This window comes from Solanum dulcamara, chromosome 6 (assembly GCF_947179165.1).
Source record: "Solanum dulcamara chromosome 6, daSolDulc1.2, whole genome shotgun sequence".
Classification (NCBI taxonomy): domain Eukaryota; kingdom Viridiplantae; phylum Streptophyta; class Magnoliopsida; order Solanales; family Solanaceae; genus Solanum; species Solanum dulcamara.
Window position 1 is genome coordinate 12,206,406 of NC_077242.1, and position 72,089 is coordinate 12,278,494.

The 72,089-nt window shown below is 33.5% G+C and overlaps 2 protein-coding genes and 1 long non-coding RNA gene across 3 annotated transcripts; 2 read left to right on the forward strand and 1 right to left on the reverse strand.

The window, feature by feature from the left end:
* Nucleotides 1–17,830: 17,830 nt before the first annotated feature.
* Nucleotides 17,831–20,664, reverse strand: LOC129893506 (uncharacterized). The gene is made up of 3 exons (XR_008767505.1): nucleotides 20,089–20,664; nucleotides 19,105–19,155; nucleotides 17,831–18,070 (listed from the first exon to the last, which is right to left on the reverse strand). It is a non-coding gene; the product is annotated as an uncharacterized LOC129893506 (long non-coding RNA).
* Nucleotides 20,665–34,599: 13,935 nt separating this feature from the next.
* LOC129892034 (uncharacterized) lies at nucleotides 34,600–37,088 on the forward strand. Its single transcript, XM_055967558.1, has one exon. The coding sequence runs from the start codon at nucleotides 36,058–36,060 to the stop codon at nucleotides 36,796–36,798; it is 741 nt and encodes a 246-aa protein (XP_055823533.1). The 5' UTR covers nucleotides 34,600–36,057; the 3' UTR covers nucleotides 36,799–37,088.
* Nucleotides 37,089–50,274: 13,186 nt separating this feature from the next.
* On the forward strand, nucleotides 50,275–51,769 carry LOC129892406 (fasciclin-like arabinogalactan protein 2). Its single transcript, XM_055967974.1, has one exon. The coding sequence runs from the start codon at nucleotides 50,380–50,382 to the stop codon at nucleotides 51,598–51,600; it is 1,221 nt and encodes a 406-aa protein (XP_055823949.1). The 5' UTR covers nucleotides 50,275–50,379; the 3' UTR covers nucleotides 51,601–51,769.
* The last annotated feature ends 20,320 nt before the right edge of the window (nucleotides 51,770–72,089 follow it).

A 72,089-nucleotide genomic window follows, 5' to 3' on the forward strand; every position in this document is an offset into this window, starting at 1 on the left:
GTTACTTCTTCATAACTATATTCTATTTATAATAGTAATGTTATTTATTATAGCGCGATACATTCTTTGTAAATTTTACTTCTTTATAACAATCATACTCAAATATTATGTAATATTTTGTAAATAATATATCATGCATAAAAAATATTAAATTTATTATGGTAATCATCATTAATATCATGCACATATGAAATTTAAATTACGAAAATCTAAAAGAAAAATATTGCATTTAAATGGTGTCCATCAATTATGGTCATCACTTCTCGAGAAAATGCTACTCGTGTTTTTCTTTTTTACATTCATATTCTTTCTAAGAAAAATTGTTAAATTGGTTAACAAATACATTTCTTCTTCTTGCTACACAAAATTATTAAACTAATTTTTTATGTACGTTTATTTATAACAGTTAAATGGGATCTATACATCAAATGTTAACACCACCTCATTATAGTATCTATGAAATTTCATACAAGCATTACCACTATAATGAGGTTTGATTATAGCTATTAATGCAATACCTGGGACATTACTTTAAAAAAATACTAAATAAATTTTGTAGCTAAATAATAAAAATCATCAATAATTCTATTTTAGCAATAAATTATCAAATATATCTAAAAAATGTGAGTGAATTAACGATGTAGTTCGTAGCTCATTATGATTATTCTTTGTAGTGTCGGATATGGCGTTGTAAAAATTTACAAAATCATGTCTTTGGACAAATATCAAGAAAAGGCCATCCCCCTAATCCATGAGTTTATTTGTGATATAAAATATTAAAGCTATTGACTCGAAATGATTTATAAAATAATGAAGTTCACATTATTTTTTTTGATTCATTCTTTTTTTTTTTGGGGGGAAAATGATCAGTACCTTAGGCCACCAACTGAAGTGGGATATATTGGAATTGATTTTTTCAGACCCCTCAAGTTTATGATGGCTCAATAGAATGTCACATAAAGCCAAACGTTTATAAAGGATCCTAAATTCATTTGACAAAATTCTTAGATACTTTTATTTGAAATTTATGTTTTTTAGCCTTTTGAGATGTAATATAATTTGTTTGTTCCTTATCTTCTTTTCAATTATCACCACTAGCTTATAGTGTTGAGCTATGTTGAATGTAATGTTTTGATGATGGGCAAATATAACAAATATTTTTTCTATCTTAATTTAATTTATGTGACACATTTTTCTTTTAGTTTGTTTTAAAAAGAATGATATAGTTCTACATTTTAGTAATAATTTAACTTTTAAATGCTCATTTTATTCTTAAAGAGATGATTTATAGCCATACAAACATCTATGTCTTGTTTTAGACCACAAGTTTCAAAAGTCTTTCTTTTTTTCTTATTTTTCACATCAAGTCAAACAACATACATAAATTGAAACGGATGGAGTATTATTTAAGAATCAATTTCTAAACATGTCTTGGATAAGGAGTTGGTACTTTTTTTTTGGTAAAGAAGGTTTATATTTAGAATATTAAGATAGAGGAGGGCTGCTTAGAGCAGCAGCATTGTTAATAGATATGGCCTCATACCGACCATTTAAGTTACTATTACAATCGGTGGTTTTCCTCAAAATATAGTTCCCACCTTGTCTACCCACACAAGCTTTGAGGCAGACATAGGTGGAGCTAATAGAAAGTTAAGAGATCTAAAAACGCTGCATTTTTTCCCCTTTTTGCTTAGCACGTCCGCCACCCTATTCTGCTCCCTGAAGACATGAGTCACCTATGGTTCCCCCAGTTTCAGCATCAAAGCTCTGAACTGCAAGATAGTGTTAGAAAATAACAGGTTATCATGTTTGAGCATATCAATAATCTCTGAGGAATCCGTGTTCATTTCGATGGGGCACAGGTTCTGGTCATGGGCTACCTGCAGTCCCGCTTTGAGAGCCTGAAGCTCTGCTAAGGTGGTGTTGCTATGAGCTACTTTGTCTATAAAATATATGACCCAATCCCCATTATGGTTTCTTGTTACTCCACCCAAACTCCCGGACCAATGTTGATTGCTAGTAGATCCATCAATGTTCAATTTAAAATTGCCAGTATGAGGGTAGTTCCATTTAACATGGAGGATAGTAGGGGGGTTGGAAGGTTTTTGGGTAGGTCTTCAGCTGAAATTGGGTAGCCTGATGGAGGATATCATTGAGGGAAATGTTGTGCTTGGTTTTGTTAAAGAGGTTTCCATTTCTTTGGGTCCAAATGTTCCAGAAGAAAAAAGGCAATAACACTTCCTAAGTGATCAGACTGTTGTAGCTCTTCCCTTTTCTGTTTTCCCAGAGCGCTTCTAAGTTATCAGTGGATAAAGAGTTATTGAAGATGTTATGTTGGGAGGTGGTGTTGGCTTTAACAGTATTCCATAAACAGACTGCATTGGTGCAGCTAAATAAGACATGATCTATGTCTTCTTTGATATGACCATAGAAGCTACAGTGGTGGTTAATGGGGATGCCAATTCTATGGAGATAATGGGCAGTGGGGAGCCTGTCATGGTGCAACAGCCAGAAGAAAGTTTTTATTTTATTGGGGTTGTGCATTTTCCAAATCTATTTAAAATTCCTCCCACTGTGAGAGTGGTCTTGGGATATGGAGTCTTGGATAAGACTATGGGTAGTCCTGGAGGTGAATTTCCCAGTCTTGGTATGGTTCAAGGTGAGGATGTCCTCTTTGTTCCCATCAAAGATGAGGTTAACATTCTTAATACTGGTACTGAGCCAATCTGGAAGAGGAAGTGAAGTGGCATTGAGGTCCTACTTCCTATTCCTCTAATAGTTACTGACTCTAAGCCCATAATCACTCTCAATTAAGGAGCCATGGATCATGCTTCAGATTGATCCTAAGCTAGGGATCTATTTATCATGAAGGAAGTTGATTTTGTTGCCTTTAAAGGCAGTCCATTTGTGGCTAGTGGAGCTATTTTTCCATCTATCCAGAATGCATTTCCAAATCCTAGAAGTTGGGTTCTTCCTCTAGTAAATGTAGCCCTCCAGTCAATGATGTTGCACACTTTAGTAGGAAGTTAATCTATTGCATAATGTGAGAAGTAATGTTACTTAGGCATCCTTTAGCTAGGACAGTTCTGCTAGTCATGTTGAGTAGCTTGGTTTTCTATCCAACCAGCCTGTTATTCATATTGTCAATGATGAATTGGAAATCACTGATAATAGGCTTCTTTTGGAACATAGGAAAACCCAGGTATTTCATAAAGGTGTTGCTTCTCTTGATGTTAAGGGTGTTGGAGCATCTGGTAGCAGTTTCCTCAGTACAGTTGGAGGAGAAGATGACCTTATATTTAATATTATTAATGCTTTGACTAGAGGCGATGAAAAAAACTTTCAGAGCTCTGGGATAGAGAGGTTGTTTTGTTGGTTAACTTTAGCAAAGAGAGTAAGGTCATCAACAAAGAACAGGTGAGAAATCTTAGGCCCTTCAATGGTGATTTTGATGGAAGTCCAAGCCTTGTTGGTTACTTCCATCTCAATACCCTTAGACAGCCTCTCTATGCAGAGAATGAAAAGATAAGAGGATATGAGGTCACCCTGTCTGATCCCTCTAGAAGATTTAAAGGCATCAGTTTTCTCATCATTAACAAGAATGGAGATAGAAGTGCTCCTAATACAAGAAATGATAATCTTGCTTAAGCCCTTAGGGAAGTTGAAGAACTGGAGGGTGTCTCTAATAAAGGACCACTCAAGTTTATCAAAAGCTTTCTCAAGATCTATTTTAAGGATCATGCTAGCTTCTTTCCCTTTCATCTTTTTGAAGTGGGAAAGGTATTCCTGGAAAATGATGGCATTGTCAGCAACTCTTCTATTAGGAAGGAAAATGTCCTGATTGGGGCCAATGATGTTGTTAAGAAAAGGCTTGATTCTATTCATACTGATTTTTATAATCAGTTTATAGACTATATTGTAGAGTCCAACGCGTCTAAAGTTCCTGAGAGAGGTGGGGTTATGCACTTAGGAATGAAACAGAGGAAGGTTTCATAAATGTGGTCAGGCATATGGTGCTCAAAGAAGACCTTTTTGCAAAAGTTAGAGGTAGTACTGCCTATAAGGTCCTAATACTTTTGGTAGAACATAAGGTGGATTCCATCAGGCAGGCCTCGAGGCCTTTAGAGGGCTGAAGGATTTGATGGCTTAAAGGATTTCCGAGTCCTTAAAGGGGGAGTGTAACTCTAGACTTGTCTCATTGGGGACCTTGGTGTGGGAATGAGTGTTGGAGCTGGTTCTGAAGGCAGAGTGAGTGAGGATGGTGGAGAAGAGATTAGAAAAGTAAAAGTGTACATGGGTGTTGATGTCTTCTTTTTCAAGGAAACCCTATCCTTTGTCATTCTTGAGGAAACAAATTTTGTTTCTTCTTCTTCTTTTTCTATTGATGGTAGAGGTGTGAAAGAACTTAGTATTGGCATCCCCTTGACTAAGCCAACTGATCCTAGATTTTTTATCTAGAATTCTTCTTTAAATTTCAGGAGTGTATCATAATCTAGTAATAACTCCTTTTCAAGATTTTGTAAAAAGGTACCGTCGAAGTAATTAGCAAAATTTTGGATGCCTTCCAATTTTGCATTAATTTTCCTTGTTTTATGAAATATGTTACCAAAGGTTGCTTTGTTCCACAAAGAGGCTTCAGATTAAAGAAATTTAATAGCCCTAGGGTCCCTTGCTTGACTAAAACAGTTGTGAATGATACTCTTAAAATCAGGGTGGCCACACCACATGAGTTCCATTCTAAAAGGTTTCTTGTGACTATTGGGAGTGGGGGACCAAAGCCTGATCATTAAAGGGCAATTGTCAGACTTGGTTCTGGGAAGGTGTGAAACAGTAGCTTGGGGGTATCTAATTATCTAAGAGTTATTAGCTACACATCTATCCAGCCTTTCAAGGATGAGATTCTGTCTATTCTTATATCTTTTATTGGTCCAAGTGTATTTATAACCTTTAAACCCAAGGTCCACCATGTTACAATTGTCAAGACACTTCCTAAAGGCGCTAGATCTGTAGTTGTTGATTGGATTTCCACCTAATTTTTCAGAGGCTTTCAAAACATCATTTAAAATCACCAACTATAATCTAGTCTCCATTGTGGGTGTTCAATATATCAGTGAGTTCATCCCATAATTTAGTTCTAGTAAGAAAATCATTACTGGCATAAATGGCAGTAAAAAATTAATGGGTAGAGTTGGGAATTACCTGAACTATGACATGAATGCTTTGAATGCTTTGATGGGTTATGGAGATGTATTTCAGCTAAGAATATCTTCCTTCCACATTATCTCCATTCCACCCGAAAGGCCATTTACTGAGGATTGGATGTGGGAGTCGAATTGAAGAACTTCTATGAGTTTCTTATGTTCGATCATTCTTGTTTTCAGCAAAACCAACGTCGAGGGTTTGTGCATTTTGACCATTGACTCACAGTGCCTGCTGAAACTTGCACTATTTTCCTCTCTAATATTCCCGATTATGAAATTCATTGGAGGTGTTGGTGTGGGTGCTTGATCCAGAGTCCTCTTCCTTTTGTTCACTCAAGGAGGTCGATGGAGATCGATCACTAATTTCAGTGCGAGTGCAGCAGGAGTGTTCCTATTTTCGCTCCTTAGGTTCAGGGAACAATGGGTAAGTTCCCAGGGGCAGTAGACTAGAATTGCTTCTCTTGTGAGATCTGTGAACTCTTTGGTAAGGGTTTTTTTCAATGTGATGACTTGGGCTCTTTGTTCCTCAAAGGAGGCTAAGAGGAGTTTCAGGTCTTCGTTATTCTTTCTTGGGGTGTTGCGCCCTGTTCTGCTTCTCCTTCTTTTGACTTTTCTCTTATCCAAATCTGTTGGGGTGGATTTTGGAGCTAGATCCACTAGACAAATAAAGGGTTCAAGAGGGTGGGTTCATCGAAAAAAAAGAATGTTGTGCAATTCGTGAGCAATAAGATTGTTGATTATTGGTGTCGACATTGGAGTTTGGTCTCCCATCAGTTGAGTGTGTAGAAGTGTTTGAGTCCAAACTAGATGACCCAAGTTGTCTATCTCATGATTCAAATATTTCTTCATCACCTGAGCTAGTAAACCGAGGCTTGGACTACTAAAGTGATTTGGAGTTCACCGACCTTGAAGTAGAAGGTGAGATACTGTCCTTACATTACAAGCTCCATCTAAGATTTTGGCGTGTGGTCCGGTAGTTGAGGTACCGTGACCAGAGTCATAGTGGGGTTTTCCGTTGGGTTCATGGAGGGAGTTGATGTTATATTTAGTTGAAAGGAACATAGTATGAGGATGGGATGTAGGGGTAGTGGAGAAGCAAGTTCCATTGATTTTAGAGGAAGGAGTGGATGAGTTAATGAAGGTGACATATTCAGTCACTTCACTAGAGAGAGGGTGATGATTACTCTCTACAGAGTAGGGGTTCGGCTGGGGAGAAGTATTGGTCTTGGTGGTTTCTATGGAAGAAGTAGGGTGCCTTCCGTCTTCTATGAGAGAAGATTTAATATCCATGGGGCCCGTGCCATTAATGGCGGATTGAGGTTGAAGATTTGGAAATCTTACCTAAGGTACGGAGGCCAGAGGATTTCCTAAAGGGGAGATTTGGTTTGACAATTGAGGGTTAATGGGTCTTTAATGAGGATAGTTACGGGAGACTGGACAAGCTCATGAGGGTCGTTGCACTCTTTTTTTTGAATTTCTTTATTTTTTACAATGTCCATACCTATTCTAGACTAGGTCAGAGGGAAATTTCAGCCAGTATCAATGGTGTTTAGAAAGTTGAATTTATTTGAAATATGAATAGAAAACTTACCGGCTGCTTCCCTTATCCTTACTTGTGTTGTCGCTTGTAATTATTTGCTTTGCCCAATGTTAGCTATCAGGATTAAAAAATGGAGCTTTATTCTTTGTTTTTTTGAAAATATGACAGTTTTTCATTTGTTACTAGAACTGTTTGAGTAGAGGGGGAAGCTTCTTTGTTGTTCTTTATTATTGGTTTAGACAACTTTTAAGAGTTTGTGCCTGTTTCCTACAATATGTACACAAAATACCTCCCTTTTCATAAATCACTTTCTAGGTGTGATTTTTAATTTGGACTTCATTTCTCATAGGTTGATTTAATGGGACCTGGATATAAATTTTTGCATATCTCCCTCGTAGTGTTGTCGAAGTGCAAGTATCAATTTTGAGTAGTCTACGTAGCTTTTTTCCAATTTTCTCTAGAACGTTCCCGTCATAGAATTCTATTGGTAGCTGAGGTAGTCTAATTCATATTTTAGTGTGGGTCCCTTATGCTGCCTTCGGAATGAAGTTTGGTTCTCATCTTCTTACCAAAAGGAAGCTCTCTGCTACAAACTAGGGCCTTCATGCAGAGCTTTGCTCATATTTTCAGACTGGTTAAATTTTGCTATGTAGAAATCCCATCCCAAGTCAATAAGAGTAAGGGGTTAAGAGGGCTTCCACATTTTAGTCAACTTTTGTTAGGTAGCTATGTGAGATGTTTCTTCCAAACAGCTTGACTATTAGAGAGTTTCCCTATGAGAGATAGATTCTTGCCTTTTCTTCAACAGACAGGAGGATGGGCTCGAGAGATTGATTTGTTGCCAAGATTGGGATATTTCCATCCAAGGAGTAGGAGAGATTAATCTCCTTATCTTTACTGAGGAGAATTTCTTTGAATGAATTCACCTTCTGGTTACCTTCTTCTATCGCAGATAAAGAGTTGAGTGTTCCGATAGGTCAGGTGGTTTTGGTGAAGGTAATTGGTGGTTCATGTTGGGAGACATGGTAATATATCAAAGGTTGTTCATAGAGGAAGTTGACTTAAAAAATACCAAGCTAAATCACATACCTTGAGTTGGTACTTGATAGTGTATACAATAGACAAACAACTACTGAAAAACCAGGCTTTGATTGTATATGCGGGAATAATTAGATTATAGAAGATATATGCTTAAAGTGAAGGAACCAGGTCCTTCGCAATAGGCTGTAGACGATTGATAATCAATTAACGATAAAAGATTTCAAGCGCAAGAATGATTTCTTGAGGAATTTGATTTATGGCATAAATATGTGTATCAAGGAATAAGAACTCAACATAAAAACAATACCATCGAACTTATAGGTGTCATGGTTCATGGGATGGGGTTGTTGCTCTTTTCCTTCGCCACAATATCCCCTACCTTGGTCATGACTACCTCTCATCTCCTATCCTCTTCCTCAGTCATACTTGTCATGCCTGAAGTCTGTCAAAGCTTTAGTCTGTGTGATGGTTTCATCGCTAGTCCTGACTTGTCGATTTTTTAACTCTATCTTGGCCCATGTTGTAGCTCATCCATGAAGTGGAACAACATGTCTTCATCCGTGAGGTTGGGGATATGAAGGGTGAGGGTGGTGAAATCCTTCACATAGGCTCTTATGCTACCCATCTTCTTCAGCTCCTTGAACTTGCACTTCGCCTCAAAGATGAATTTGTTGAGGAAGAAGGCTTTCTTGAACTCACCTCAGAACTGAACCCAAGTAGCAATAATGCATAACCCCTTCCCTATATCCGACTCTTTTCGCTTCCACCATAGCATGGCCATGTCTGAGAGTATAGCACGACCGTGTTGATCCTCGTCTCATCACTCTTTACTTTTTTATACTTGAAGTAGTTCTCCAAGTGCCGAAGGAAATTTTACACCTTTTATGCATCGCGGGCGCCTTTGAACACAGGTGGCTTAGGAGCCTTAATCTTGGCCTTCCTTTTCCCACAAACAACTAATGAAAAATCAGGATTTGATTGTGTATGCAGGAAGAATTAGATTATAAAAGAGATATGCCTGAAGTGAAGGAACCAGGTCCTTCGTGATAGGCTGTAGACGATTGATGATCAATTAATGAAAGACGATTTCAAGTGCAAGAATGATTTCTAGAGGAATTTGATTTATGGAATAAATTGTGAATCAAGGAATAAGAACTGAACATAAAAACATTGTCATATTTGCACAAATAAAAAGAGTTTTGGAATTAGGATAAATCACATCTGAAGGTCAAATATTTATGAAAACTAAGTTCAATTGGGATTGAATTTTTGACCAAGCTTGAACGGGTTTCGAAGAAAGAATGTCATAACCCTGAAGCTCATTTGTAGAAATTCTCAAAAAAATTACTATTTTACCTCTCCCAATAGTTGATCGAGTCATGTTTGATCAGTTTGCAAAGTTAGTTTTGGAGTTTTATTGAAAAGTTGGGAATTTAGAAGTTTAAGAGTTTTGAAGCCTTAAGTTGTTAAAAAGTGAACTTTGACGTTATCCGAAGCTATGAGTCTTGGAATGAAATTTCGAAAGTTCTTTAAGTTCCGAAATACGGAAATTGCTTTCTGTGAATTGTCGTTTTTAGTTTCGGAATCGTATTGCAGAATTGAGCCCTTGAGTTATAAGTTTTAGTGAATTTAGGTCAAGGATTGACTTTGGTCAACATTCAGAGTTTGGATGCTCCGTTCTAATTTTCATCAATTCTGTTGGATTCAGGAGGTTATTTTAGGCCTATGAGAGGTTTTGGTTGATTTTTTAGAGGTTCCAATGGCAGTTTGATATTTTGAGCGAACGTTAGTTTATTGCGACTAAAATGTATTTCAGGTCAAGGAGACCTCAGATCCATATTCTAATAGTTTCATTGAGTTTGAAACGTCGAATTTAGCAGGATAACATATTTGATTTGTGTGCTCAAGATTCCGAATGAATCTCGAGGGGTCCATTCAGTGAATTTTTGTTGCCTTTGAATTTTTGCTGAGTTGTTGTTCTGTTGTACTCCTTCATATTCACGGCACCTTGCCTGCGTTTGCGAAGAGTTAAGTAGTCTAGCCTTTGCAATCGCGAGGCTCTTGTCGTGTTCGTGGGAGGCTGAGCTTTTGACCTTTGTATTCACATAGGGTCTTTCCACGTTCGTGATAGTCCAAATGTTAGTGAGTTTCTGCATTCGTGGAAGAGTACCCGCGTTCGCGAAGAAGCTTTCGTGTGACAAATTACTTTACTTTAAAAAATGGAATTTCTTCCCCATTCCACCATTTTTGGATCCTAGAGCTCGAGATAGGCGATCTTAAAGAGAATTTTTGAGATTTGTCAATTGGGTAAGTGATTTTACTATAAATTCTTCAAAACCCATTAATCATATCATGATTTTAGCCTTAAATCAATGATTTTAACCTTCATAGTTTGTGGTATTTTATTTTTCAAGAACAGAGATTTTTGTAAAATTGGTATTGTGAACTCATTTTTTATCCTTTTACGAATTGATTTTCACAGGTGAGTTCCAAATCCTCTGAGTAATGTGATTTTTTTTATATAAATTTTCAGATTTACCCCTAGTTTCTCGAGAATGTATTTTTGGGTCATTTTGGACCTGGCCTTTAAATCAATGATTTTAGTATTTTGTTCTCGTATTCTTGTTGTGATTCCATATTTGAATAGATTATATTTATTTGGAGGTCGAACAAAAAGTAAAAGCTCAAGTATCGGGTTGGTTGATTGTGTGTTTGTGGCAAGTAGACTTCTAACCCTTTATTAAGTGTAGAGAATCTTGTTTGCTTGTTATATGTGTTGGGGAGTAATGAAATTTTATAAAATATTTGATATTCGTAGTCTCATGTTCTTAATGAATGATCCGAATAAGAAAAGAGGCAATGAAAAAGGATAATTTGATGGTATATCGATATGTGATGCATTCTGGATGATTTGAACGGCTAAATTGACTCTTTATTGGTGATATATCATGAATTTGTTGATATAAATTGTGTATTGATATGAAAATTGTCTCATTCTCATTATTCATGTGAACATACCTATTTACATTGATTTTAAAATACTATGATGAGATTTATTGTGATGATTATGCCGGGAAGAAATAGTTCCGGCGATGCCGAGGGTAAATGGTTCTAGAGATTGATGATTATGTCGAGAAAAAATGGTTCTGGCAATACAGAGGGGAAATGATTCTGGCGGATACATGAACCTTGTGATTCCCCCTTGGGTTTTGGCCTGAGTCTCAATGGATGTGTATCGTAGGACAGACACATATCATTATATTTGACATTTCATTTTATTGCATTGCACATCATCTCCATTTGTGAACTTTGTGGATGCTTGTTATGGAACTTGTGATTGATGAATGTGAACTTTTGTGTTGGCATTAAGTACAATCTAGAGTGTTGTTATACATGTTGTATGTTATATTCAAAGTGAACTATTAGGTTGAACTGATTTATGTGCAGGTTGTCGTTTTAGAGGTTCGGTTGGAGTGTTGGGAGTACATGTATTATGTATGCTTTACTTAGAGTTAGTCATTTTCTTGCTAAGTACCGTGTTGTTTGATACTCACTCCTTGCTTCTACACTTGTGTAGATTACGAGCTCGGATCATCGTGGTTACTTTTTTTCTTTTCTATGTCCAAGGCTTATTGTGGAGAGTTGTGAGGTAGCTGCTTATCACCTCGGCGGACACTTCTTACTCCTTTATTATATTTTTTTTCTATTCTCAAAATAATGACATTGAGACTTGTATTTTTTTAGAATGTATTGTATTACATTAGAGGCTTATACACGTACAATCAGATTTTGGGGATGATTTTGAATTAAGCTATATTATCCGTAGTGTTTATGAAATATTAAGTATTTTATTCCATTTACTTCCACTTTTTTCTTAAATGTTTAGGTTTTAGGCTGACATGTCTTGGTGGAATAGGACAAGTGCCCTCATAGACAATTTTGGATCGTGACAAAGAAAACAAGAGATTTCGACCATCGCCTCATTTATATATAGCATCATATTGATGTCATCGGTGATGAACGCTATCACAAAGATCAAATTTTATTTTTAGCAATTATGATTGTGAGGAGTGTTGTGTGTGAGTTAGTTGTCAACAAAGGAAACTTGTTCCTAAAGAAATGGGTAGTATAGTTGTCAAAGTTGTTGGATTATTAATTCTTTGTTCGTTATATTATAACCTTTTACTTTACTAAATGTTTGTAATTGGTGTTTGTTCCTAGAGTTGTAAAGGCTTTCAAGATTAGAGTAGAATCTTGAAAGGGACAATTACAACAAGGAAGAGTAGGAGTTAGTTAGTCTATTTGATTATAGAGTTGTAACCTAAAATTACAATGGAGATTTGAGGAAAATTCTATGAAGAACCTGGTTATTAAGTACATTAGGTGGCAACACAAACTATACAATTGATATTAGAGAAGCTTCTTTCAATCAAGGTTAGAACCTTGAAAAATGTTAAAATGGTTGCATCACCTAAAGTTCAAGAAAAATAAACACAAAATCACTATCCTTTAATGAAATATATTATGGATGGTGAAAGACTAGAATGTAGAATTTCATAATTGAGAAAATATTGGAGCCTTTTGTACATCATCTAGGAGGGTCCACAGATTCTTATGGCAAAGGATAACAAGAAAAGAGGAATTTGTATCAAAACAAAGGATCAGTTCACTGATGAAGATATTAAGGTACTCCAAAAGAATAATAAAGCCAATTTTTTTTAATTATTTGTGGCATTGAACCTAGTCGAATCTCTTTGTGCAACATTGTAAAGCAAGTAAGAGGCACATTAAAAACTAGGCATAGAGAGACTAGCCAAGTTAAAAAGTCACTGATTATTTTGTTTTACAAACAATCTGAACAATTCAATTTATTAGCTTATCACTTGACTTAATATCCTAGAGGTCGATAAATTTTAAAATTCTCTTCCTTCGATTTTAATTTATGTGATATTATATCTTTTTTAATTCATCCCATAAATAATATTATAATTCTTTATGTAAAAAATTTTGTCTAGTCTATTTTACCTCACATATTTTAAAAGTATTTCTTTCTTTATTAAGTTTTGTATCTAGTTAAAATTTGTCACATAAATTGTAATGAGCCCTTTTATTTGTCAATGATTTGAAAACCACAAATATTGAAATTTAGCAACTATATTTGTCAAAGATTTGGTATACTTGATAAGGTTCACATTGGCAATCATAAATGTCAAAGATTTCGTAGCCACAATACTTGATATATTCACATTTAAATATTGAAATTTTGTATCTTCTTATGATATTATCCATGACATCAAGCAACCCAATTTTTCTCTATAAATAGGAAAGTTGGCCATTAGTTGAAAAACATCTTGAAGCATATGAAAATATTTTATTTCTTTCTTTCCTTATTTTTTCATTAAGAGTTGTTTTGAAATGTGGTCTTTTGTTTGTCAAAGATTTAAAAGCCACAAATGTTTAAATTTGGCAATCATATTTGTCAAAGATTTGGTAGCTATAATACTTGATAAGTTTCACATTTAGCAATTATAAATGTCAAAAATTTAGTAACCATAATACTTTATATATTCAAATTAAAATGTTGAATTTTTATATCTTCCAATGATATCATCAATGACATCAAGCAACCCATTTTCCCCTATAAATAGAAAAGTTGTCCATTAGTTGAAACACACGTTGAAGCATATGAAAACATTGTTTCTTCTCCTAGTTTTTCCATTAAGAGTGTTTTTGTAAGAGAGTTAGTGTTGGAAAACACTTGTGTGAACCCTTTCTTTGGATTGATCTTGTGAGGTTATTCTTTTGAGGTATTTGGGATTAATTAGAATATTTACTCTGATTTTTGTACTCTTGCTGATATAGTAAAATCCTGCTCTCCACCTGTGAACTAGGTCACACCAATCGAACTACATAAAATTTGTATCTTCTTTATTTGCTTTTACTTTTGTTATTATTAACTTACTATTATCCTTGTTATTATCATTATAACATTATTTGGCTAAATTCTGCATTATCCGAGTTCTCGATACTAAGAAATTTGTATCAAAGCTGCATCTAATCCGGTTAGTTTAAGTAGCCAACAATGACAATAACAAAGACTAATTTTGAGAAATTAAAGATGGAGGCTATCCTAATTCAACATGGGCTAGATATGTCACTGAAAGGAAAGAAGAAGACACCAGAAAATATGAAGGACACAGAGTTTGCCGTCTTAAACAAAAAGGCAAAATCAGGTACTATTTTAAATCTCACAAATGAAGTTTTAAGTGAAGTATCTGCAGAAACCACAGGCAAAAGCATATGGGAAAAACTGAAAACCTTGTATATGAAGAGGCAGTAGAAAACAGACTTTACCTAAAGCAAAAAGCTTTACACATTTTGTATGGTTGAAGCTACTTCTATACTCTCACATCTTGATGCATTTGATTCTATTCTTATGGATTTGAGTAATATTGATGCTGAAGTTAATGATGAGGATCAAGCTTTATTATTACTTATTTTCTTACCCCATTCATTTAATCATATTAGAGATACTATGCTTTATGGAAATGATAATATCTCTTACAGGCAAATCAAATCTATCTTAAAATCAAAAGAACAGATAGATAGATATATTACTGGGGAAAGTAGTGAAACCCATGGGAAAGGTTTATTTGTAAAAGCATAAAGAAAATAAAAATGAGCATCAAAATACTAACTCCGCTAAAGCAAGTGTAGCTGTTGATGAGTCTGGCGGAATAATATTATTGGCTACTAGTAATAGCTTTAAATCTAACGATGAGTAGATTTTGGATTTGGGTTGTTCTTATCATATGTGTCCCAAAAAAGATTTATTTACCACATACGAATCTGTTGGAGGTGGAGTTGTCTTGCTAGACAACAATACTCCATGCAAATTTTTTGGTAAAGGTACAATTCGAATCACCAAATTGTGGCATATGCGATTAGGGCATATGAGTGAGAAAAGTCTTTCTATTCTCAGCAAAAGCGGTCTCCTATGTGGATAAAATACCTGGAACATGGAGTTCTGGGAACGTAGTGTATTCGAAAGGCAAAAAAGGGTCATTTTCAAATCTTCACCCATTTATCGAACATACGGTACTTTGGACTACATTCATTCAGATCTTTGGCGTCTTTCTCGTACCCCATCAAAAGGTAGTGTCAAGTATATGTTAACTTTCATTGATGATTATTCAAGAAAAGTTTGGGTTTATACATGCGCAAGTGGAGGTTGAACTTGGCATTCCTTCTAAGACAAATTCATCAACTTTGGAGAAAAATACAGTTGAAACTCTTGAAGTGGAAACTCCAAAAGATTAGCCAGAAGTTGAGACTTCTGAAGTTGAACCAAATGAGTATTTTATAGCCACACACAAATTAAGGAGACAAATTCAAAAATCAGAAAGGTATGAAGATTATGTTGTCTTTGCTTTTTTAGTTGCACAGAAAATTGAAGAACCATCAAATTATTTAGAAGCAGTTTTTATTATTGATTCGGCTAAGTGGCTGATTGCGATGAATGAAAAAATTGAATATCTCCATAAGAATAGTACTTGGTCTCTTGTAAATCCACCGTCAAGAAAGAAAATTATTGGTTGCAAATAGGTCTTCAAGAAAAATGATGGAATTTCAGGGATTGAAGATGCAAGGTATAAGGCATGATTAGTTGCAAAGGGCTATAGTCAGGTATAAGGGGTTGGTTTTGATGATATTTTCTCACCTGTTGTTAAGCATAGGTTTATTTGTGTCTTGCTTACCTTAGTTGCAATGTATGATTTGGAAGTAGAACAATTTGATATTAAGACAACTTTCTAACATGGCCAACTTGAGAACAAATATACACGTATCAACCTAAAGGATTTGAAATTGAAGGAAAAGAATATCATGTTTGTTTGTTGAAGAACTCCTTGTATGGATTAAAGCATCTCCAAGACAATAATACAAGAGGTTTGATCCATTTATGTTGGGTCGTGGTTATTCAAGGAGCATGTATGATAGTTGTGTTTACTTCCGGAAGTTAAATGATGATTCATTTGTTTACTTATTGTAATATGTTGATGACATGCTCATTGTTGCTAAGGATTTGACAAAAATTCACATTTTGAAAAGTCAGGTAAAAAGTGAATTTGAAATGAAAGATTTGCAAGCAGTTAAGAAAATCCTTGGTATGGAGATCAAAAGAGATCGATGAGCCAACAGGTTATTCTTGATCCAGAAGAAGTACTTGGAGAGGTTTGGCATGAAAGATGCTAAACCAGTTAGTACTCCTCTTGCGGCTCATTTTAAGTTATCAACTGCTCAATCACCGCAAATAGAAAAAGAAGAGAGGTATATGGCACAAGTACCATATTCTAGTGCAGTTGGCAGTATTATGTATGCAATGGTGTGTACATGTCCAAACATTTCACAAGCAGTAAGTATGGTAACCGGTATATAGCTTTCAATGGTAAAGCACATTGGCTAGCTGTGAAATGGATCCTCAGATACTTGTGAGGCACTTCAAACGCATGTTTGGAGTTTGGGAGAAATGCTAACACCTTGGTTGGTTTTGTAGACTCTGATTATGCAGGTGATCTTGACAAAAAAAGATCACTAACATGCTATGTTTTTTGTATTTGTAGTTGTGCTATCATCTGGAAAGCTACATTACAACATGTAGTAGCTTTATGTATTATCGAAGCAGAATATATGACACTAACTGAGGCGATCAAAGAAGCCTTATGGTTGAAGGGTCTGTTTGCTGAACTCAACTTACACTAAAATGGTATTTTTTTTTTATGATAGTCAAAGTGTCATTTACTTGACTAAAGATCAAATGTATCATGAGAGGACGAAGCATATTGATATCGAGTATCATTTCATCCGAAAAACATTGTTGAAGGAAAGGTCTCTGTTCAGAAGATTAACCCTAGAGACAACCCTGATGACATGTTCACGAAGTCTCTTTCAGTAAGCAAGTTCAAGCTCTGCTTGAATTTGAATGACGTTTATCAAGAATAATTTAGCCCATATGGGCTTTTTCGGAGAAGATGGAGCAAATTTACTATATCCACCAAACTCATGCCAAGGTGGAGATTTGTAATGTGGTCTTTTGTTTGTCAAAGATTTGGAAGCCACAAATATTGAAATTTAGAAATCATATTTGTCAAAGATTTGATAGCTATAATACTTGATAAGTTTCACATTTCACAATCATAAATGTCAAAGATTTAGTAACCATAATACTTGATATATTCACTTAAAATGTTGAATTTTTGTATCTTCCAATGATATCATCAATGACATCAAGCAACCCATTTTTTTCCTATACATAGGAAAGTTGTTCATTAGTTGAAACACACCTTGAAGCATATAAAATTATTGTTTCCTCTCCTAGTTTTTCCATTAAGAGTGTTTTGTAAGAGATTTAGTGTTGGGAAACACTTGTGTGAACCCTTTCTTTGGAGTGATCTTATGAAGTTATTCTTTTGGGGTATTTGGGATTAATTAGAGTATTTACTCTGATTTTGTACTCTATTTTGTACTCTTGCTGATATAGTAAAATCCTCCTCTCCACCTGTGGACTAGGTCACACCGATCGAACTACGTAAAATTTGTGTCTTCATTATTTGTTTTTACTTTCGTTATTATCAACTTACTATTATCTTTGTTAATGTCATTATAACATTTTTTGGCTAAATTCCGCATTACCCAAGTTCTCCATCCTAACATAAATTAAATCAAAAAGTCTAGTAATATTACTGAAAAATAAAAGAATAGAAAAAGGCCAAGAATACTCATAATCTATTGGAAATGTGTAACACCCCAATTTTTTTTTAATGTTTTTTCTAAAGGATTGTCATGTGATCCATGTTATCTATTAAGTTCTATGTGAGTAGCGATTGTCACGACCCAACCCCGTAGGCCGCAACTGGTGCCCAATTTTGAGCACCCAAACGTACCCTTATCCCAAATTAACCTTTTAACCGAATAAACAAAGGTAGTGATTAGAAAAAAATTGCTAAATAGATAAAAAAAAATAGATGTAGGCACGAGGGCTGATAGACCATCACAAAACACACAAAACCCAAACCATATATACAAAACCCACAACATAACTCTGTCTACAGACCTCTACAGATGATAGCATAGTCATATGACGGGACAAGGCCCCGTCGTACCCCTGACCAACATATCCAAATATACAGAGATAAAGTCAGTACCAAAATACAAGCTCCGAACAAGGGAGCACTGTCAACGACGCAGCAAATATCCTAAACAGGTGGATCAGCAAATCGAACTTCGGTACCTGCGGGCATGTAACGCAGCCCCCCGAAGAAAGGGGGTCAGTACGAAAAATGTACCGAATATGTAAAGTATGAATTGTAATAAATAAAATCATAATCTAAATAGTATGTGCAAAAAATAAAATAAATGTTTAGAATTTCAAAATACTTTTCATAATCCCAAATCATATATGCAAATACATATGCCGTATTCGGCCCCATTTTATGGGACTCGGTGAACAAAACGTGGTCGCCCTCCTGTCATTGGCGCCACAACACATCATAACATCAGAGTAGGGAATATCTCCGTAACAAATCATATCATATCAGATGGCCATATCAAATCATATCATATCACAAACATATATGTACATGGCATAGCATAACTCCGTGGCATAACATTTACCACCCCATGTACATGTCATACCTGCCCCCTCACGTCGGGACACGGCGAATAATGCAGAGAAATACGCACGAAAACATATCCTGGCCCAGGCTCAGTGAAAGAATGGTTACAGTATGCACGAATAGAGTAGTGAGAAACTAAATGCAATTTAAATTACAAAATATTTATACAGACTCGATGGCATAATTTCGATAACAAATCATAAAAGGAAACTTGAATAATAATAATAGTACAAATACTTCCAAATATATTATGGAAATTTAACGGAGTAATTATTTATATAATATTAGGAAGCATAGCAAAAAGTTTCTTTCAAATTTTCCCTAACATAATCCAAACGGAATAACAACGAAAAATTCGGAATAGTGGGGCCCACCTCGGTCAAATGAGGTGGCACATACAAATCACGTGCGTTAGACTTCATAATATTATTTAGAAGAGTTTCAAGGTATTCAAAATTCATTTGTGCAAAATCTAGAAGTTTAGACAATTTTTTTAAAATTATTCATAATTACCTAATTCAATTCTATTGAATAGAAAAGGGAAATTTTCGAGCGTCGATTTCGAAGAGTAGATGGATCCCCGAGGTTCGTATTCACTCCTATTACATCTAGGACATGCCAAGAGAAGAAAATGTAAAACTTTACATACCTTTTTGACGTTTTACGGTTGTCCAAATTCAATTCCCGTTTCCTCCAAAATCTACAATTGGTCACATTTATCAATTACTATTCATAAGACTTTAAGAACTCAATTTTTCCAATACTTGTCTACAAAAATTTCGGCAGCATCTCCCCTATATATATGACAACCCCGAGATTACAACTCGGCCACAATATCAACAACCAAGCCAACATCAACACCAATTCCATCAATAATCAACTTAAACACACCATAACATAAATTGATGTAATTTTCCAATTAGTGTAACAACTTTCAACCAAACTTTGCATTTCCAAATAAATATGAATATTTCATGTTCATAATTAATTTCAACTCATTCCAACATAGGTGAAAAATATTCCAAGTAAACTATTCAATATTCATCAATTCTATATTTCACCCAAAAATTCCATAAATGCAACAAAACTATTACAATTCATTTTCTTCTTTCAACTTCATAATCAAATTCATTTCCTTCTTTCAACTTCATAATCAAATTCATTTCCTTCTTTCAACTTCATAATCAACAACAAGAATCCATACTTTTAATAACTTACCTCCATATTCTTATAATATCATACTAAAATTACATAATTCCTACAAACCATTTTAATACCAACTTACACCATATAAACTTTATTTATATCCCAAAAATCATAACAACAACTAACAAATTATACAAACTTATTTTTTTTTTTCCATTTCATCACCTAACCCATATTTCCAACTTCAATTAATTTCATCCAACTTCCATTTTCAACATCAAATATTTATCATACTACTATTCAAATACTACACTAAAAATACTACACAAAAATTTAATTCATCTTCCCCCACAATCTTCATATACATGGATTTATACATATGTAAAACCCACCATGAAAACTTCCATATTTTCATAAATTCTACACATCTCCACATACTACAACATAAACAACCTTCATAACACAAAGAAATTGGATTAATTCTTACCTTTTCCTTCCAACTTCTTCACTTTACCAAAGCTTCAAATCAACCAAACAAGCCTCCTATTTTCCAAAATAACTTTATCATATTGTAGAGAATCCTTGAATTAGTAGGAATACTAGGAGAAAATAATTTTTGGAGCAAGATTTCAATTTTCTCCCTATTTTTTTCCTTGATCGATTTTCCCCTTATTTTCTTTTCCTTTGTTTTTTTTTTCTTCTTTCTTGAATTGTCTTGAAAGTTCTAAGAGTTGGAAGACATAAAGACTTCTAAGTGAAATTACCAATTTGCCCCTCACCTTTTCTAATATTTCCAAGTTGAAATTCCAATTATGCCCTTAACCTTTTATAGTATTTCCACATGTGAAATTCCAATTTTGTCCTCAACCTTTTATAGTATTTCCACATGTGAAATTCCAATTTTGTCCTCAACCTTTTATAGTATTTCCACATGAGTAATTCCAATTTTGTCCTTAATCTTTTATGGTATTTCCACATGAGAAATTTCAATTTTTACCCTTAACAAATTTCCAATATTTCCACATCTCAATTTAGTCTTAAGAATTTTGTATCCAACAAGGTCAAGCATAGCCTTGCCCTTGACTTATTACCATTATCCCCAAATTGTCCTAATGTGAAAAATACGGGTCATAACAGCGATGGTTAGAAATAGGTCTAGAAGGGTTTGGAAGGAGTTGGAGGCCAAATAATGGGTCGTGGTAATCAACCTACTTGCGTAAGCTACTGACTTGGATGTCTTACATAACAAAGCTACTTGAGTACATGTCGAGCTTAAGTAGCAAGGATTTCATAGGTTCTTAAAGTGAGACGAGATTTCAAATCCACGAAAAAAGAATAAGGAGACGACGCACCTACTTGGGTGGACCCCACCCCGCCATGTGGCATCCATGGGGTGGATGCATGGAATGAGATGGCGGCCTAAGAACCAGACATGTGTCAGCCTTAAAGGCTGACACGTGTCACTCTCAAGGGAGAAGTATATAAGGCAACCAATGACTAAGGGTTCTCATTTGTTCATCTTTTACACTTAGAAACTTAGAAAAAAATTGAGAGAAAGCAAGAACAAGAGGATATTAACGTGCACACCACATATTTTAGCCAACTTGAGAGACCCACTTGTTAAGGTAAGATTGAGATTCTTTTTCTTGTTAGCAAACCCATTTTTGGATGGGACTGTCGTTAATATTATTAGAATAACTCCTTATGTAAAGCTTCGTTTCAAGTGATTCAAGAAGTTTTGGAAAGATATTTCATAGGCATATAACTTTCATTTAGGCTCTAAAACCCACTTTTTCTTTTATATGCTCAAAAAAGGGTGATGAAGTATAGGGGAGGTGCTGCCCAAATTTTATTTTGGAAATCCTACATAGACTGCTATTGGTATTTTGGGCATATCTTTTTGTAAAGAATTATTGTAGGGGTGATTCGAAATTGTATGCGACCCTAAAAAATATGTCTATAACTTTCATTGAGGCCACAAAGCCTACTTCCCCCATTTACCCTTTCGAAACTGAGCAACAATACAAGACAGTAGGCTGTCCAGAACTCTTGTTTTGATAGTTTGGGGTGATTTTCATTGATTTCATGTTTAGTTTCGATATGATGAGACTGTTAAACTTAAGTAGGTATTTGATTGTGTATTTAAGGTGTATATTCTCTTATACAAGCTAAGGGGAATTGTTTGACGAAGTGGACTTTGATTGGTCTATGGCGTAGATGAATTGAACTCCTCGAGTTGTGGTAGAACTTGTTATGTGCTAAAACGCCAAGGTTCATGTATAAACTTGAACTTGGAATATTTTACTTTTCGAAATTTAAAGTATCTTGATGGGTTATTTTCTTACTCTTTGTCTTATATCGTGGTATGATTATTATCTCAAGTATTGTAAAATGTTTGCTAAATCGCCCACTTGTACGAATTGCTTGATCATTTTGTATTCTTGTTGGGACTTTGTCCTTCTTATTACGGTGACTTTTCCTCGATATTGGTATGCCTCTCGATTCAGATCTTGCCTATCTTGATGATGGATTTTCGTCCATTTTCGAGTACGAGTGAGCCACTTTCAACATGGTTCTTGATTCTCCTAATATTGGGTGACGACCCTTCTTGATATGGTCTTCGGTCCTTCTTGATTTCGGGAATTCGGTCCGTCTTGGTACTGATTGTGCTTAGTGTGAAGGCATGACGTATATATTGGGCGAAATTGATTATTTGACAACTCTTTTGAATTGAATTATAAGTTTTCTTGATACTTGAGCCTTCAAATATTAATTGATATTTTGAAACTCTTCAAAGTTTGTATTCGATACTTTGATATACTTGTTTACTTAGGCTTACTTTTACCTTATTGAGCCACCTGCGACGAACAAGGGAATTGAAGAGTTTAATGGCTCCAAGCCCAAAGTTTATACACCATTAAGCTTTATGCTTAGCGATAGTTGTTTTCTATCGTAGATAATGTGTGGGACGAGATGTGAAGATGTCCATTTGGAGTAGACTTTTGGAGCCCTTGTGAAGATCACATCTGCATATGTATCTAGTTTTGTAAATATTTTGGGAACTTGTACAGGATACATGTGGTACTTATGTATGAAATTTTGAAGGCTTGTAAAAACAAAACTAGATGTTTGTAACTTGAACAGGGTGACTAGTTTTGCCATTTTTGGAGTATGCTTTTAACTCAAGTCATGCCATGTGCTGGGTTTATACTTTGACTTGTCATTATGCACAAAGGAAGATAATAGTTTTGTGATAATTACTAGTTTGAGTTTTGTGTATTTTATGAACCCGCAATGGTGTTGAATTGGAAATGGAATTTCAAAACAAGTTTTCTAAATGTGTTGACTATTTGAGATTATAAAAGAAAAAAACTATCTTTTGTTTCGTAAGTGGCATCCTCCCAAAGGGAATGCTACAAAATGGCTCAAAAATACCCTGTCTTCCATCTTTTGATCCAAGAATACCCCTAAATTATTGAAAATGGCTAAACAATACCCTCTCTTGCACCTTTTGGTCTAAAAATACTCCCCACCTTTGTTTTTTGGTTAAAAGATATCCCTCCTTCCATCTTTTGGTCTAAAATTACTCTCAAACCAAATTTAATTGAATTGAATTCTTCTACAAATTAGTTAATTGTTTTATTTGTTCCAAAGGATAACTTTTTATTTATTCAAATTCTTAATATTAGCTCATCTCAATATATTTAAGTCTAGCGTAAAATAAAATACAAAATTTATTGTGTAAAAATGTAAAATAAAATTCTTACTCATATTATTAAAATAACACAATAAAATTTTATAAATAAACAAGAGCGAGAAAAAAAAAAGACAAGATACTATTTTCAGATTTTCAAAAAGCAAAATTTCATGAAAAAGGAGTTGTATACCTAGAAGACAAACCTTTGGAGCCTCATCACTAATGTAAAACAACATCTCATTTTTTGTATAACCCAACTTTGAATGTAAACATCCTTCGTACTAAAAATCCAAAATTAAACATTTACCTCTCTTTCTCTCTCTCAAATCAATTCAAATGTTAAACTCAAAGCTATTTCAAAAATAACTCAATTTGCCATATTGGGTTTAGAGAGGGGGGAATCAAATTGCAAGAGAAAAATAATTTTTCAACAGGTAATAAGTGTTGAATGATGTGGAAAAGTTGAATGAAAATGAGTATCAAAGAAAAACTTACAATTTTAAAAGTTAAATTTTAAGAATTTTATTGCACTATTTTAATAATAAGAATAAGAATTTTATTCTTCATTTTTACACAATAAATTTTTTATTTTATTTTATGTTAGACTTAAATATATAGGGATGAGCTAATATTAAGAATTTGAATAAATAAAAAATTATCTTTTGAAAACAAATAAAAAAAATTAACTAATTAGTAAAAAAAAATAATTCAATTAAATTTGGTTTGAGAGTAATTTTAGATCAAAAAATGGAATGAAAGGTATCTTCGAACCAAAAACAAAGGTGGGTATTTTTAGATTAAAATGTGGAATGTGGGTATTTTTTAGTCATTTTTAATAGGTTAGAAATATTTTTTTAGACATTTTCAATAGATTAAGTGTATTCTTGACCCTTTTTCCGAGAATAGAATACTTGACAAAATTAATTAGTTAGGTGTTCCAACTTCCAAGTATAGGCTGCTTTTCTCCAACATTAAGATATGGTCCCCTCCTATTCTCATTAATCCATGTTTTTGACAACCAAAATCAGTACTACAAATCCCAAATAGTGGTCGGTTTTCTTTGTTTAGACTGGTTTGTTCAAGACAATTAGGAGAGTAAATAATGTTAGTTAAGACTCTTTTAAGAATGTTGTAGTCTTAATCTTGTGCAAATTTCCTTTCGATTTGCGACAAGTAGCACTTGCAATTTCTCGACAGGTGGCTTCAACTTTTACTATTTTACCAACGACTTTTGGAGGACTATTCCAATTATATTTAATTTTCCGTTTAGAGTTGGGTTCGAACTTTTAACAAAATTATATTGAAAAAATACAAATCTTGTTCGATTTTGAGGATTGTTTGCATATTCCTACCACTTTTGGAGGGTTATTTGCAATTTAATTAATTCTTCATTTGATATTCTGTTTAGATTGCACTAATTTAAATTCACATTAAAAAGTTTAACTTTCAAAATTATTTGCATGGCAGTACTCCAACTAAATCTGTCTGTATTCTACGCAAGTTAATAATTTAAAATGGTAGAAGCAAAACAAATTACAAGTAATTGGGATAAGACATAAGAGCAGTAATCTTGAACTATAATGAAATTATTACACATTTAGACGAGGTGAGGATCCTAATAATATATATCTTTCTGAATTTAATTTGTTGGTATTGTTTAGATATAGACAAATGTGCTATTTAACTTTAACTTCATCTCATATTTATGTATCAAATTTTGAATATGCAGAAGTAGTCACTTAAATTTGTATAAAGTTGAACAAGTGGACACACGCGTTCTACGTGCATGTATGGAAAAATATACGTAGGACACCACATAGAACGCCAAGTAGGATGAGTGTATCTACTTGTTCAACTCTATAAAATTTAAGTGTCCTACTTGTGCACACTAGATGTCATAGATAAAGCCAAGTTAAAAGGTATATTTATGTATTATGCCTATTATTTATATTTCTAAACTATGAGAGGATTCTATTACCCTCTAAACTTATTTTTTTCATTTTTTTAATCCTTGAGTTATTTTGGTTCAGTTTTTGTTGTTGTCTAGTGCAGTTTTTGGTCCAATTTTTATTGTTGTTTTAGCGCAACTTTTGCTGGATTTTTTATGTAGTTTTGGTGCAATTTTCCTTCAATTTTGATCCAGTTTTGATCCAATGAGATGAATAAGAATAACAACTTGCAAATTTATACACCAAATAAATGGAGAAAACTTGGGCAAAACACCAACTTTACAAGTATGACAATTTCATAAATGAAGAAGACATGTATATTATTAAGAATAATTTTATAAATGTCAAAACGCGTGATGCAACTTTATAGATACAAAAATCAGTGCAAAAGTGCACTTAATTAAACAATAACATTATTTTAATAGACACAATATGGTAAACACAAAAATCAGGGGTAATATGACTTTCACATGGAGTGTGGTGGGGTTGAGGGGGTAATAGAACCCTCACATAATTTAGGGGTGTAAATAATATTTCGGAAGTAATAAAACTTTCACATAGTTTAGATGTGTAACTGACAATTTCACCATAGTTCAAAAAGATTCTTATGCCTTATCCAGTAAAATTTCTCCCTTTTAATTATTTTCAAATAAGCTAGTAATTTTACATGATATTAAATTATAATAAGCTCTTAAATCGAGTGATATGATTAACAATAAAAGATCTTTATAATTGATCCTAATTTATTTAGAATTGAGGTGTAATTATTTTTATTGCTTAATTCTATTAGAACAACATAGACACATTATAAAGGTGTTTGGACACACAATTTGGACTTTTTTAAAATAAAAAAAATCCCATGTCGGGAGTGTTATATATCACAATTTAAGTATAAGAGGGGGGCTTGGCCTTACCTACGAATATAACACAAGGATAAAAATTTGTCCTTCATAAAAAGAGGGCAGGAGAAGCTAACTTAGACATTCCAACCCTCGCAAAAAAAGAAACTATCTAGCTAACTAACAAAAAAAATTGCCTTGTCATATTTGAGCCTTATAAAAGTCATTTGGCTCTTGTCCAGTTGGAATGGAGCCTTAGACCCCATAGAAAGTTGTTGATAGGTGTCATAATAGGCCTCATTCTGACTGCTCACGGCTAATTTAGCAAGATGGTCTGCAATCATAGTGACCTCCCTGAAATAGTGTTCTACTTTGACATTAGCAAATTTCTTCAAATGTTAAACCTCGTCAATGATCCTATTTAGTTTATAATTATATCATTTGTTTTCATTGATCCTTTGGAAAAGAGATAGTGAATCCACTTTGTAACACCCGTGTTATTCTAGTTTAGACGGAGTTCGAAAACCATGAGGAAAATTGATGAAAGGACTGACCAGTGGACCACGAGGGTCACCTACGAATCGTAGACAGTTCTACGAGTCATAGGAATGACTCGTAGGTCCTTCCAACACTTAGAGAAATTCAGAGTATTGAGATTCACTTCTACCTCACGAGTCGTAAGGAATTCTACGAGTCGTAGAAATACTTGACACTTAACCAAATTTTTGAATTCAAATGTCACTCCTACGAGTGGAATTGACAGTCATTAAAGTGTCTACGAGTCGTAAAAATGACTCTTCGAGAAATTCAGAGACTCAGTTTTCTCAGAGTCTTAAAATCCTGCAGGACGAGTTGTGTATATGACTCATCGAGTGGCCTATGACTCGTATACCTGAGTCGTTCCTTGCCTTTTTTGTTGCCTAGTTCTACGACCCGTAGAAGTTTTTACAAGTCGTAGAACGACCCGTAGATAATCAGAGTTGGGTTTTTTTAAAGGGGTATTCTAGTCTTTTTCCACCTTTCCCAAAATAAAACCTTGATGTTTTGGTACTAATTTGAGTCCCTTAACAGTAACATATACGCGTATATTCCCTTAAACACTTGGATATAATTGAGAGCGAGGATTGGAGAAGAGAAAGAGGCTAGGATTCAAGTGTTCACTCCCACCTTCCAACTTTCGATTGTTCTTCGAGTATCAGGTATGTAAGGCTACTCAGAGCATTGGGTTGAGTCCGCCCACGCGTCCAACATGTAATTCTTCAAAATTGAGTTCAAGTTTTGAGTTTTTCCCTAAGTTTAGAATTGAGTTCTTGATGTCAATTGATACTTCCTTGAAGTTGTCTACGTTCATTTCATATTGATGATGTCCTTAATGTTGAGTAGTCATTGAGACATATATCCATGCATTCATCCACATGAACCTTAGTAAATTTATGGTCATACTTTGTCCATGTATTTTTTGAGGTCAGGATTGATGATTTTCATGCGTAAAATAAAGTATTGTCTTCAAATTGAGATGAAGCATATTTTTTTATGAATTTGATGAAATTGAAAGTAGAGTTAAATGAGGATTTTAAACAAGATGTTTTGATGACGACGTAATTGATGTTTTCTTTTAACCAAGCAGTGTATTGATTGATGAACAGGGAATGATGATGGTGGTGTTTTGAGATGAATTTGAGGTTTTAATAAAAAGTCCAATGAGACTAAATGATGATGTTAATATGAGCAAATGTTTTGGGAGTAATATTGAGCATCGAGTTGGGTCAGAGTTTGATGGACTCAAACCCCATACCTACATAGCCAATGTAGGATAGAGGCTATGCCTCTCTTGTCCTAAAAGAGGACTTGATGATTGGATCCATAAATGTTGATGTCCATTACTCTGGCAATGTATTGGATGGATATGGCAACGATATTGCTTCTTATATCGTCACTAGCTCATAAGTGATGGTTGTCGGTTAGAGAAACTCCCTAATGAAATAAAATATCATATTTTTTTATATTGAGTTACAATTACTTATTCATATCTTTTAAAGCATTCTCTGCACATATCACTTGCGTGTTTGAGTTGAACTATTTCAGCGTGAGTCTTTTGAGTTGAGTAGAGTTGAGTATCTTTGAGTAAGCTCCCTTCAGCTATATTACATACTCGTATATTCCATGTACTGACGCCAATTAGGCTGCATCATTTTATGATGCAGATACAGGTGATAGAGGTCCTCAACAGACGCATCGTTAAAGACTAAGTCCCGTTCAGCTTTTGGTGAGGCCTCCTTTCATCCGGAGGGCTTCTTTTATGTTTTTTCATTCATTATTCTTGGATAGTCATTTGAGGTTGCCTTGGACTTGTCTTGGTACCTTTTTAGTGTTGAGTTAGAGGCTTCATGGATAGTGTCAGAGTCGAGTTAGATGGATCCTTTTTCAAAGTCTGTTTTTAAACTATTGAGTTTATAATGTTGGGTTATATTATGTTTGAGTATTTCCAGTATATCATTTCATTACTAATGAGGTTGAGTGCCCACTTGAGTTATTTGAGTTATATTACATCTTTTCTTGAGAGTTTGGATGAGTGAATGGACCAAGTGATTTGCTTGGGCCCGCAATAGTTTTCGAGTGCCGGCCACGCCTAGTGTACCCTCTTGGAACGTGACAAACTTCGTAGGTAAAGTCTCTATAATTCAGAAGTATGCATCTGCTCAAACCATTATTAGCTGCCAAGGCTTCTGCTTCCAGATTACTTCACATTGTACGGGAGAAGAGAAAGTCATCACCAATTCACCTTTGTCATCTCTTAACACAATTTGGACTTTAAACTTAAAATTTTAATTTGAGATTTGTGTTTGTTTTTGACATTTTGAACAAAACTTCAACCTCATTTGGAAATTTTGATTTCAAATCTAAATTCATTTAAGTAAAATTTCAATTCTAAATCTATGATTTCAATTTTTTAAAAAATAAATTAAAACTCGACACAACTTAAAATTTACAAACAGAAAAGGATCTAAAATTTCCTTCAACTATTTGAATTGGTACAAAACTACTCTTCATCCATCTTTCGGCCCCCAAATACCACTAACATCAACTTTTGGCTCAACGCACCCTCCATATTATCTCTGTAGCTCATATTTGCCCTTATTTGTAACACCTTCCCTAAAGTAAGATTTTTAAATATTTATTATTATGTTGCCTAATTTGATTGGTCCAAATTTTAATCCTTCTCTAATAAATAATAAAAATCACATATGATTCATATTTTGACCCGATACGCTTGAAAATAATATTAAAAAGTTTATTAATTTCATTATATCTTCCTATTGTCCTGTTTTAAATAAACTCCAAATTTATTATAACTCAACTCATAACTGAGCATCTAACTAAAATTAATACTCGCTCCGTCTGATTGTCCATATATAAAAATGATTATTATTTTTGTTAATATAATTTTTCTATCAATTATCCAATTGTCTTGCTCATTCTTTCTTCTTTTTTAATGTCTTTTTCTTAATTAGGATATCAAAGACTCAAACTTGAAATGAGCTTACATGTTCATATTCTTTTAATTTTATTATTATCAGGGTGGGGATAGGAGAAAAGGTTTTTTTCATTTTTTTTATTTTAATTTTTTTGAATACGCACAAAAGAAAAATGCAGTATACATACATAGTTTCTTAATTAAATCATCTTCTATCGAACTAATTATTCCTATATAAATGTCATTTTTATTTTGCTCCTTTTTTCTCCCTTATTTTGTCATAAGTTGAAACAACAACAACAACCCAGTGAAATCCCACAACGTGGGATTTGGAGAGAGTAAAGTGTACGCAGACCTTACTCCTACTAAGGTAGGACGGCTGTTTCGAAATTTTTTATAAGTTGAAAGAAAAAACTAAAATTTAAAACGCTGGACAAGATCCAAGAAGAAATAAAAAATGGAACAGAGAGGAAGTGAAAGCGGGGGGGGGGGGGGGGAAGGGGAGTGTAGACAATAGAGGACTAACTTTTTTTAATTTATTATTGGAACCCAAATTATATTAAATATTACTTTAACAGAAAATAGCCTAAAATGCCCTTGAACTATGAGATTTTGTATAGTATTGCCCGCCATCCACCTTATGAGTGTGACCCATTAGAAATAAGGATATTTTTTTGCCCAAAAATTGACATCAAAGATATTTGAGGACCGAAAGGTGAATGAAGGATAGTTTTGTACCAATTCAAATAATTAAGAGGCATTTAAGTCATTCTCCATTTTACAAAAGTAATTACCCAAGCATACTTTACCCAAAAACCAGGTCCTTCAAATTGCAAGTTCAAACATAATTTCAATTTCAAATCAATATCTATCCAAATCAATAATTTCAAATCGTAATTTAACTTTTATGTCCAAACTCCTGCTAAGAGTTGAATTAATGCTTAAATCCTTTTATATGATAGCCAATGCAGAAGGAATAAATACTAGGTATATTTTCCATTTTAATTAGAAATGAATTATAATTTTGGTAGAATGCTAAGACTTTGGGCAAACCATATTGCCTTCAAGAATGGACCTTGGAATAAGAAAAGAAATTAATTTTTTTCTCTTTAAATTAGCAAGTTGGTGCTTGGATGATGGGAGAGCCAAATTGCTCGTAGGTGGAGAAATTCTTCATTACAATGTCCCACATGTTAAAAGCATGCAAAAAAGCCATCATTAAAGGCACAAACCAAAAGAGAAAAAGCAAGGTCATTATTATTAGAAGAAAGATGCATTCTTGGTTATTTGCAGTCTTTTTATGTTTGTATGATGGTCTATCAAGAAAGTTGAGAACTCCTTTGTATGATAAAAAGATTAATGGGGGTTGGTTACACTGCATCAACATTAATAAATTTCATAAAGAAAGCACCATTTCCTTTTTTATCCAACAACAACAATACCTCAATACAAAATAAATTGATACTGCTATATATGAATCCACGTATATTATCATCATACTAAATAAAATAAATATATATATCCTAATTAATAGATATGTAATAATCCGTTTCGGTCGTTATCGGCAGATCAAATGGTGAAAAAATGAGGTCAGAAAACTTTTTGGGTAGTGACTCAAAAAATTCTAAGCTAGGCCAGTCTCACACGAATTTGAGTGAGGTGAGGTCTAGGACAATCTGAAAATGGATTGGGGTTAAATTTTAAGTATGGATTGATTTTTCTAATAGCCAAGACATTAAGGAGTCCATAAGACTTTATGGAATTGAATGCGGGTGAGTAGAACTCCCGAAATTCATGAAAGATTTGGTTTGGAACATCAAGAATTCATGGTGTGTTTAAACTAGGGACTTTTGGAAGAATTTGCAGTACCATGCAAGCTACTATAACGGGAGGGCACTGCTATAGCAGGATGCACCTTTATCAGGCACTACAGCGGGGCAAATCAGGCGCCATAGCGGAATTTCGAGCGCTATAGCAGGGTAGGACCGCTATAGCAGGGTAAGTCAGAATTTAGTGCAGAAAATTCAGTAAACGAGCCATTAGTTTTCCATCTCGTTTTAGGAAACTACAAGGGCGATTTAGGGCATTTTTCAGTTTTTCATCATGTTTATCGATTGAGGTAAGTTAATTGCTTCCCAACTTGTAAATTTGATTCTTAAGCTTTAGAATCCATGAGGGTAACCTTCGGGAAGGATTTCAACTTGAAATTAATGGTGGGAAGTCCTAGTGTAGGTGGAATAATCATGAATTGGCCTGGGGTTAGGATTTGAGTATAATCCGGGTATTGCTAGGTCACTATTGATTCATTATTATATTTTATTATTGTTTTAGACCAAAAACAAGCCAAGATTTGTAACAAGGGGAAAGCTCAGCTTCATATAGTTTTAAGGTTTGATTCGAGGTAAGTGATGATTTGTGTGTTTTCAAATTTTGTATGTATGCATGTCTACTACTTTGTAGTATTACTTGTGCAATGCATGTGAAGGAAGCAAAAAGGCTAATTTGAAATGACATCATGTTGATAATCTCATGCAATAAACTTGTTTATTTACTTGTGGTCTCAAGTGTGATTGTTCATTGTGATTGTGATTGTGATTGTGCATGCTATTTGTGATTGATAGTTGGCTTGGGTACCACACCAATACATGATATCTATATGATTAGCTCGGGTACCACACCTGGTATGATACTTAAAATGGTTGGCTCGAGTATCACACGACACACTAACGCTCTGTTTGGATGGTTGTTTCTCATGGTTTCATAATGTATGGTACTGTATGGTATGGTATGGTATGGTATTATATAGTACAATACTATGTTTGGATAGACTATATGGTTTGCTATTGTTTAATGATAATTTTGTTGTTTGGTTTGACTGTATGGTATGGTATGGTATCGTAACTGATAAATTTATAAAAATACCCTTAATTATTAAAAATATTAATAATAATTGAAGAGAGAATTTCAATTTGAAATTCCTAGAAGCTTCAAAAATTATTGCGGAGGAAATGAGTAATACGATGGTGAAAGAAGTAGATATATTAGGGTAATATTTAATAAAGAATAAAAGGTAAATTAGAATTATTTAAGATTAAGTAAGGGTATAATTGGAAAAAAAATAAGTAAACAATGAGATACCACCAAATTGATGATTTCAAAAAGTGAGGGTTTTCATGATTACAAAACCATGAAACCAAATCATACCATACCATGTAATTAAAGAAACAATCAAAATAAATGTGGTTCTCTTACTAACGATATCATACCATACCACGGAAAACCACCATCCAAACAAGCTATAAGATTTTGTATGTGGGTTCCATGAGAGGACAGAGTATGTGCTTTGTGTGATTATGTAGGACATGTTTCATTCATTGGTTGTTCATAATATTCTGATTGGAAATCTTGATTATGTTGTGACTGTAATATAGATGTATAGATGTGTTGGCATGTTTTACTATGTTGTAGTTGGTTGTTTACATTCATGCTTGGACTGATTGTGTTATCTTACTGTGGTTGTGTACTGATACTGCACTTGCTCTTTCTTGTTGAGTACATGACATATTCAAGAGGCTGTTGAGAGACCTCAGTTAACAAATGCGTTATCGTTTGAATCCGGGTGAACTACTCTTCCAGGCTACCTTGGATTCATCCCTATTTTTTTGTCCATCTTTTCTGATACATACACTTTATACTATTGGATTTATGTATCTGATTTTCGGGGTTGCATTTTCATTCTTGACTATTTTAGAGTTTTGGTACTATGACCTTCAGGTTCTAGAGGGTTTATTTTTTCGCATTGAATTGATTTTAATAACTATTTGATTTTATGGGGACTCAAGTTTGGTTGTTTTTAAACAGTTTACTCTTATACATAGATTATGTGTTTTGACTTCTTAAAATGGGTTGATGGGTTAAGTTGGGTTAGTTATTAGTTCTCCCACTGGAGGGTTAGTGTGGGTGCCACACATGACAGGTCAGGGTCATGACAAAATATAACCTATATTGATCTTTTTTATTTGTGTCCAATCTTTAGCTAAGTCTATAGACTATATTGATTTTAAGAATTTGTGGTTCTTTCAACACGGTCTATAGACTCACCAAGTCTCACACATACTATTAGTGCATTCGTAGGTCAACGCATGACATAATCAAACCATCTCAAATAATCTTCTGTCATTTTTATCCTCATTGCGTGTTACTTGCATTTTCTGGCAAATGTGGCTATTTTTGATTTATTATCTAATCTTGTTGACCATGTCCATCTTAGCATCTGCATCTCTGCAACACTCATTTCATCTTATGGATATGTTGAATTTTAACGAACCAACATTCATTACCATATAACATTAACGATCTTGTAGTTATTGTGTAGAACTTATCTTCACTTTGATATGCATCCTTCTATCACATAATTAACACTCTAGTAGCACTTTTTCATTTCAATAATCCAACTTTAATCATATGAGTAACATTGATCTTCATCTATCATTTCAAATAACGAGTCTAGATATTTAAATTATTTGCATTTTGAAACCTCAATTGATCTCATCTAGTCTCACCTCAACTTCACTCTCCTCATGCCGACTAAATTTGCAGTTCATGTATTCAATCTTATTTCTACTCATCCTAAAATCCTTACTCTCTAAGGTACTTCTTCATCGTTCAAGCTTTTGATTGATAGCATCGCTAATTTCATCAATTAATAGTATCTCATGAGGAACTAGCATGCACCATGAGATCTCATATTGTATTACATTGGTTAGCCCATCCACGATCAGGGTAAACAAGCAGGGGCTCAATATCGATCACTAATATGGATTCACTATTACAGAAAACTCAACTAAATTTACTACTACCATTTTAACACTAGTGACGGCTCCTTTATACATGTCATTTATGACATTTGTATATTTACTATGGGACCCTTTCATCTTCTTATGACATTTGTAAATTTACTATGGGACCCTTTCATCTTCTTCATCCATCAAAGGACCTTTTGTGTTGCTCTATCATATGTTTTTTCAAGGCAATAGACACTATATAAAAACTTTTTAATTTTTTTGTGAGAAATTTTCATAGCAAAAAGACAACCTCCATGGTAGATCTACCGAACATAAAATAATGTTACAAGGAAAAAGAATGGATTTGAGGAATGATTTAAAGAAAGGGCAGGCACTAAAGTTTTTGAATTCATCTACTTTCCTATCATTTCCCTCCTATTTCTTTACATAACTAGGCAATATAAAAAAAACTTCTCTTTCCCCATTAGTTAAAATAATAAAAAAGGCTACGGAAAATATACTTATAGCTTATCTTTCTTTTTTTCATTAGATAAACAAGTCCTGGTTAAATTGTTTCTATGGTCACAAATTCAAATTCAACATCACTTTGGTTTCTGACAAGTCTTGGTCATTGTAAAGTATTGATGTCACCAAGTCAAAATTTCCTGAAATTTTGACCAACATTTTGTCAGCTCCTTGCTAGTACCTACCTTGCTGAGAAAGCTAGATTCTGTCTAGTTTATAAGTCAAGGTGCAGTTGAAGAAAGAAAGAGGGAAAAAAAGTGGTGGTACTTAAACTCAGTCAATGCCACATAAGTGAGAAAGGAAGGTTCTTTAGTTGTGAAACAAAAAAAGTTGCTGCTTTTTATTAAGTTTAAGGCTACAATTGAAGCTTATACATCTGAATCTTGATAAAACTTTCAGGTATTTGCTGTGATAATGGTTTTCTTGGAGTTACAAAGTTATTTTGAATCATGGATTAGAATAAGCATTTCTTTTAGTACTTGTACTTAAGGGGCTTGTTTTTTGTGGATCTTTTTTTATGGAAATTGGAGGTGTAAATGCCATGTGGTGAGCTCAGAGGTCAGCACATGGCTTTCTCATATTTCAAAGTGTTGACACAGTAGAGGGTTTTAGGATTTCAAGAGAATCAGTTGACAGAGGAAGACCACTGGATTGGTGTTAGGAAAACCAAAAAAAAAAAATACACTTCTCTAGGTGAGTTTATGAAGAGGAAACAGCCCATCAATTCTAATCTCATTATTTAAAACCTGCTAAACCACTTCTTTTCTTCCATTTTTAGCCCCTCCTTTTGGCAGTTTAGTTTACTTGCTGCCTATTTTACCAAGTTTTTGTATGCACTTTTCACAGCTTAGATTCAAGCTAGTGAAGTGGTATATTTGCTTTCTTGATCTCAGTTGAAGTTTCATTGAATCTTGGAAATGCATTCTTTGACTCTTTCTTATACAATCTCTTGTCTCTTGAGTCAAGATTGGAAGTGTTAATCATCTTGTTGATGTTCATGCTTCTCCTCTCCATCATCAGTACATCCATCAAAATCACAGTTTTTTCAAGAAGAGAGAAGAAAGTTCCCATTTTTCCTTTTCTTTATCCAACATTAAACTTTTACAAGTGCCACCTGATTGGGTATAACTTTTTCCCTTTTTGTTCCCCTTATTTCTTTTGCAAAATCTTGAAAATCCCCAAATCAAATGTCTTCTTCTATGTCTCTCCTCAGAAGCTCAATACTGTGGATTGCTATTCTTGTTCCACCATACTTGTTATTTGCCAAATTTTCAGGATATGGGGTTGTTTCTATTTCCATAACAACTTCAGTTTTGGTTGTATCTACCATAGCTTTCATATTCTCAAAACAAAAGCATAGTATCCTGAAGGAATCATCAGTCCAAGAAGAAGAAGAACCTCAAAATGGCAACTTTGGACAAGTTAAGGAAGTTTTATCAGTCCAAAATTCAAGAATTGAAAATGGGGTGGCTCAAAATGGAAACTTTGAACAAGTTGAGGAAGTTTTATCAGTCCAAAATCCAAGAATTGAAAATGGGGTTGCTCAAATACGTGATTTATATTCAGAAAGTGAGAGTCTTGGTGGCCCCTCATCTTCTTCAAGTGAAGATTCTGATATTGACTGGCCATTCTCAGGTGAGTTAGAACAAAGTCCACTATGCTCAGATGGTTCAATTTCTGATGAAGAAAGTCTAATTGAAATAGCACTTCCAAGTGGTCAATTTGTAAAAGATAGTCCCAAGTTGTCTTTTAATCAGCAACACCAAAAGGTAGTATTTGCAGATTTAGTACCAGAATCCATCTTTCAACAACATTGCGTAATGGATTTCTTGGCAGATATAAGTGATGTTTATGAAGAAGACAATTTGATAGAGATTGACATATCCATGGGATCCATCAAATGTTCAGGATTTGAGATTCCAGCATGAGTGGCTATATATTAAATTTTCTTGATGTTTACTTGTCTAATACTAATTTGTTTATCTGTATCTGAAGTTTTTTGATCCTTTAATGGATTTTGTGCTTATAAGGGCTTTCAAGATAGGAGACAAATTCCATTTTCTTTGTTTGTGAACAGTGAAGTTTGTGCTTGCTAATACATTGAATTTTACCCAATGAAAAGAAACTTTGGATACCAATTAAAACAGTTGTTATTTCTGGTGGCCATTTGTTTTCTCTTAATGCACATTAAAGTGTTAAAGTTTAAACTATCATGTTCCTAAGCAGATTAATAAATAAATAATAGAGTATTATTCTATTTGCATTTCTTTATGTCTCAATCTTCTTTTGCTGTCTTTGGCCTTATCTTAGTATTCCATTTGTTGAATCATATCTTAATCTTAGGATCTCTATCCCATGTTCTGATCCTGTTGTCCATTTTCTTGATTTCCATTTTGACATTTCAGATACACAAAGGAATGTTAACTAATTCAGGTTCTCTGCAAATAAAATTTGTATAAAATTTGTTAATTGGACTTTCTTATAGACTTGTTATTTCCATAGTTCGAAAATCAAATTCCATAACTCAATTCTTGATAGATAAAAGGGAGAATGCCGCTTTTAAAAAAAGATACGCTAATTTCAAATCGTGAATCGTGTTTGATGAGTGGGTATAATGGTTAGCCTTTCCATTGTTCTAAGTGTTGATCAAGATCACACATGCAAACTAAGATCACACATGTTGAAATGCTTTTTATACACAAACTGATTGATCTTGTTGAAAATTATGTTTTACTCCATAACTTTGAGAGAATCACAGCTTGATAAGAGGTTCGGTCCAATTTCAATGCCTACGTAGGAGGTGTAAATAATTTTTTTTAGGGATAATTAAAGTAGATGACTATTCGGTTATTTTAATTACCAAAAAATAGTTATTTGGTGTATATTCATTTATACTCAGTATATATTTCATGTATATAATATATCATAATAGTATATTCAGTGTATAACTCATGTATAAGTTACCTATATTGTATAGCCAGTGTATACTTTCTATGACTTTTGACAAGCTATATTGTGTAGTCACTAAATATTTCCTATGATTTTTATCTATTTTTTTATGTAAATAAAACATGTTATATTTGTTATAAACTAATTAGTTTATTATATATATTTGAAATCGACTCTTTTTTTAATTTATTTGATTTGCCATGAAATTGACCATAGATCAAATTTCACAAGAATTATTTCTTTCGATATCCATTCTTTACTGGAATAGGTATTGATATTGTCACGCCCCAAACTAGGGGAGGCGCAACAGGCACCCGGTGCCTCACTTGATCGAGCAAACCAACATACCCATAAAAGAAATAAAATCATGAGGGCTGACAAGGCCGCCACAATAACCTGCTGAAACAAGATAACTAGACCGACGAGGTCACAACAATATCAATGACATGATGAAAGGATTGACAAGGCCAATTTAACTGATAAAGAAATAGAAAGCCGACAAGGCTGCAACAGAAATCATATCTACAATTTGCCGACAAGGCTATACATGAAAGCTGAGAAAATCCAACAAGGTATGTCCACAAGTCTCTACGAATAGTACGACTCAATTGGTTGAAAAAAGCCCCCAACAATATCAACAACTATATACTATGCTCACGTATGCAAAACCTACAAACAACTAACAGCTCCAGGAAGAAAAGAGCTTATCAATCCTCAGTTGAGATAACACCCTTATGGCAAAGGCTGATCAAGACCTCTGTATGAACCTACAACACGAATGCAGCGCCCCCAGGCAATGAAATGTCAGTACAAATGAAAATGTATTGGTATGAAAGGCGGAAAGTAAAGTCATAAATAGTTGTAGTACAAAGGGTAATAGAGATACCACCTGAAACTGAAACTTTGAGAGCCTCCATGGCAGACATCTGACCTCATAATAATTAAATATGCATGGTATGCTCGTGTAATCGTATGTCATGAATACATACATACATATATACATACATATATATATATATATACATACATACATATATATATACATATATATATATATATATATATATGTATATAAGATGATCTTTTTTTTGTATTTTTTCTGTTTACGTGATTCTTTACCATAGCTTTGAGTTGTATAAATTACAGATTTACAGAAATTCATTTCATTTTGTTTGAGCTATTTTTGTATTTGTATATTTGTACATTTTTCTTGTAGTATTTCCATTACATGCTGTATTTTTTGTCCTACAGACCATAAATCTGTAGGATTTTGTTCTACACCTTCTCTTTTATACCATCTTTCTTCTATTTCTCTTCCTAAAGCGCCAGGTAATTTATGAAATAATTTTTTACCTAGTTCTTCATCAAAAGTATAGCCACTAACTGTGCAATAATAGAAATAATCTTTAAGAAAGTCTTTTCTATGCATCCAGTTTGTAATGCTTAGTTATTGTATATATATATATATATATATATATATGCAAATGCATGACATACCCAACCAATTGCTAGCAATGGCGGTCCTTCCGGTAGCTAACTGACATTATATTGCCAATTTGTGGCCATCTGTACAATATATATATATATATATATATATATATATATATATATATATATATATATAGTCTCTTGGGCAAATAGGCCTCATACCTCAGATTATAGCTCGGAGTCCATGCATAACATGTCACATATGATATGAACTTTGAATGCGCATAGTAGGTAATAGGAGCTTAGCCAATCTTGGCTTTTTGATACCTTTATAATCTCGTAATCACTTTCATATAACATATAAATGTCTCGTAGAACCGCATATGCTTTTAGAACAAATTTGAACACTTAACTCGACTTTAAAAAGGTAACTTAAATCTGAGGATGTTCATAAAGAGCTTAAGGTGCTTAAAGAATCTCCTCATAACTTCATTTAACTTCTATATGACCATTTAGGGCTATAAATTCATAATAGACTCAAAATTTTTGACTCAACTTCAACTTAGAACATTAGACATTTGGGAACTCAAAGGAGACTGATATGCGTAACTTGATTTAAGAATGATTCCAAGATGATAATAGTATGATCCCTTTTTAGAAACAAGGTGGTTGGACAAGTATATAACCAAAATGATAGAGTACAAGATTTAGTATGAATATCATTTTCAAATAACATTTTCGTAAAAGCTTTTGACAAGAAAGAATGGCTTAACAACTCCCTTAGATACAAAGTAACAATTTTTCAAAATTTCATTCTTATTCTTAGGACAACAACTCACTAGTAGACATAATGAATAAGAAATTCGACACAAAATGGCTTTAACCATCAAACATACTTCACAATTTTACCAGAATGATAATGATACGATAAAGTTAAGAATTAAGATCAGCTGACATCCCAATGTCTTTCACAAAGGATCATCCTAGCGATATAATAATAAAAATGACTCATTCAATTATTTATAATTTTTAGAATTCGTGCGATATGAAAAAGAGAATTTTGCCTTTAACATACCTTGCTTTTAATCCTTTCACGTATTAACTAAGAACAAATATTCTAAATCAGATAACAACACAAACAACTGTCCAACGTGCAATTTCTACAAGGCTCGAAGAATGACTACTTTGAAGATTGTTAGTATTTTCTGATTTCTAAAAGGAAAAAAGGGTCAAAAATGCCTTTAAACTATTTGAAATGAATAAAATAGTCCGTTGTTTATATTTTGGTCCAAAAATGCCCTTGTCGTCAATATTTTAGTCCAGAAATGCCCCTATTGTTATTTAATGGATCAAAATGCCTTTTTTTAAATAAATATATTATTTATTTTCTTTTTGAACACATTTTTTCCTAATCATATTTCTTATTTTATTATAACTATTTTTTATCGTTATTTGAATAAAAATTAATAATAGATTTATTATGAACTCGTATATATGACATATATTATCCGTTAAAACATAGAGTACATGAAATTATTCTTTTTTAATTGATAAAATGAGATTACGAAGAATAAAATAATTTCCTATATTTTTATTACTTAAAGTGGTTTTAAAAGAAAGAAAACAAGAATAGAGTATCTTAAAAGTAATATTTTTATAAGGAACAAATTTATTTTTTCTTTAAAAAAAATATATTTATTAGGAAAAGGGCATTTTTGACCCATTTTATAAAAATAGGGGCATGTTTGACCCATTAAATAATAATAAAGGCATTTCTGGACCAAAGTATTGACGGTAAGGGCATTTTTGGACCAACCTATAAACGGATGACATTTTTGTTCATTTTAAATAGTTTAACGATATTTTTGATCTTTTTCCCTTTCTAAAAAGAGGAAATAGTGCATTTAGTCCCTTTGTTATTGCATAATTCCAGTTTTAGTCACTGTGCTATTTGACTATGCACATTTAACCCTTCAATTATTTGAAATGTGCGATTTTGGTCCTTGGAGTTAACAAAAGTTAATTATTTAACAAAATGATTATTTTGAAATATATAAAATAAAATAAATTGAAGGGTCGATGATTCTAAATGCTTGAAGAATTATGTGGGTAAAAAAATCAAATTTAATAAAAATTAAATGTTAAATTTTTTATAGAGTGAAAGTTGTTAGGACACCATTAATAGCCTTAAGGAGCATGTCCACCAACTAAAACCTCAAATGTAATCGTATTTGACCTTGATTAGTAGCCATTGAAAAACAGAGGAAGAACGAATCGCTAAGGAATAAAAAAACAAAGCATGAAACATTTGAATAAAATGGAGCTAATGAATAAAATATAAAATATAATTTTAATTTTATATATATAATTCTTCAAGCATTTAAAATCACCAACCTTTTATTTTATTTTATTTATATATTATCAAATAATCATTTTGTTAAATTTTAACTTTTGTTAACTTCAAGGACTAAAATCGTACACTTCAAATAAATAAAGGTTAAATGTGCATAGTTAAATAACGCAAAAATTAAAATTGGAATTATGGAATAACACAGAGACTAAACCGTTATTTCCTCTTCAAATGAAGATGAACAATAGAGGTGAGAATATATATATGGGGAAAATTTTAAATATATATAATAGACTAATTAGTTTACAACAAATATAGTCATATTTTATTTACATTATTTATACATGAGTTATACACTGAATATACATTATGATACACTCAAAAGCTGAATATAACTTGACTATACACTAACTGTACATGTCTATACAAGGAATGATAATTTGTTTAGTAATTATTTTTGCCGAATGACCAGGTGGCGTCATTATTCCTGTGGGTATGCCCACAATTGTCCTGTAAGAGTGCTTTCACTTTATCACTATCCTCCAAAAGAGTGAAAAACTATTAAAGCACGAGTTTGTCAAATTTTAAAAAAAAATATTAATAATGCATGTAACGATGGAGTCTAAGGTACATTTAACTTATATTATTAAAGAATTATATCTTAGTTTGTCGAATATCAATAATTAAATCACGTTACTTACAAAATAATAGAAGTTATTTATTTTCCAAAGATGGGATAGTGTTATTTAAGAAAATAACTTAATACTCCAGTGGCAGTGGAGGCGGTGACAACTGAATAGGAAAAGTTACTACAATATTTTCTACCACATTAATTAGATCCTCCACTATATTTAATGCAACTGAAGGATAATTATATATATATAAATAATATTATATCAATTCTTTCAATTCTTATTCTCATATATAAAATAATATATATTAGCTGTTGTGTATTTATTGAAAGAATTAATGGGATCCATTTTGGATAAACATTATCCAATATATAATAATTTTTTGGCATACCAAAATTTTCTATCTCCATTAAAATATTAATAATTTATTAAACTTTTATAAAAATAAATACATGCACCATTATATCGTAACTAACTAAATTTAATAAACATTTAGAACATTTTTGAAAACTTAAAAATATATTATTATCAAATTTTAATTTAAAATTCAATATTTTCGAACACAAGAAATATTATAATAATAAATCTCAAATTTAAATTCTTTAAGCCTTTAATACGATATGAAGGACAAGTGTAAACACTCATAGTGTTATCGAGATATACCCGAGTTTCGTTCTTTCATTAGCTTTTGAAAATAGGTCAAAGATAATTTGTCTATTTTTTAAAGATAATTTGCTTGAGCTAAATAAAACCCAAAAGTCAATGATTTTAAAATATTGGAAAACAACTTTTTAAAATTCTTGGCTAAATGGTGCTATCTCCGTCCCATATTAGATGGACGTTTTACTAAAAATGTTTGTCCCATATTACTTGACCACTTACTAAATCAAGATAAAATTAATTAATTTTTTTTTATTTTAAACCTACAATTAATATAACCTTTTGAATGTAAACAATTTCCAATACAAGTTATTTCTATACTTTATGTATATTGCATTGATATAAACAAAGGGTAAAATGATAAAGTCTTTTAATATATTAATAATTTTTTAATCACTATATAAAATTTAAAATGCTCATCTAATATGAAACGGAGGAAGTACGGTAGTGAAGACTAGATATAAGATTCAGAAGCACAATACTAACTACTTGGAGACATTTAAACCATGACCTTAAGAGACAACATTAGGTCTCAAATAGAAACAAAATTGACCAAAGACTATGCTAGCGAAAGAATTCTTGAACGTACTTTGTGATCTTGGGCATAACGTCCTGTCATAGAGACTTCTACCACAATATGACAAAATGCCTCAGTTTTTGTAAGCTTCCCCACCCCCCAAAACCCCATATCAATAATTTTTTAAAAAAGACAGTTTGGTGCACAAAGTATTTTACGTTAGTAAAGTTTGGGGAATGATCATATCAATAAAGAGCTTAAAATAGGAGCAATGAATGGACCGAAACCGCCCAATTCCGCTGGATCAAGGAAATATTGGGCCGTCGGGTCTGGGAGATTTATTTCTCTCTTTTCATTTGATATGGGCTTTCATGTAGCCCAAGCTTCTCATCACTAACTCATTTACTGATCCAGAATGATTAAGGGAACTGTAAGGCCAGTTTGTTTGAAAAGGAACTTTCAAAAATGACTATAGTTTGGACTTAATTAAAGATTTGATTAAAGAAATTGTAAGGCCAGTTTGTTTGAAAAGGAACTTTTAAAAATGACTATAGTTTGGACTTAATTAGATATTTATAGTTATAGTTTGCTCAATTACAATTTATAGCTACATGTTTGAGGAAAGAGAGAGGCGAGCGAGACTAGGAGAGGGAGTAGAGAGGTGGGTGAGATCTGGGAGAGAGAGGAGAGGGTAAGAAGGAGGTTGAATACATGTTGTATTCGTTGTATCAGGTTGTTTCATAAATACAATTCCTACAATTATTTGTATCAGTGAATACAATTGTATGAAAAAACTATTGTATTTAGCTACATATTACGAGGACAGAAGCGAGCGAGATTGAAAGAGGAAGAAGAGAGGCGAGCGAGATTAGCAGAGAGGATGAATACATGTTGTATTCGTTGAATCAAGTTGTTATACAAATACAATTTATACAAAATACAAATATAATTATCTAAATATAATTGGTATAAAATACAAATCTCTCACATATATTTGATTGAATACAATTGATATAAAATATATTTGACAGAGAGGATGAATACAAATTGTATTCGTTGTATCAAGTTTTATCACAATTTGTATCATATATCGAATATAATTGTATCAATTGTATTAACGAATACAATTGTATCGATGAATAAAAATTGACATAATATAATTGATAAAAAATACAAATACAACTAATGCATAATATAATTACAATTGATATGAAATATAAATACAGTTGATGTATAATACAAATGTGGTTAATACAAAATACAAATATAATTATCATATTATGCAGAATTCTTTTTGGGATGCAACGTTGTTTGGGTTGGAGAAAGAGAGGGGAGAGAGAAATTTGCTATAAAATCTTACATATAGCTACAAATTATAATTATTTTAAACTATAATTATGTATAGTAAATAAATATCACATGTTTGCCATAGTATGTAACTTTTCCAAATAATAGGATAAACTACCTAACTAAACATACATCCATATCACAATAGTGCTCTGTCAATGCTTTATGATATAATAATAGGATAAATACAACCATATCATATATACTAATCCTACCTATACTTTCAAATAATTACCTAACATCCTACTATTTAAGAATTTTCTTAATTGAGTTGAGATACATGAAGATACAACACTATCTAAAAATAAGCCTAGACTAATAAATCACACAATAATCTATTTCATAAATCATGTTTTTAGTCCAAATCAACTTACTTCCCTCATCAATTCCATGTTCATCTCCCTAATTTACTCATCCATTTCAAATAAGCACACTCTCTTTAATTTCCTCATTATTTCCCTCCACGGTATTCTTTTCTTCCCCTCTCATATATTCTTACAGCAGAAACAATCATGATCGGTAGAATAGCTCAAGCAATAAGGTTAAAATTTTAGTTTGTCAGCGTCATGATTGGCAAAACGCTCTCTCCCTGATTTAGTGGAGTAAAGTTTCACTCCATCAATATCATGACTTGCAGAATGCTCCCTCACTAATTTGTGGAGTTTTCATTGGAGACGAAGAGGAGAGAAGGAGAGACGGTGGTCAAAATATGTATCTAAAAATATATATACATGTATCTAAAATTTATGTCCCAAGATCCCATTTTGCAGCCTACCCTCAAACCATGACGTTCTAATTTTAATCCTTCATGCCAAGGTCATATATGAGAGTTTTACTTACCCCGAATTTGATTTCATAAAGCCGTACAGGCTTCCTGGTGCGTGTCTTGGCCATCAATCCCCATTATCAAAGTGATAAATTCATCATCCATCCATTACCAGATTACCCCAGACCTCACCTGACTCAAATTTCGTCCAAGTCTGTCCTAGGCTCAAATTTTCCAAGTTACTACTTAGAAGTTTTCTGGGCCAACTTCCTTCTCCATTGGCTTATTCATAACGACGGGAATAAGTCGTTACATAAATAGACATAATAGATATTTGTGCCCTTTAACTTAGTTTCAACTTTGGGTGTGCATAAATAGACAATTAAACTTATATAAAGTTGAACAAATACACATATGCATCCTATGTGGCGTCCTAGTTCCTACGTGACCAATTTGCTTCCTACATAACGTGTATATTATGCCACGTAGGATGTGTATGTCTACTTGTTCAATTCTATATAAGTTTAAGTGTTACTTGTGCACATCCAAATTTGAAGGACATAAATATTAACTAAGGTTAAGTTAAAAGACATGTTTATGTATTATCTCTATTTAATGTGATTTATTTATTTATGTAATAAGTACTTATAAACATATATATATATATATATATTTCAAATATGAAGAGAAAGTGTATAATAGAAATATCTTATCACATATTGTAACATTAATTTAAAATATGTTATAGTTTAAATATTTATATAAAATTAAATGATAAATTTAAGTGGCTATCGATCACGAAGAGTTAAGGAAGAAAGATAAAATCCAGGTAGGAATGAAGATTTTCTTTCACTTGACATGATATTCTTTGCTACTTATTAAGGCTGTCCCCACCTTTATTTATACCGACACTCAATAGTCACTACTACTTTCTCTTACAAATGCATTTCCCTTTCAAATATCATTGTATATAATCCAACATCTTTGGATTGTTTAATTAGTAGCAATCAAATGACAATAATAATTATACTATTGTTTTATTATTAATAGTATTGTTGTTGCTATTGTTATTTCTAATTAATTGTATAGACAATGAGTTGTGAGAACAGTCTGGAAACCATAGAGGAGGACAAAGAAGGGGCCCTCCTACCTACTCATCATGAAAAGTACTAGTATAACCCTCCCACGTAACAAACATAAATAAAATTAAATAGAAGAATGTTTATATCTTCCATTTTAAACAATTTTAGTAGATCAGTTATTGATTATCTAAATTTTTATTTTATTGCTTTTTTTATTTCATTGTGAAGTAATTCAATTCGAGATTTAGGATACATTCGATATAAGAAAAATATTTTCTCTCCAATTTTTTCATGTTCGAGAATTGAGATCAAATATTTTGGAAAATAAGAACAACAAGTTTTCTAATGAACAAACTCTACTAGTAGCATTTCATATTAATTGTGTCATGTATAATACCCTCCAAACACACTTCTTCACCCGCACCCCATAGGTTCATTCCTACCATCCCACACCTCTAACTCGATCCTTATCCCCATCTCTAATATTTTTTGTCTAAATTACATATAGATGCTTTGAAAATAATATCACTTGCTTATCTATCGAACACAAGAAAATAAAAAGAAAATTACTTATTTTCTAAAAGCATTTTTTCTAAAAAAAAAAGATATTTTCCATTTAAAAAAAAACATTCTCCTTCCCAACACTCCCTTAGAAATCACATAGGAACTCCTGCATGTGTTTGAGGACCCACTCTCTGACCCTGTCATTCCAAACAAGTTTGCAAAATTAAAATAATTTCTTCGAGAGTGGGTGCGAGACAATTTATTCAAAAGGTTAAGAAATTGGTGATGCGAACCAAAAGTCACAATTTTAATTAAGAGGAATTAAAATATAAATAAATAAATGTATAAAGAAGTTAGGAAGATTAATTTAATATCTATTTTATATACATAAAATATTAATTTTAATTTTATACATAGAGTGTAACTTTTCGATAAATGAACCTCTTTGCGATGGTGAGGAGAAAGGCAAACCATTAGAGATAATTAAGTTATATATATATATATATATATATATATATATATATATATATACCATTAAGTTGATGCTGTATACTTACACTTAAAAATTTAAGCAATCAGAGTAATAAATACGAAATTCGGAATTCATAACTTAAAAAGTTATTAATTAATCAGAGAAATAATAATCTAATTCATCGTCAAATATATCATCTCTGTAATTAGCATATTTATGAACAGATATATCTTCAATTAATTTTTCAAGAATCTCTTCTTGCAAATCTTTATTTAACTTAATTATCTTTAAAATGGTAATTAAAATTTTTTCATCAAAAAAGACTGTATAATAAATCATTTTTAATGACTTATGCTGTATAAAGGGTGGCTTCTTTTATTATTAAAACCCAATGTTTATACAAAAATTCTTGTTATATATATATATATAAATTAAAGATTCACAAGGTATACATTGAAAATGCTTGGTTCAGTTGAATTCATGCTACATCCACCTATGTTTCCTAACATTTAATAAGTGCCACTTTCGAAAAAAACAACTACTAAAATTAACTCTCGTGCACGTGAAGTTTTATGATAATTACGTGATAGACTAGATTGATTTTTAACCTTTTGAAAAGTAAATTAAAATAGTGTATTTTTAAAATTTGTTTTCAAATTATAATGTTTAATGCATCTATTTGCATAACTAAACTTTATGTTAGGGGAGGGTATTTGAGAAGAAAGTACTACCAAGCATCAAGAAGTTTGAGCTGTAAATGTGATTCTATTAAGTTTTATGAACTTTTCCTCCACGTGATTACTTCAAATTAAGTGATATACACACCTTGAAAAGTTAAAAATCACTTTACTTCACAACACTACTTAGATATTATCCTAAAAGTTAGAAATATTTTTTGTTTCAGACTCGTTATTTGATATTCGCTTTTAGCAATTTTTCTAAATCTTGAATTATGGTTGAACGGATATTTTTTACGTGGTGGCATCACTTATGAGATCTGTGAGAATTCACTTTTACCAAACCTTAGAATAAAACTCATTATTTGTTTGGTGTATTTGTTTTGTGTGATACGACTAAATGTCATTAGAAAATTAATCAAAATTGACTTGATGATAATTTGTATGCAGCGCATCATGATAAGGACATTACATCTATTGATAATTTAACTAAATTACTTAACATGCAATAGGAATTTGGAGCTGGATACAACTAATTAGAGTTATTAATAATGAATTTCTCAATCTTCTTAATTATCAACATAAAGATTTTAATCCCACACTCATTAATCTTTCCTTCTAATTATGTTTCATGTGGTTCCTTTCAACATGTCTCCTTTTCGAATAAGTTCTAATAGTCCATTGCCATGATCCACGTGTCATATATTGAGATTTATTGTGTGTCATCTATATAAGTCATGATCGAGCATTAACATGATGATTGATCAGTATATACTATCTATTCATTGAAATTAATGGACAGAGGAATTAAGCTAATGTGATTAGAAGAACACTTTTAAATATTTAGAAAGTTGATTTTTAAACAGTGGTTCGACTTGGCGTGTTGAGGAACAAAAAGAATATAAAGTTATGGCCAATCTATTCACCTTTGTCTCTTTTTCTTTTTGGTTCTTTCTATTTTACGTATTACTAAAGTAAAGTTTTTATCAAACTAAAAAGGAACTTCTCCAAGCACTAGATTTTTTATTTTTTTTTTATCAGTGTAACTTTGTACATTTAAAGGGTAAACATGTTTTTATACCACCAGATACACGATAAATATGACTTGTAACAAGAAGTAATTACAAAATTATAGGGATGGTAGTTTATATAACCTGAAAATGCATTTGGAAAATAATTTATGTATCATTAACGCAAGCATAATTAATACAAATATTATTAATATGCTCTATTTAATATTATTCTATACACTTTATCAAACGATGGTGTGTTAGGAAGAAAATGACTTCTAATTTCCTCATGTTGTGATTTAAATTTTTGGAAAATATGTTAGGTAGAAAACCCCCGGATCCTGCGCATAGCGGAAGCTTAGGTGCACCGGGCTGTCTTTTATGTTAGGTAGAAAAACAAGTTTTATAGAAATAAAAAACATAACTTCTCTAGTGAAAATTGTTAAAACAAGTTCCATAAATGACATATATTACACATTAATTATGTTTCCCCATCCTTCAACATGCCCATCTTCACCCTCACCTCATAGCCCCTATCCCCACACCTCTACCCCACTTTACGTAATATTTATGTAGATTATATACAAATATATTTAAAATATAAATTTTTTCTTACATATCAAAAACATAAAAATAAATTAAAACTCACTTATTTTTCTGAAAACATAATAATTTATACCTAACACACCCTAATAGACGAACAAGTTTTTATAATGTTATATGTCATCTATGAATAAATGGAAATTTTAGAGCAAGAGTATAGTTTTTTTTGGTGGGATCCATATATTATTGCTTAGGCTATGAGAATTGTCATTAATATTTGCATTAAAATAGACTGTTGATTAACATTTTTTAGGGTGTGGCCTTTTTTGAGCTCTCCTATTAGTCCTTAGTCAATTTATATAATATAATGTCTTAAAAATAATTCATTAATTTTATGGACAAATGTTGATTTGCATATTGAATTGAACATTGAGATACCAAAAATATATATATATAAAACCAATACCATTCTATATATATACATCCCCTCTAAAGAAACACTACTATATCTCCCTTTTCCCTCTTCTTCTCTTCAAACACATATCTCCATCTCTCATCTCTCGCCGGCAAAAATGAAGGTCTGGCCGGCGATGTCACTTTCCGTCTCTCTTCTCCTTCTACTATTTCTCTCCACCACCACCTACGCCCACAACATTACTAAAATCCTCGCAAAACACCCTGAATTCTCCACCTTCAACCATTACTTAACCGTCACACACTTAGCTGCAGAAATAAACCGCCGACAGACCATCACTGTCTGCGCAATTGACAATGCCGCCATGAACGTCCTACTTGAAAAACACTTACCCACTTACACTCTTAAAAACGTCCTTTCCCTCCACGTATTCGCCGATTACTTCGGTGCCAAGAAACTCCACCAGATCACTAAAGGAAGTACCCTCACCGCCACAATGTTCCAAGCCACCGGCGAAGCTCCGGGAACTTCTGGGTACATCAATATCACAAATATGAAAGGTGGGAAAGTGGGTTTTGCAACTGAAGACAACGACGGCCATTTCGCTGCTACTTTCGTCAAATCCGTCGTGGAAATGCCGTACAACATTTCAGTTATTCAAATTAGCCATATACTCACTTCCGCTGCTGCTGAAGCTCCGGTAGCTGCTCCTAGTGACCTTAATGTCACCACTTTAATGGCTAAACAGGGATGTAAATCATTTTCAGATCTGTTAAAATCTCACCCAGATGTATCCAAGACTTTCGCCGAAAATGTACAGAGTGGATTAACAGTATTTTGCCCCACCGACGGTGTTATCAGCGCCTTCATGCCCAAATTCAAGAATCTAACAAAAGACGGCCAAGCTTCTTTACTATTATACCATGGAATCCCTGTTTATAACTCCATGGGAATGTTGAAATCCAATAACGGATTAATGAACACTTTAGCTACCGAAGGCAAAAATAAATACGATTTCACCGTGCAAAATGACGGAGATGATGTGAAATTGGAAACGAAAGTCGTAACGGCGAAGATCTCCGGTACTTTATACGACGAGGAGCCATTATCCGTTTACAAAGTCGATAAAGTTTTACTCCCAAGAGAATTGTTTAAAGGGGTAGTAGCTGAAGAACCAGCACCAGCTCCAAAGGGTTCGAAGAAAAAGAAGAAGAGTTCTAAAAAGGGAGGCGATGACGACGGTTCACCGGAGCCCAGCTCGGAAGACGATGAAGATCCGGCGGATGATTCAGCAAATTTGAACTGGGCCAGTAACGTGAAAAGTACTGGGTGGTTTGTTACAGTTGTAATAAGCATTATTTGTGTTGCCATTATTTGATAATAATGGGGACTACATAATGTTATTTTGGCTTGCACATACATATGATTTTATTTTTCTGTTTTTGAAAGAATTTTGGTTTTTAATTTTGATTGTATTGTGCAATTTTTTTTTCTTTACATTGTATTTTGTATTAAAAAAAAAAGGCAATAAATTGCATCTTTTTATCCCCTTTAATTTATAAATACTTAATTTATGAACGTCAAAGCAAAAATTAGTACCCAGATACTCAATCATGATCAAGATTCAAGATGATAAGGACTTGTCCTTATGAAAATGTCACACTATTATAACAAAATGTTATTATAAAGAAATTTAACAATATACGTGAGTAGAAAAAAATGGCTATCTCTCATGTGTCGGTGTAAAGGAAATTAGTTTTTCTTTTTTTCCAGAGAAAAGGGAAAAGAATCTCTTCCTTTTCCTCTCAAGGTTTAATATGTTTGCAAATAATGTGAAGTACCAAACAAATTAAAGGAAAAAGGAATAAAGTCGTTCATTTTGTTGCGTATTTAGATATACCCTATATGTTTGCTTTTTTTTAGACTTTAGTGTGTTGATGACAGATCATTTTTATAACTATTTATTTATTTTTAAGAAATAAAAGATGTATTAAATTATTGAAAGTTTGAATAATGCATGTGAGAATTGTAAAATCATACTTGAATAATTGCTACATGACGAGATTTAAACGTGGCATAGTGTCGGTGCCTTCAATTACTGTAAATTTTATTATTATAATATTTTTTTATTTTTTTGAATCTTGAAGTATTGAATTTTATAATTCGGGGGTTGGTGATTCTGCAATATTAATGACCAGTTGGCAAATAGCATTATCTCCAAGAAAAGACGACCTACATGTTAAATCACCCACACTCTTCCAGCTAATAAATTTATCACAATTCACATGATAAGTATCCAAGACAAATAAGTATATTAATGTTAGACTCGTTATTAAATTTTATTTAGCTATTCGAATTCTGATTTGTATTATTGGATTAAAAAAATATTTGTATTCGACCATTTCGATTTAATATTGTAAAAAAATAATTTTTGTGACTCAGGCGATCATTACGTAGCTATGTTATCAAGAAAAAAAACTAGTAACCACCTCAAATGTTGATGTGTATAACTAATTAAAGAAGAAAACATATTTATATAATTTACTTATCTATCTAATGAACTTTTCAGAAGATGCGCTACACAAGTCTTTTTAATATATGAATCGAAAGTGTCTAATAGAAGAACATTTTATCATGTGTTCAAATTGTAATAAAAGGAAGAGGTCAGCCGTTGATTTTCATGAGTAACCAAGGTTGCCATGTATGATTTATATAAGGCTAATGATGTACAATAGAGTTTGAATACAAAACAAAAGCTATCATAATTATAGAGAATAAAAGACTTTGAGTTTACATATAAGACTTATTAATATCTATGGAGGAATTCTATATCCTTGCAAATGCGGGATTTTTATTATCTAACACGCCTCGACAAGCGTATGTCGGGTTTGGAGACAGTGAGCTTGGACCACAGATGAGCAAATCGAGGGGAGCTTAGAGCTTTAGTAAACACATCAGCTATTTGATCAGTGAAAGTAATGTACTGAACACAAAGTTGGCCCCAAGCAACCTTTTCTCGAATAAAATGATAGTCAATTTCAATATGCTTAGACCTTTGATGAAAGACAGGATTGGCAGTGAGATAAATGGCACTTATGTTATCACAGAATATCATGGGAGGACGAGGACAGGGCAATCAAAGTTCCTTAAGAAAACTGGTTATCCAAGATACTTCTGATGTGGCAAATGCAATGGCACGATATTCAGCTTCAATGCTGGACCGAGCTACCACCTTTTGTTTTTGTGAGGACCAACTAATTAGATTAGGACCATAATATATAGAAATGCCATGATGAGAACGACGATCATCAGAATCAGCAGCCACCCTGTATCACAGTAGACACTAATAATAGAGAAAGTGGATGGAGAGATCGATATTCCATGTGTAAGAGAGCCTTTGAGATAGCGAAGAATCCGTTTCACGGCTTTACAATGATCCAAGGTAGGATTTTGCATGTATTGACAAACACGACTCACCGAAAAGGAGATCTTTGGTCATGTAATGGTCGCGTATTGAAGAACCCCAACAATGCTCCTGTATAATGATGGATCATCAAAGGTTTAACCATGTTTGGATTATTGGAATGTGCTATCCGTTGGAGAAGGAGAATGTTTGCAATCTGTCATTTTTTTTCTAGTGAGTAAGTCTCGGATGTATCTAGCTTGAGAGAGATGCAAACCATATCCCACATGAGTAACTTTAATGCCCAAGAAAAATGAGAGATCACCAAGGTCTTTTAAAGAGAATCGAAGATCAAGGGATTTGGAAACTGAGGAGATATAAGAGAGATCACTACCCATTATGATGATGTCGTCCACATAGACTAAAAGCTAGGTGGTAGAGGAGGGAGTATGACGAACAAATAAGAATGAGTCAGAGTAACAACAAGTATAGCTATGCGAGAGGAGAAATATTTTAAGCTTGAGAAACTAAGCACGAAGAGTTTGCTTTAGGCCATATAAAGCCTTCGACAAGCAACACACAAAATGTGGGTGAGACTTGGCAACGAATCTTGGTGGTTGATACATGTAAACAACCTTTGAAAGGTCACCATTAAGGAATGCATTATTAACATCTAACTACTTAAGAGCCCAACCTTTAGACACCGCATGAGACAAGGCAAGTCTAATTGTTGACGGTTTGACAACTGGGCTGACTGTATCATAGAAATCCACCCCATCTTCTTGATGAAAACCTTTGGCAACTAAATGAGCTTTGTACCTTTCAATTGACCCATCTGCTCGATGCTTAATGTGGTACATCTATTCACAACCCACTATATTTGCATTAGGAGGACAAGAAGAAAGAGTCCAGGTGCAGTTATAAAGTAATGCTTGATACTCAGTTTCCATGGCACACAACCACTCAGAAGAGGATGCAGCTTGCTTATAGGTTTTTGGTTCACTGGACATGGAGGATGAAACTGAGAGAGGATGACAAAAAATTATAAGTGCTTTAAGCTTGAGGGAATTTGCTTGAGCACTCGTGGTCATAGGATGATTGGAAGAGGGAGCAGGCCGAAAATATGTGAGAGCATTTTGATATGAACTTGATATAGAGGATGTGATGATAGATGGATATGTATTTTATGGTAGAGAGGTTGTATCAGAAGATAAGGATGGAGAAGATATTGGTAGGGGTTGAGTGGGCAGTAAGGATGAGGAAGGAGGATCTGCCCATGAATAGAGTGAAGGTGAGGCAACAACAGAGGGAATATAGTTTGAAATTGATTGTAGAGAAGTTACGGAGGAGGGTGGTGAATTGTCACTGGAGCAAGAAGAAGAAGTTTTGTAATGAGGATAGGAAAATTTATCTTCATCGAATGTCACATGACGAGCAATGTACATTCGATTGGTAGGGGGATAATAACAGAGATAACCTTTATGCTTCGAACTATAACCCAAGAAGACACAAGGAAGAGAGCAAAAATTAATTTTATGATTATTGTAAGGACGGAGACAAGGGTCACATAAACACCCAAATTTTTGAAGAAATCGGTAGTCTGGTGGACGATGATATAAATCTTGATATGGTGATTTGAAGGACAATATGGGAGTGATGGTGCGTTTATGTAGGTATGTGGCTGTAGAAAAAGCCTGTTCCCAATATTGATATGGAAGGCATGCATGAACAAGTAGAGTTAGTTCTTTTTCTATAATGGTATGATTACGTCTTTCTGGAGCCCCATTTTCTTTGTGAGTGTGAGGAAAAGAGAGACGATGAGTTATACCAATGGATTGGGCATAGGAACACACAATACGATACTCCCCACCCCAATTAGTTTGCAACGCTTTGATTTTCTTGTCAAATTGTGTGTCAACCATTTTATAAAAGTATTTAAAAACATCAAGAACTTGACATTATGTTGCTACGAAAAATATCCAAACAAATTTAGTAGAATCATCAAGAAACTAAACAAAATACCTATTTCCATTAATAGAAAGATGTGGAGAAGGTCCCCAAACATTAGAATACACTAAATCGAAAGGGAATATCTACAACTTGAAGAAGAAGATAAAGGGAGCCTATGGCTTTTTCCTAATTGACATGATCCACAAACTGTAAACATTTTATTAGACAAAACTGGAAGATTGAAACTAGAGACTAGACGACGCAAAAGTTGCTCATGAGGATGACCAAGGCGTTTATGCCATACTTAGAGTGATTCTCGAGAGCAGACAAATGCGCAAGGAGTTGAGGATGAGGTAACAGGAAGCCCACCACCATTCAAACGATATAAGCCATCATTAAGTGATCCTCGAAGTAGCATTTTTCCTTGAGGATCCTTCACAAAACAACAAGAGGGGTGAAATTCCATAAAGATATTATTATCTTTAGTAAATTGAGAAACACTCAGTAAACTCTTGGTGATGGAAGAAACATGAAGAACTTTATTAATGTTATGCCCCATACTTTTATACTTTGGAAAGCCTTCTTAAACTTCATAAAAGTTGCCACATAACTCAGATTAGCTACAACGCTATCAAATAACTCTAAGGAAAGGAAAATGAGATACCCCATAATAAGAAAGATTGGAAATAGGGTTATAAGAATTCGGAAGGAGTTGGAGACCAACTAATGAGTCGTAGGACCCAATATACTTACATAAGCTACCAACTTAGATGTCCTACGTAATTAAGCTACTTGAGTGCACGTCGAGCTTAAGTAGCAAGGGATACATAGGCTCTTAAAATAAGAAGAGATTACGAACCCACAAAAGAGAAATAAGGAGACGACGCACGTACTTGAAGCAAGTAGGTTATGTACCTACTTGAATCAAGTAGGTGACTCGCCTACTTGGGGTGGACCCCCACCTTCCATGTGGTAGTATATGGATGGTTGCATGGTGTGAGGTGGCACCCTAGAGGGCTGCCACATGTCACCCCTAGGAGGCTTCCACATGTCTCCCTTTTAAGGAAGGATATATACAAGTCTTTTATGACTAAGGCTACATTTCAGCATCTTAAACTTAAGAGAAAAGAAAAGAAAACCCTAGGAACTAGAGAAAATGGTGGCGGCCAAGGAAGAAAGAAGGTAAGGCTCAGATTCCATTCCGTGAATTAATTATTTAAGGTATACTACGGTGATATAGCAGTATTTAATAATGTAAAACTTCATTTTGGGACAGCAAGGAAGAGATACAAACAGTCCACTAATTTTCAACATGTTAAGAGAACTTCCGAGACAAGTTTTAGCAAGGTATGGATTTGTTCTCTTCTCTCACATTTTGGTAAGGGTTTGTACATGTTATAAGGGTGTTAATAATGTATATTTAAGTTTTGTATCATCACCAAGCGGACAAAAAACAACCATGATATTTCAGCCGCGCTAGAAGAACCTCCGAGGCAAGTTTTGGCAAGCTTTGGTCAATTTCGGGTAAGGTAAGGGTTTTCCTTTCAATTTGGAATTTATGGTGTGGTTATGGAGTATATTACACGTCTTATCTGTGGCTGGAAGTATAAAAATTGCACAAGGATGCTTGACGTTAGAAATAAACTAAACTAAGGTCGTTATAGTTAAACCAAAGTCGAGTAGTGTGTTGTGGTTGTTGTGCTGTGCTTGCAGGTGGTTTGATTGTGTGTTGCAAGGAGGGGAAGTTTTCTAAAAGGGGTGTAGGTGATTCTGGTTGCATCCACATGACCCTCCATTTCATATAGTTAAAGGTTTTATGAGATAGAGACTAAACACCCTATTTTGGTATCGTAGTTTTGAGCGAGTCGTTTGAAGTTTGTATTGTGTAATGTTGAAGTGGTTTACTTGTATATATGCTGCTGATTGTTGTTTTTGGTTGGATTCTAAGGTTTGGAGGTTAAGGCAGAAGTTTGAATAGGGCAAGTTATAGGGGAGATGCTGCTCGATTTCTGCTAACTTCGGAACTAGTAATGAACTAGTCAGGAGAAATGGATAAGGAAATGAGTCCTATGAATACTTGAATATGAATTTGGGATCCGGAAAGTTGAGGGTCATTAATCATAGTGTTACTCTGGTGTTAAATAGGTTGAAGGAATACAAGCCAAGCTGGGTTACAAGTGAACTACTACAGGTATGTGAAGCTACCCTTCTCTTATTTTGTCATGTCTTAGCTATAAGTGGAATGTAATATGTGCTTTGAGGATAATTCCATTCATAAAACTTCGAGAATGATTCATGCCTCTGACCTATTTCTTGATGTTAGAACTCCTACAATAAGTGAGATATTGCCTCTCAAGTCTTCTGTATGAAGGAAAGTAGTAAGTATGTAAGGCCTATCTCTCCCTTGGTTTGGCATATTTCCAATGTATGTAAAGCCCATCCCTTTTCTTGTTGGCATGTCTTAGATATAGGTTACGAACGATATGTATATGAAGCTTGGGGTAACTCTATTCATAAGCTTCGATCACGACTCATGAATCTTATCTACGTCTGAATGCTAAAACTCTAAATGCGATCAAGCCACTACTCTCGAGTGTTTTATATGTTGAATAGTAAGTGGAGATATAAGCTCTTATTCCTAAGGACCCTAGAATAACAAATGTCCTCGGATCCATAATCTGTTGGGCACTTCCTTGATACATGTTTCTGGTTCACTTATAGCTGTTAAGACTCTTAAAGGAGTTAAGTTCCTATTCCTCCAGTCTTCTATACGATTAAATAGTGATTGGTACGAAAAATCTCCTTTATTTAAAAGGCTCTGAGATAGCCAATACTTGAAGTTATATAAGATGGTTCATACTATAGTACCGTATGACTATGAAGTTGAGGCTCCAGTTGACATAGTCCCTAATGGCATCTAGAAGGTACTGGAGATGATTCCTAACCTGGTTTCCAAGTGGTGGTTCATTTGATGATTTCGTTGAGCCTTAAATGATGAATTTATTTGCATATGGTTATTCACTACTCCGTTCGCGCATGCTGCTAATACATTATTCACCGCATCCCATGAAGGGCCGAGCATGATAAATGATGAAATGCTTATTCACCTCGTCCCATAAAAGGCCGGGCATGATAAATAATGAAATGCTTATTCACTGCGTCCCATGAAGGGCCGAGCATGATAAACGATGAAATACTGATTCACTGCGTCCTATGAAGGGTCGGACATGATATATAATAAAATAATTATTCACCGCATCCCATGAAGGACCTGGCATGATATATAATAAAATAATTATTCACCGTCTCTCATGAAGGGCCGGGCATAATACACGATGAAATAACAGCTTTATTGAGTCCCACACCGAGGGGATGAATACAGTATATAGGCATGCATATGAAAACATAGTGATACATTTGTAACTACGAGTCCCACAGCGGCCCGGGTATGGTATGTGAGAAAGATATACCTCATTTTACACGGTGCACGTATAGTGATTCGTTAACTGTTACATTTGTTACCTGCATCCCTATTTCAGTTGAAAGCTCATTTATGCTATGTTATGCGTTATATACTCAGTACATGTATTGTATTGACCCCCCTTTCTTCGGGGCACTGCGTTCTATGCCCGCAGGTACAAATGTTCATTTTGGGGGAACCACCAACGTAGAATTTCCACTCAGCTATGTTGGAAGTGCTCCACTGCTCCGTAGCCTAAGTTTTAACACGGGTCATTTGATATGTATGGTTGTTTATTCAGTGGTACGGCGGGGGCCCTGTCCCGCCATATGATACAGTTAATACTCTTAGAGGTCTGTAGACACGTGTATGTGGGTTGTTGATGAGTTTGTTTCAGCTATGCCTATATGTCATGTTATAAATGTTATTGTGTTATGAAAGCCTTATCGGCTTGCTTTCCCTTTCATGTTATGGTACAGGTGAAAGAGGCTATAGGTATATGAAAAAGTTTTTGACCCATTGGGGTTTTTGTGTATAGTATCACATCACACACGGTTCAACTTGGCTATAGCTGATAGATATGTATACCGGGGTCCAGGTTGGACCCCAGTCACGACCCACGAGTTTGGGTCGTGACAATTAAGATAAAGAGGTCGAGTAGTACAAGAAAGCTTAGATGAACGTGTGATGAATAGGGAGTTTTTGACCATTACCTACAGCAAGCTGATCCTCACCATTATAGTCTATGCGAATGGATAATTGGGACAAGTTGGATGTAACATGATTAGTGGCACCGGAGTCTGCAAACCATGAATTGTCAACAATAGTTGAAAGAGACATGATATTAGCCGAAAGAGTGACCATATTAGCTTGTGGACGGTTAGAGGATCAATTAGGTGGATAAGTATCCATATTGTTGTGGTTGTAGCAATTACAAGCATGGTGGTTGGGTTTTTCACATATTTGACGGATAATACGACAAGTCAATTTACTAGAACAACGAGGGGGATTGTTGTTGTTTGAGCGACTGGAGGATTTTTGACAGGTGGTGAAACTTTGTTGATTAGGATGTCCAGTGATTGGGGAGAGATTGGAGTACTGGCGAGATATGCTATTGGCTTGAAGTTGGAGGGCTTTGGTTTCATTAGCAAGTTTCTCCTTTTTTTGGAGAAGTAAACCAAGAAGTGAGTGAGTAGTGAGGTTTTCAAGATGAAGGTTAATGGCAGAGCAAAAAGGACATACGGAGAGTGTAGCCCAAATAGAATAGCGCTCATAAGTTTTTCGTCTGTTATTGGATGGGCAACAAGAGCTAGACTATGGGATATAGTTCGTTTCTTGTCAACATAGTCCATAATGGTGGAAGAGCCCTTACTAGTGGTTTGTAGTTGGTGGCGAATTTGCATGACTCAGGCTCAAGATTGAGATTGATAGAGGTTGGAAAGATATGATCAAGCTTCACGAGCTGTACGGATGTGCATTATGTAGGGTAGGATAGAATGGCTCATGGTAATGTTTAGCCAAAGAAGAAGGATTTTGTCCCTCTTTTTCCAAGAAGTGAAGGTTGGATTTGTGTGGATTCGGATGTGCCCTGAGTAGTGGTTAAAATAATGGTAGATGGAACATAAGATCCATCAAGATGATCCTCCAAATCAAAGGCTTCAAAGGCAGAGTATACAGTAGATTGCCAAAAGTAATAATTTTCTCGATCAAGTTTTATCGGAAGGCCGGGAAGAGCAATTGTTTGGGAGTTGGAATCAATAATGGATAGATGTGTTGAAGAAGAGGAGTGTGGCTGCACCATAGTAGTAACGGACTGGTTGGAACTGTCCATGGTGGCGGAAAAAAAAAGAAAGGAGAACTTGGCTCTTGATACCAAATTGGAATAAAAGGAAAAGGTTAGCCGTTGGTTTTCATGAGTAACCAAGGCTGCCATGTATGATTTATATAAGGCTAATGATGTACAATAGAGTTTGAATATAAAACAAAAGCTATCCTAATTACAGAGAATAAAAGACTTTGAGTTTACATATGAGACTTATTAATATCTACGGAGGAATCCTATATCCTTGCAAATACGGGATCTTTATCATCTAACAGGTCATTAGGTGCTCTATTAAAATATATTTTCATTCGAGTGTCTAAATAATCTCTTGATCGATTTAGCCTCGAAATATGAGAGGTGTGTCCTATTACCTTAATTGTCAAAATTATTATAACACAACGTTGAGCTAGAACAAATTTGGCGTAGATTATACTTATCAAATTTTAAGATTCAATTAGTTTTGGTACTAACTTGATCAGATTCAAATTGCAACTCTACATGTTTTTATACAAAAGGTAAAAGATAACATAATATATTGTAGACCAAAATATTATGAACTCAGTTACTCTAACTCTTATATTTGTCTCTAGCTGAGTGATTTTGATAATATCGGTAACTTATTTTTGATGATATCCGTAACTTATTTGAATATTTCACTCAGTAGTGGAGTCAAGATTTTCAATAAAGGGTTTAAAATTCGAAGAAATAGACATATGAGCTAGCCGAAGGGGGTTCGATATCTACTATTTATACATAAAAAATTATTTTAACCACGTATAGATAATATTTTTTTTTCAAGCATGCATGATGTATCATCATGTTACTACATGATTAAAGGCTAAAGATTATGCACTTTTTTAATTGGCAGAACCATCGGTGACCCCCTAAAGTTGGGATCAACTTTCACTTAAATACCTCAACTAAGCTTTGTTTATTTTAGATACCTCAAGTAAGGTCCCGATGTGTCATTTTGACACTTTTTTTTACAATCACCCAAATATCTAAAGTGTGTATAATACATTTGTCTGTCAAGTGGCTAATTAAATGAAGACTCGTGACATATATATCAAAAATAATTTTGAAATAATGGCTTTTGAGTAGAAAAAAGTGGTCATTAATTTGATGACATGTGACATTTTTTTACCCAAATAATAATTAAAAAAAAGAAGAAATTCATCTTCTAAAAAAAAGTGATTTTTGAAAAAAAGAAAAAACCCACCCTCCACCTAGTCATCCCCATCCCACCCAGTCGTTTTCACCACGACTCCACCTCCACTCAGCCCAACCCCAACCCCTCTTCCGCCCTATCAGGTCGTCTTCTCCACCTCCACCCATCCCAACCCCAACTCCTTCCCCACCATATTGTCTTCTCAAGAAACACTATCAAAAGAAATTATTTTGAAAAATTTATCTTCCAAAGACATAAGTTTTTTCTTTACTTTTAAAAAATGAGTTACTAATTAACAATGGAAGGAAAACAAGAACTAGATCTAGGCAATGCAATGAGATTACAAAATCAAGGTCCAAAGTTATGGAGGAAAATGTCTAGAAAATGGAGAAGAACAAGAACAAGAAAAAAAATAAAAATAAAATGTATTTTTTTTAAAAAAAGGTTCTTCACGCGCTCAAAATGAGTACAGCACACGCAATGTGAGAAGTCAGCACAAAGTGTCAAAATGACACATCGGGCCTTATTTGAGGTGTCTAAAATGAACAAACTTAGTTAAGGTGTGTAAGTAAAAATTTATGCCAACTTTAAAAGGCAATCGATGAGTTCCGCATTTTTAATTTTATTTTATAGAAAGGGAGTATTGAAAAATTATGCATCGTAAATCATAGACTCATCAATATTTATCGACGAAAAGAGTAAATGTTGTGTCATTAATTGCATCCCACTATGGGGATTGAATTGTTTCCGCCTAACAAACCCCCAACCTATAGCACCAAATCCATCAAATTATGATTATTGATAGTTTATAGAGTGAATTCCTTAGTCACTCCGAATTTGCTTTATAATATCACATTTATTTCTTTTAGTTTTATAATATCACTTAACTATTTCTATTTTTCTTAATATATACTCATGAATAAACATGAATGACTATCTAAGGAAATTAGCGTTAACATTCAATTCCCCCTTTTTTTCTATTCAGCATTGGACACACAACCGCAAAATGTTTAGTACTAACAAGCAAATGTTTAGTACTAATAATATTACTCATATTTGAGGAGTATTTCTTTTATAACTTTTTTTAGTTACATTGTAAAATTAAATCTGAAAACGGTGAGCAAGGGGCGGAGGCGGATGGGTGATCATAGGGACGACAATTTCAAACCCAACTCGCCTGATTCATCCAATCCGTTTAAATTTGGACAGTTATTAACCTGCTTATTTGTTAGCTCATCTCATTTTAATTCATTAAAAATTGGTTTGATATATAACCCAAATTAATTCATGAGATATCTTATCAAAAAATATTCAAAAAACTATTTTTTAATTAGATAATTTATATTGCCATAATAAAGAAAAAAATTAATTTTATTAGATACTAAAATATTTTAAAAGAATAAATAAAATAATTATACTCAGCAAAAAATTGGATTGAGTGGGTCTTGACCGATTATATAACCCATTGTCTGACCCATTTTGGTCCAAGCAAATTTAGATTGGATTGGATCTTGACCCGTTTATTATCTTGACCCATTATGACTCCTCCACCTCCTCCCACCACACTCCAAATTTGACTCAACCAGCTCAATTGCAACCGCAAAATCTAGAGCACGAGCCATCAAAAATGGAATCCACTATATCCGTAAGAAGTAAAATAAGAAATATACAATAAGTGTAAAATAATTACTTGAAAAAAATAAAATGAATCACATTCACTACTATTCTGATAAATGTATAGCTAGCTCGGCCTACCAATGAAAAGTGGAGTAGAATAAAACCCACAATGTCCTCATTTTCCACATATTTAAAGTTATATCTCCTATGTTAAACTAGATATTAAAACAAGTGAAAATTACACTGATAAAGCAAACATATATTAGTTAATTAACTAACATAACTATAGTTTGAATTAATTATGGCTCGCGGTAAATATATAGCTGTAATTACAATTTGAGTTTTGTACAGTTGAGTTTTATATAATTCATGCGATTTATACAAATGATGTGCGCGAATCGAATTGTATAGCGAAATATATAAACACTACAAATTGTATAGCGAATTATAAAAACGTTGTCCATGAATTGTATAGTGAAATACACAAACGTTATACAAAAACTGCGAATTGTATAGCGAATTATACAAACGTATACAAATGATATGTGAATTATACAAACGCTGTTATAACTATAGCTACGAATTGTAATTAGCAAACTATAGCTATGGAGTACAATTAAGATATTTTTGAGCGACTATATACGAAAATTCCCCTTAAAACAATAGTAATAGTACAAATTGTAAAACGGTAAAACAATAGTAATTCTCATTTTCCAAAGAACAAAGCTTTTTTCAGATTGTAAAACTCATAATAAAACATTTGAAAGTCTCATATAATGTGGCAAAACATCAGTAATAAACTTCATACAAGATACTTAATTAACCAATTGAATATAGAATACACATACCTGCGGATTGTTGTTGTTGTTGTATGAGGAATTGAGTTGAAGTAGACCTATACATTTTTTATCAATAAAATGGCCCATTGTTCTTTACTTTTTTTATTTTATAAAAAAATGTCGAAGTAGACCATCCAATAAATTTGATGGATTTGGAAACTAGTCTGCGCCGCTGGGGCTTTAGGCCTCCTCCAGAAAATAAGGCGTCAAAATTATTCAACGTTATATATAAATATAAATAATTATATATTTATTGTTAGTATTGAAATTTTCTCCATAGTTTGTCGTCAATCTTTTATCAATTATTATGCACATATTTTTAAAATTTTATTATTTTAAAAAAATACAATTAATGAAATTATAACTAAAAGTCGTACACAATTAAATTTACAGTAACTTTCTACTTCTTATTTTGTCTAATTCACTTCAATTTGAAATTAGTCATGTTTTAACATTATAGTAGGCTCCTTCACATGTTAGGTTTAATTCTTTGAAGTGTCTTCTTAGACATTTCAAATTCGAACTAATTAGATTATTAAATAATTAAATTTAAAAAGACATTGTCTTAACTTAAAATATTTTTTAAAGCATGACAATCGCTATATATCATTGATTTAGACTTATTTTTGTAATTAAAAGTAATACAAAATATTATACAAATAAAAGATGATACTCTATTTGGCATAATCAATTAGGTGAAATCTTAATTCTATTTTTAAATACTTATAGAATAATTTTGATAAGTTTGTGAAACAACAAAAGATTTCAAAATTATAATCAATAAAAACTTATCTAAGATCTAAACAATTGTTGTGTTATGTAACATACAATAATTTATATATGTCTATTTGTGTCTAACAAAATATACAAGAAATGTTATATTGTCGCTCATTGTTCCGCATCAACGCCACCAATAATTATAACATTCATCGAATTCACAGGTGATTTCCCTTATTTCAGCCACTCTCATTGTCCAAACTTGCAAAACCAAGAACTAAAGGCACTACCGAGAATTCACTCTCGAGAACATGGAATACTATTTGAATCAGTTGAAGTGCAATTCTCCGGTGGCATACATGCTTGTATAAGTACCTTTGATGCCGCGTGAGAAATATTTTTATATTTTTCGTATGTGTCCCAAAACATGCAACATAAAGCCAGAAAAACTAAGATTAAGGTGAATATGTAGTTAACCTTAATGACGATGAAATTGTAGTTGAATTGGTATCTCATTGTCACCGCCGATTCGCTGGATAAGTGCATTGTTATCCATGCATAATGTCCTCATATTTGTTGGTAGTATTTTGAAAATATTAAAATGGGTCTATTAATACCTTTTAGTTTTGTTCGACCCAAAGATAAAGGTGAACCACAATATTTCTCATTTCCTTAATTATATCCTTTTTTTTCTAAACGTAATATAATCTAATGTTAGAAGTATTTTGATTTGGTTTGTTTCAAAGTCTATTCATCAATTAATAATTATTTTGCTTATTGTCGATAATTAGTGTTTTTTTCTCTAGTGCTTAATTCAAAAAATAGAGTTGTTATTGTGGGTCGGTCCAGTCCATCCCGGCTACCTCATAAGAGTTTTGAAATTTGACGGGCCAAATCGAGCTAGCCCATATTTTTGATGGGCTAGAAAACATCATGCTCAACCCATCATTACGTGGGTTGGGGGCCACGCCGGGCTAATCAACTTTTTTTTTATAACTTTTTAAATTTAAAGTTAAATTATAAATTGTTAAGATGAATATATACAAGACAACATTACATGGTATTACTGTACAAATATCTTTGGTACAACGATACAAGAAAATGGTTCTCATGAACACAAAGTTTCTATGAAATTAAATTACTTTTGACATGATACATTCTAACCAAATAGAGATATTAATAGGGATAAGATACAAGTACCTCCGAATTAAACCTGAAATCCCAGCGACACACCTAAACTTAACTACGGTCATATTACCTCCCTTGAATTCATTTATTTTGTATTTTTGTGCTCTTTTTTATGCTAACATTTAACCATAATGTTTCCACGCATCTCATAACAGTACAATCATGCAAGGTGCCATGTCAGCATAAAGGGAGCACAAAAATACATAATAAACGAGTTTGAAGAGTAATAGGACCCTAGTTAAGTTTAGATGTGTCACTGTGATTTCGGGTATAGTTTGAAGAGGGGGGAGGTACTTGCGCCTTATTCCATATTAATAAGAAAACTAAATAGTTAATGAGTAACAATATAACTAGCCAAATAGAAATATCAACTTGCAATATCCATATATTATGGTTTAAATAGACTTTGAATTTGGGTCTATTTTGCAATATCCATATTATCCCATATTAACAAGAAAACTAAATAGTTAATGAGTAACTATATAACTAGCCAAATAGAAATATCAACTTGTAATATCCATATATTATGGTTTAAATAGACTTTGAATTTGGATCTATTTTGCAATATCCATATATTGTGGTTTGGATCATGGCACAAACACTTCAGTAAAATCTTTTTCCATTAGCAGTTGGTGGGTGAGACCTCCTTGCTTTCGCAGGGGTCCAGTATCGTAGTTCAGTTTATTTGATTTTTGGTCATTGTTAGTAGAATAGTCAGGCAGATGTGGGTCTTGTCTGGGCACCTATCTCAGTTTGATAGGGGCTTCATAGATAGACAAAATTAGTGAGTCAATTCGATCTTTTGTATTTAGAAGTTTTATAAATTTTATTATTATTACTATTATTAGTATTTATATTCAGAATTACTTCAGACGTTTACATTAAATTTACTCAAATGTTTTAAAGGTTCATTTTATAAAGATTTTGTATGTATGTTTAGTATTTAGTTCAGTAGTCAGCCAGGCCAAGGGTTCGCTTAGGATCAGCTATGATTTTCGAGTGTCGGCCACGTTTAGGGTGCTCTGGGCGTGATAGTCATGCATACTATTAAAGTTTCAATTCAGAAGGTATCTATATTACCCCTTTTATCATAACTAATTATGATTTCACTTTCTGCCTTACATATCAGTATATTTTCATTCAAATTGACGTCCCGTTGCCTGGGGACGCTGCTTGTCGTGCTGCAGATTCAGACAAAGGTTCTGATCGGCCTTTGCAATAGGGGGTTGTCTCAGCTGAGGATAGGTAAACATCATTCTTCCTGGAGCTATTGGTTGTCTATAGGATTTTTCATACTTGAGTTTTGTAGATAGTTATTGGTATTGTTGAGACCTTTTCCTAACTAGATGAGTTGTAGTATTCATAGAGACTTGTGAAAATACTTTGTTGGGTCTTTTCAGCTTTCATTTATAGTCTCGTCGACTTATTGCATATATGATTTCAGTTGTGGCCTTGTCTTCTTGCTAGTTCTTTAAAAGTTTAGTTGGCCTTGTCAGCCTTTCTTATGTAATTGATATTGTCGTGACCTCACCGATCCAATTTTCATGTTTCAACAATTGATTATGATGGCCTTGTCGGCCTTCGTTGTTGCCTTCCCATTATGTTTCAGTGGCTAACTTGGTAGAATAAGGTACCGAGTGTCAGTTGCCCCTCTCCTAGTTTGAGGCGTGACACCACAATCCGGCCCAACCCATATTGTTCAAATCTCACATGCTAGCGTGCTTATTTAAACCGAGCTAAAAAGTCATGTTCTTAAATGAACTTCAAAAAATCTTAGTCTTATCCTATGAAATCACGGATTGGGCGAGGTTGGCCCAATAGGCCTGGCTCATATTGATGACTCCAATTCAAGGTAATATAATTAGTGCTTATTCCACCAAAAGTTTAGCAGAAAGTCTTCAATAGATCTAAAAGTCAGTACCTCCTTCACAAGGAGGAAAACATAATTTGTCAAGTCTTCAATAGATCTAAAGTCCTCCTTCACAAGGAGGAAAACATAATTTGTCCCAAGAGATCCAATATAATAGACATACGATCTCAAAGTCGTTTTATTTTGGTCCACCAAGATAGTTAATATGATTAGTGAACTATTTTCCAGTGTTCTCATAAGTAGTAATAATTCTATTTAGATGATATTAATTCTCATTACTGCTTTGTATGCCAATCTTCTTTCTAGCCAAGTGAATATATTCCAGTGTTCGCAGATATGAGAATATCTTCTTTAACATTGTTTTGATAATTATGATTTCTATTTAGCTAAATATTTCAAATATAGAAAGGGAATGCTCAGCTCCAATCCATTAAATTGTTTCTCTTTTATTTGAGATCTTTCGGCAATTGTTAAGCCCTTTTTCATTATTTATTTCCTCCATTTAATATATGGGATGGTATTTAATTAGACACAAAATTTAAGAAAAAAAAGATAAAATTTTAAAATATGTAATCTGAAATAAGTCATAAATATTTGCATAATAATAAATTATTTTTATTAAATATAATTTTTAAAAAAATTATGATTAAATCATTATTAAATAAAAAAAGTACACATTTTTTGAGGATAAAATTAAAAAGGAAAGTATGAAATATAAATTGGGCACTCGTTAACTTTCAAGACTACTTTCAACTAGTACAAGACAACACATAATTTTTATAAAAAGGGTCATGTATTTTGGTAGACGTCTGCGATTGGGGTGTTCAAAATCGAACCGTAGTCGATAAACCAATCGCAAAATTGGCTTATTGATTTATTGATATTGAATTATCAAATAAATGGTTGGGGAACGGATTAAAAATTTATAATTAACGATTTATTGGTGTGGGAGATGATTATTAAATTTTCTTATCGGATAAACAGTTAATCCGTTAAGAATTACCATATACTTACACTTCTTTTTCAGTCTTTAGCCAATTGACACGAGTCTTTTACTCTGGTTGTGTGCAATTCTGTAAAAATATGAGTCACCAAGTTGAAGCCAATGTATCCTTGACTTTTTCTTGTATGATATATCTTCTCTTCAATCAGCTCCACCCTTTCAATGTCAACTTAAGTTTTTTCTCGTTGTCAAATAGTCTACGAACTTCTTATAGGTTATCCGATACACTGCCCAATAACCGTCCAATAATTGGTAATCCATTACCAAATCAACCGATATCTTATAGGTTGACTAGCGAATTAGTAAATTTAAAAATCGATATCCGATAGGCCAAACCGTTAAGTGAAATTATCCATCCAATCCGCCCGATAAGCAGCCCTATCTACAATACATCATTCCACATAACTTTGAAGCAACTAGTTCTTTTTAAAATTTATTCTTATATAGATAAGTGGATTTTTACATATCCAAGAAATTATATTAAAATTATCGATTCTATTTAATTACGGACAATTTAGTAAGAATTATTATTTTTTTTCAAAATTTGGGGGTAGGAAGAGCGGAAATAAGGGATGAGATTACAAAATGGATCATTGAACCCTCAATTTTGTAACATCAGGTGAAAGAAAAAATAAAATTCAGATTCTTCAAAATTAAGTTCCTTGCATTTCTATAGCTGAATAGATTAACTCCAAATAAATTGGGGTCGGCTAATAGTAATACAAAATTATTGTCTTTGTTTACTCCATTAATTTAAGCCGATCACAAGTGTATATATATATAGATATTGAATTGTTAATATTGAAGTTTAGAATTATGCTTATGCCTAATTATTCTAACTGGCACATAGTTAGTTAGAAAATCAATCCGTTAGTTAGTTAGAATGGTCACAGTCATGCAGCTAGTTGGGAGAGTCGGCTAAATAGTCACTCTCAAAACTTATTTCAGCACTTAGTCACAAGTTTTGAAAAATTAGCTCAATGGACACTATTAATGACATCACTATTTTGACATTCAAAACATACAAAACCAATTCCCAAGTCTTTCATATTACAATTTTGGTCCCCCCTCATTCAACAAATATGGAACAATATATTTCATTTATTGAAAAATAATTGCAAAAATAAACTCTTCAAGAACACACCTAAAAATAGTCCCAATTTTGGAGTTGATTTTGTTGATTCCGACGACCTTTTTTGGCGATATTTTTCTTTTTATAGGTAAAATAATCATCATCTTACTCATTGCTTTAATGTTTACTCCATTTTCTTTGAAAAATTATAACACCCCTCAAAAAATTTTCCAAAGATTCGGACCCTTCTTGTGTTCAGGAGGGGTCGAACCCGAGTAACTTGAAGTATATTCGTGAGTTAAGATGAGTCTCTGAGGGGCTGAGCAGTGTTAGAGGTGATGTGGGGTCACCAAGGACCCCTAGGACCGAGCTAAGTTCAAAAGATCCGTCGTGGCTAAGTTTAGGATGAGTTCGTATAAGGGTCGACTTTTAATGACCCTATCTTTTGAAGGACGTCAATCTGGGTGGCCCACGACCTATCAAATTAAAGATCGTCGATCCTTCTTTCCAACGCCACCAAGAACGTAAATTTTGGAGTTCGGAGTCAAAAGATATGACGATCCTAAGATGAACTAGCACGACAGGAATTTCATTTTTGGCCTGGGTTGCAACTGCTGGGGAAATGGTCTTGGCGCTGTAAGGGCGCGATGCGCCAGGAACATGCCTCAGTAGTTTGGCCCCTGGCGCGACGCGCCACTAAAAGTTGTGCAGGGTTTTCAGGCCAAATTCCCAGAACTCAGAACAATGGCCTTGGCGCTGTAAGGGCGCGACGCGCCACTATCGCTCCAGAGACATGCCTCAGTAGTTTGGTCTCTGGCGCGGCGCGCCACTGCGAGGTGTGCAGGTTTTAGGCGTAATTGGCCTGGCACTGCAATGGCGCGACGCGCCACTATCGCGCCAGGTGCATTTTTAGCCTATTTTCAGAACTTTTGAGGAGGGGCAATTTGGGAACTTACCAAAATTATATATGTATTGCCTTTGGTCTTTTGGGAACACATTTCTCAGCCTCACTCTCTCTCTAAAAAGCCCTAGGAGCTTCTCTCTCTCTCTCTCTTTTTCTTCTTCTCCATTTCCAACAAAAAGGAGTCCAAGAGCTTCAAGATTTGAGTTCTCCATTGAAGACCCAACATCAAGGTTTTCTTCAAGTCTTCACTAAGGTATGTAAGGCTATCCAAAACATGGGTTGAGTCCACCCATGTTTCCTATTCTTGCTTTGAGGTTAGATGTCCATGAAAATAGAGTTTCTTGGTATGGTCTAAGTTTAAATGAGTTTTGTTCCCTATTTATTTAATGCTATATGTGTTGAGGTTGTTGAACTAAGAAATTCCTAAAACCTTCATGTTAGTTTGAGTTGATGGAGATGAATTGTTATTATGTTTTGTTGATATCTTTAGCCAAGTGATCATGTTGCTTAAGCCATTTTCCTTAAATATGTTATTCTACTTGAATTGTTGAGTTGAAGTCATAGAGTTGTGCCGAATCTTGAGGAGATGTCATAAATGTTTATCTAAATGAGGCTTGATTGAGTTGAATTGAGGATGGAATTGACGAGTAGACAAGGTCCTAAATGAGACTTGCCATTATGACTTAATTGAGTTGGAATGAGAACCGAGTTGATGAGGTGGCAATGTACCACATGAAACCAGCCGTGAGGGCTTGTTTGAGATGATTAAAGGAGTTTTATGAGCATGGAGTCATGGGAGGAGTATCGAGCACCGAGGCGGGTGAGAGTATAGTCCATACTCGAACCCCAGAAAC

Bases quoted from the DNA above. Each gene is read 5' to 3' on its own strand.
- LOC129892034 (XM_055967558.1), top strand. From the start codon at position 36,058: ATGTCTTCTTCTATGTCTCTCCTCAGAAGCTCAATACTGTGGATTGCT.
- LOC129892406 (XM_055967974.1), top strand. From the start codon at position 50,380: ATGAAGGTCTGGCCGGCGATGTCACTTTCCGTCTCTCTTCTCCTTCTA.